The following is a 72089-nucleotide window of genomic DNA, read 5'->3' on the forward strand; positions in this document are numbered from 1 at the left end:
CTTGTTGTGGTTATTACTGTTGTTGGAAGACAGAGAGGGGGAGAGAAAGATAGACACCTGCAGACCTGCTTCACCGCTTGTGAAGCGACCCCCCTGCAGGTGGGGAGCCAGGGGCTCGAACCCAGATTCTTATGCCGGTCCTTGTGCTTCCCACCGCGCTACTACCCGACCCCCTGTTTGCTTACGTCTCCTTTTTTGTTTTGTTTTGGTTTATTGGCTCCAGGATTATCGCTGGGGTTCCGTGCCTGCACTACAACTGCACTGCTCCTGGTGGTAATTTTTTCCGTTTTACTGGATAGGTCAGAGAGAAATTGAGAGGGAATGGGAAGACAGAGAGGGGGAGAGAAAGACACCTGCAGACTTGCTTCACTTCTTGTGAAGCCACTCCCCTGCAGGTGAAGAGCAGGGAGCTCAAACTAGGATCCTTGAACAGGTCCTTGCACATTGCATTATGTGCACTTTACCTGTTGTCTTGTCTCATTAAATTGTGGAGTCCATCACCACAACTGAAATCACTAGAACCAAAACAGGCCTTAAGTTAGGTAAACTCCCAATAAATAATTACTGAAGGAGGGAGTTGGGCTGTAGCGCAGCGGGCTAAGCGCAGGTGACGCAAAGCACAAGGACCGGCATAAGGATCCCGGTTCAAACCCCGGCTCCCCCCCTGCAGGGGAGTCGCTTCACAGGCGGTGAAGCAGGTCTGCAGGTATCTATCTTTCTCTCCTCCTCTCTGTGTTCCCCTCCTCTCTCCATTTCTCTCTGTCCTATCCAACAACGACGACGACAACAACAATAATAACTACAACAATAAAACAACAAGGGCAACAAAAGGGAATAAATAAATAAAATAAAATATTTTTAAAAGAAATTCTTTAAAAATAATAATAATAATAATTTCTGAAGGAATCAGTTTATATTTTTCTATAAGAATTTTCTGTGAACTTGATATATTGTATAATTTGATAATCATTCATGCTAAATGTTTTAAAAGATATTTAAATTCTAATTATATAGACAATTACATGAATACTCTCCAACTTATCTCCTCTCTCTTAACCCAGTTAATATTTTTAAGGCTTTATTTAATATTTATTTATTTAGTCCCTTTTGTTGCCCTTGTTTTTTATTGTAGTTATTATTGTTGCGTTATTGATGCCGTTGATGTTGGATAGGACAGAGAGAAATGGAGAGAGAAGGGGAAGACAGAGAGGGGGAGAGAAAAATAGACACCTGTAGACCTCCTTCACCGTTTGTGATTCCCCTGCAGGTGGGGAGCCGGGGTCTCAAAATGGGATCCTTACACCCATCCTTTGTGCTTTGAGCCATCTGTGTCTAACCTACTGTGCTACTGCCCGACTCCCCCAGTGTAGCATTTTTAATGTGACCAATTTAAGGTCTTTGGGAATAAATGTACTTATTTCAAATATGGAACACATTGATCTGCTAGCATTTAAGTTGTTTTCAAAAGGAAACTACTGAAAGTGACTGTATTATGCTAATCTAAGGGTGATGTGTGCTTATGTCCTCCACCAAATTTCAGAATCAATACCTCCATTCCATTCTTAACTTTGCAAACTTCTCACATTGTCTGACTTTAACCAAACCACAAATTTCTAGTAATGCTCTCCCAGAGAGAATCAAACCCCTAGAAAACAACTTCTATCAAGCTGACACTGAACATTCAACACTTCTGAAATGAATTGGTCATTATTCCCCATCAGATTTCCACCTTCTAAGTAGAAAAAAGAAAACTAGACTCACTAAAACTTAACACTTCCAAGACAAAAGTCTGTATGTGTTCTTTTGACATGTCTTTAATTATGTCTTCTCTTCTGTACTGCCAACTGCAGTTTCCATCACCTTCTCAGATTATTCTCCAACTGGTTCTTCTACTTCAATACTATATCCACTCTGATTTTCCTGAATACTGATGACAATGGATCCTTCTTTTTTAAAATTTTCTTTCTTTATTCATTGAATAGAGATAACCAGAAATCAAGGAGGAAGAGAGAGACAGAAAGGCATCTGCAGCACTGCTTCACCATCATCAAAGCTTTTCCCTCTGCAGGTGGGGACTGGGGACTCGAACCTGGGACCTTGCTCATTGTAGCATGTGCACTCAACAAGGTACACCACCACCCAGCCCCCGAATCATTTAAATATCATTTTCCTCATTTTTAATTTGGTCAATTTGGGGCTCAGAAATATTTGCAGATCTCCATTTTCATTACAACCAAACCTAACCATCATCTCTTAACAATTACCTCAGTTTTGTTTCATTATTTTGTCTCGGATTTTCTTTCATCCATTTTGCCTTCCTCCAATCCATACTGTACCCAGAGTCATCATTTTTTTTTTAAAAGTAACTGCAAACATGACACATCCTTGCTTAAAATAATTTTGTTGCATTTCCTCTGTAAGTCATAGATCAAAACACTACAAATTTCACACTGTCTCATCTGCCTACCTCTCTAAATTCCTCTTAGACCATTCTGTCATGTTTTCTATGTGTTTCTGTATTCTAGTCACACTGACTTTGAAGTCCCTCAAATTCGGCCAAGCTTCCTAATGTCTATAGGCTTTGACATGCTTGCTCTCTGACTCTTAACATTCTGTGTAATCCTATCCTTCTTTTCTGAGACATCTTCACTTTTCTTTCAGGATAATTTACACTATTTCTTAAAGCAAACTTCTCAGATACTTTCCACTATCCAAACTCACAATACCTATTATTTCCTCTCTGCAGAATTAATCACAGTCATATTAGTCAGTTGTGTAATTAGTGGTTTAAAGTCTATCTTTTTTGCTCGAATACAAATTTCATGACTTTAGGCTAGGATATGCTTTGATTCACCACTGTTCTCCTGGTGCATACACAGTAGATGCTCAATAATTATTTGCTGAATATATTAAATCAGAAAACTAGAATAAGTATTTTTAATTTTTATCATCATGCTTATTTCTAATGGGCAAGTTTCAAGAATATAAATAATCTGGCCTTATCTCACCCATCTACAAATATTAATCACCATTACTGAATATCAAGTTCTTCTCCCTTCTCACTCTAAAAAAGCATGCTCTGCTCATTCATGCACTCAGGTGATCATTAATCATTTTGTTTTTCTGACCGAGAATGCTCTCCCTCAATCTGTCTTAATTCTACAATTATTTTAGAGCTCAAATTCAAAGCTGCAAGATTTACTTTCTCTATTAATCCTTCCTTGACTATTCACACTGATTTATATCAACACTATATCCTGTAGTATTGTCAATAGGTATCATACAATTCACTATTATATATATCACTATTTTTCATACTTGAGGCTCCTCAATCAAACTGTAGTTTCTTAAAATTTTCATTTCTTTTTTTAAAATACTTATTTATTTTCCCTTTTGTTGCCCTTGTTGTTTTATTGTTGTAGTAGTTATTATTGATGTCGTTCATTGTTGGATAGGACAGAGAGAAATGGAGAGAGGAGAAGACAGAGAGGGCGAGAGAAAGATAGACACCTGCAGACCTGCTTCACTGCCTGTGAAGCGACTCCCCTGAAGATGGGGAGCCGGGGGATTGAACCAGGATCCTCAGTCGGTCCTTGTGCTTCACGCCATGTGTGCTTATCCGCTGTGCTATTGCCCGACTCCCAAAATTTCCATTACTTATAGTATTTTTTTTCTTTAGAATATTTATACTTTTTCCAAACCTTTTTTCAAAGTTTTCTATACTTTTATCTCCCAAATCAATGCCTCAAAACATACAAGTAAACTCCCAGTACTGCGTACTCAGTAAATACTTGCTGGCTAATAGATTATCTTTTAGTCTAGAGATTCTTAATTCTTTTATATTTAGTTCTATCTTTAATGAAAGAAGAGTATGACCACTTACATAGTTGAGGTTTTGCTTCCACTAAAAGACAAAAATTGCAAAAAGAACTTACATAAAATATGTTATCTGAAATGTTCTAGTCTCTTATTTGCTTTATGTTAAAGTCTTCTGAAAATATGAGTTTAGGTCCATATTTTTCCATACTACAGAGTTAGTCTCTGCAAAGTCTACTATGTCTCTCAGGATATCATTTAATTCATTTCTGAAACATAATCCATTGTAGCTTCCAAAGATGTATTCAAAATCTAAACTAGTACCTTAATCATATGAAAAAATTAATGAAGTTAGTCAAATACTTATCCCAACTCCCAGATCAAGAGAATTCTATCTCAGTGGTAAATGAATACAGAAGGAATGTACTTTTTTAAAGATTTTATTTATTTATTTATTTATTAATGAGAAAGATAGGAAGAGAGAGAAAGAATCAGACATCACTCTGGCACATGTGCTGCCAGGGATTGAAGTCAGGACCTCATGCTTGAGAGTCCAAAGCTCTCTGTGCCACCTCCCAGACAACAAGAATGTACTTTTTAACAACTCTCTGTTTTAACTACTTGGTCTTGTGAATATGTTTTCTTGTTGCTTATGAACTCCACAATTAACTATTGGTTATTCTATAAATAATTTAGAATCTTACTGGTGGGGGACATAATAATAGCACAAGAAACATTTCAATGTTTCCCATCTTACATTTGTTATTTTGAACACATTATGGGAATCGACAATTTAAATTTTCCATATAATTCTTGAGTTTCAGATTACACAGCCAGGTCAATTTTAAGTCATAGAAACACTATTTAGTAATACATTCCATATCTTCAGTACGCTAATATCCTAAGGAAAATAATAGAATATTCAAAAATGTTCCTAACTTAAGCCAAGAAGAAAGTTAGACCCCAGGGAAACTTGGACTCAGATTTATTTATCATTAGTTAAATATGTAAGCATTTCAGACCACTTAGCATTGTACTGTGAATCTGATATTTTAATCAAAGTAGAATAAAACTATTAAAATTACATGCAAATATATTTGGTTTTAATAGTTTGCTAATAATTATGTTCTAGAATTCAATTCCTATGTATTCAGTTAACTTCATTTTGTTCCACGAACCACTGACAACACCTTATACAAAAAGTAGGATCGGGGGAGTTGGGTGGTATAGCAGCAGGTTAAGCGCATGTGGCGCAAAGCGCAAGGACCGGCATAAGGATCCCGGTTTGAGTCCCCAGCTCCCCACCTGTAGGGGAGTCGCTTCACAGGCGGTGAAGCAGGTCTGCAGTTGTCTGTCTTTCTCTCCCCCTCTGTCTTCCCCTCTTCTCGCCATTTCTCTCTGTCCTATCCAACAATGACGACATCAATAACTACAACAATAAAAAAAACAAGGACAACAAAAGGGAATAAATAAATAAATACTTAAAACAAAAAAAGTAGGTTCTCAAATACGTATACAATTCTTCTACATATGAACATCCAAATCTAATGTAGAGTGCTGGGGAGATAATAAAATAGTTATGCAAAAAGGCTTCAAGTCAGGAGCTCCAAGATCCCAGGTTCAGTTTCTAGCACCACGAGAGAGAGAGAGAGAGAGAGGGAGAGGGAGAGGGAGAGGGAGAGGGAGAGGGAGAGGGAGAGGGAGAGGGAGAGGGAGAGGGAGAGGGAGAGGGAGAGGGAGAGGGAGAGGGAGAGAGAGAGATTGAGAGAGAGAGAACCAACATAGAAGCTATCTGGGGAGTTGGGTGGGTAGTGCAGCAGGTTAAGTGCACGTGGTGCCAAGCACAAGGCCCGGCTGAAGGATCCCGGTTGGAGCCCCAGGCTCCCCACCTGCAGGAGTGGTGAAGCCTCTGGTTCAATGGCCCGCACCAGATATGTCAGAGAGAAATTCTAACCACTGTCCCTTCTCACTCATTGTTCTTTTTTAATATTAAAAAAACAAAAACAAACAAACAAAAAAAACATGGCGGTCCTGGAGTTGGCGCAGTGGATAAAGCACTGGATTCTCAAGCGTGGGGTCCAAAGTTCAAGCCCCAGCACACATGTACCAGAGTGATGTCTGGTTCTTTCTCTCCTTCTACCTTCATGAATAAATAAATAAAATCTTTTAAAAAAAAACATGCCACACAGAAGACATTTATACACAACATACGACATACATGTACTATAATATTTAGCATCAATCTTAGGTAGATAGACCTACAGGTAAAAATTCATAGCTACATATTTAATCCATGCAATCTTTTTAAAAATATTTTTTATATTTATTTTCCCTTTTGTTGCCCTTGTTGGTTTTTTTTGTTGTTATAGTTATTATTGTTGTTGTTATTGATGTCGGTGTTGTTAGACAGGACAGAGAGAAGTGGAGAGAGAAGGGGAAGAGAGAGATAAACACCTGCAGACCTGCTTCATCGCTTGTGAAGTGACTCCCTTGCAGGTTGGGAGCCCGGGCTCCAACCGGGATGGTCCTTGCGCTTGGCGCCACATGCGCTTAACCCGCTGGGCTACCGCCTGACTCCCAATCCATGCAATCTTTTTAAAATCACACATTCCATGGAATCACTGGCCCACAGTGAAAAGAAAGAAATATATCACATTTTCAAAGTAGATTACACATAGAAATAAAAATTTTTATCATAATGCCTAATAAGCAGGAAACTTTTGCTAAATGCTTTATAGGGCAATTGCTGAAGACAATTAAACAGAACCAGTAGTATGTTAAAAATAAACCTGTAAAATGTCCATCAGTTTCACTTAAACACATATATGTATATACATATATTACTCACCTGTTCTGAATTTTAACTGCATATATTTCAACTCAATTTCTTGTATGAATAAATACATTAGAGAAAAATACTCTAGTGACTATACCTAAAATAAATAGCAAATTTTGCGTGTGATTTATTCCTAGTTTCTGTATGATTTATACATCTTCTAAAATATATCTAAGTTCATCTGCTTTTTTAGTCAATTGTCTATCACACATATGTGATAAATAATGTGAACTTCTAAAAAATAACATCTCCCTGTTATATGAAACATCAATTCACATTCTAAAAAAATGCTGCATTTCCAATTATACTAGTAACGCCCGCTTTTATTATCAATGTCTTTATACACAACTGTATACGTGGCTTCATAAATATGACTCTGTTTTTTTAAAAAAATAAACCCTCTCAAAGACATTTAAATTAGCAGAAACCCTTTTTAATAAGCATACAATTAATTTGTAGTCATGACAGGTATGTGTAGACTAGAGAATAAAAAGGAAAGCCTCTTAAGCAGGTTGCTATTGTTATCTATTTGATTTTTCAAGAGATACATGTTATTTATTTTCTAAAAGGAATTATAATACTAGAATCTATCAATTTTATTTAGAATAAGGTGCTCATATCTTTCAAATACTGCTTTTACTCGTCATCACTTGTCATGAAATGTAACTGTATATTTGAGAGCTTTCTAATAATAGCCTTTAATTAAACCAAGGACTTGGTTAGAGGGTTTCCGTTGCCCTTTGAAGTTCTTAATTATTACTTGTATCAGCCTTTTATGGCACACTTAAGGTTAAATTAAATAATTTAAATATATCTAGAAGAGAAATATGAAGACTTTTTGCCTGTTTTAATTAAATTTCTGAATATTTAGGATTTGAAAATAACAGCATATGTTTTGATTTTTTTTTTTCATGGACGAATGGTAAAATGCTTGCTATATTAAACAACAACAAAAAAAATGGTAGCTTTTTATGGGACTAATCGCTAGGCAGATGCATGTAAATGAGCTATTTTCTATGCATGGCTTCCAAAAGTGCTAATTAAATAGTTGGTATTCAAGGCTATGCTCGCTCATTGTTTAGTGACACACAAATCCAGCGATGTGTGCCAGCAGACATTTTAAGTTGAATGTTTTCTCCTCTACGGCCTTTGTCATGAAATGGTGGCACCATGATGAGAACACGAGTGTAAGCAAAACATTGAAATATGCTTTAATAATGTTTTAACCATGTAGTGACACTACTCTAGTTTTCTAATGAATTTTTAATTTCTTTTTTCTTATAAGGGTGGTATGAGTTATCATTGATGCATATTAAATCATATACATGAGTCATTTTCTCTAAATTTGCATAAAATGGCTAAATGCTAATGTACCAAATGGAGCTTACTATATGTGTGTGGTACAGCAAATATTCCCTTGAAGATTTTCTGCAATCAATCTCCTGTATTTCATTAGCAACCAGATAAGGTGTGGTCTGTAGAATTAAAAAAAAAAAAATGAAAAAGAAAAGTGTGTAGCTCATGAACTTTCGAGGCTTCAGATGATTTCTACATGGTGATTAAAGTGGATTCTGCAATTAGAATTTATGTAGGTAAGATGTACGTTTCTTTTAAAGGCACAGTGCAAGAAGAGTTCTGAATGCATAACAGCTTTGCAGTGCTAAACAATAAGAAGTCACCATTTGATTACCACGACTTATTATATTCAGTGAAAGAAAGCCATACCTTAAAATTTTAAGTATCGGTTGAATATATAACCCTTGATTGAATTTTATAACTAATGAATATAATTTCCCTACAATGCTTATGAAAAGGACTTTGAACAATAACAATGGGTGAAATGTTTTTGTTAACTTTTCCCTTTCCTCCTTGTCAAATAATGATCAGGAATCTTTGACACTAATGTTTAACAATTAAAATGTGGTTTCCTCTATCAACAAAACCCTTGCTGAACTGGCATTAAGATTACATGCCACAGAAATGCATCGGGATGACAATATTATTGGACAAACCAGAGATGTATGCTTGAAGGATAAACTTGCTGCTTACTCACTCTACTTCCCAACCTTTTACTCATCTCTCCATATTTTCACCATCTGGAACATTTTTTTAACCTGGTTTGGACAAAATTGAGGAAGGGCGGGCTACTTAAAAATAAATGTATGCCTTGCCCTACAGTTATTTTGAATTAGTCTTGATAAATAATTAAGGAATGCTTAATATATTATTTAGATGCCATGGTCTTAAGAATTTGAGTGGTATTTCAAGTACAATTATAGTCATTTATTTATCAGTTGAAAATTTACATAATCACACTTCAAGATCCAGTGGGCTGGAGAAATATCAGAAAGATACCCATGAATGTGGTAATAATTCTGAGCATTAGGTTAAGTTAATAATGTATTGCTGCATATTATATTCTGATATTTAACACTGCAGTCAGTGTTTGACCACTTATGATAACAGCATAAATATTTTTCTCTTCCCAACCTGCATTTTATACAGGTCTGTTTATAGTATCAAATGAAATCTGAAGAATTAAAACTGAATTATACAAAGACTGTAAGATTGAGTGAGTTATTTAATTTAAATAAAGCTAAATTCCTATTTCAGTTGGCTAAGAGAATAATTTTGTCTTCATAATAGTTACTGGCTAACAGTAAATATTAGTCCCTTCATATACTTTGAGTTGACTAAATATAGACCTTAAGGTTAAAGTCCAGAAAAGTAACAGAAATTCAAGTTCTGTCTCCTGTCAGTGAGCACAGCATGCAAATGAAGGGATTACCTATTGGAAAGGTAACAGACTTTCTGTTAGCTCAGTCATGCTATAGAGTCTTCTTTAGCAGTTAGTCCATCTGAGACACATTTGGCAGAAATATATGCAGTATTTGTACTGTGCTGCTTGAATCGCTGGAGTACCATGTCATATCTGCAAACTCAGATTTTAGACCATAATTGAGCATGAGTCTTCAGCCCGAAAAATCTAAGTTTCTCAGCAATATTTAACTTTGAGGACAGTTAAACTTTCTGGATTTTAGAGGAACCTAAGATCAGCAAATTATTATGAGTTACTTTATGAAATGATTCAAATACAAATTCATCAACTTCTAAGTCTTAGCTATTTGAATATTTTCACTACTAGTATCACACAACCTACAAATATAACATCCAGTAAGAAACTTTTCTTCTATTCTTTTCAAAGCCACTTGCTATAATCAGTCATGGCAATAACCTCATACTTAAGCCTCCCTAAACAACTTTTCACTTTAAAATATTTTGTTCATTTTATCTTTTTAAATATGAATGCATTTATTTATTTATCACCTTTTGTTGCCCTTGTTGTTTTATTGTTGTCATTGTTGGATAGGACAGAGAGAAATGGAGAGAGGAGGGGAAGACAGAGAGGGGGAAAGAAAGATAGACACCTGCAGACCTGCTTCACCTTTTGTGAAGTGACTCCCCTACAGGTGGGGAGCCAGTGGCTCGGACCAGGATCCTCATGCCGGTCCTTGTGCTTTGCGCCACCTGCGCTTAACCCGCTGCGCTACCGCCCGACTCCCTGTTCATTTTATTTTATTTTATTTATCTATTTTTTTTTCCTCCTCCAGGGTTATTGCTGGGCTCGGTGCCTGCACCATGAATCCACCGCTCCTGGAGGCCATTTTTCCCCCCTTTTGTTGCCCTTGTTGTAGCTTCGTTGTGGTTATTATTATTGCCCTTGTTGACGCAAATCGTTGTTGGATAGGACAGAGAAATGGAGAGAGATGGGGAAGACAGAGAGGGGGAGAGAAAGATAGACACCTGCAGACCTGCTTCACCGCCTGTAAAGCGACTCCCCTGCAGGTGGGGAGCCGGGGGCTCGAACCGGGATCCTGCGCTTTGCACCACATGCGCTTAACCCACTGCGCCACTGCGCCACTGCGCCACCGCCCGACCCCCTCATTTTATTTTTAATGAGAGAGAAAGACAGAAAAACAAAGCAGTGCTCAGCTCTGACTTATGGTGGTGCTAAGGACTGAACCTGGGACCTCAAAGCTTCAGACACTTAAACATTTTTTAAAATTTTTCATTATTTGTATTTACTTATTGACTAGAGATAGCCAGAAATTTAGAGACAAGGAGGTGATAGGGAGAGAGAGACACACAGAGAGAAAGAGAGAGAGACACACACACAGAGAGACACCCGCAGCACTACTTCACCATTCACAAAGCTTTCCCCCTGCAGGTGGGGACCGTGGGCTGGAACCTGTGTGCTTGCGCATTGTAACATGTGCACTCAACCAGGTGCGCCACCACCCAGCCTCAACAATTTTTTAAGATATTCAACAAACTGCTCAATATACTCATCTTCAAAAAAAATGCTAATTCAACTTTTTATATAAATTATATGTCAAGGATAAGTCAATGCATTAAAATAATAAAAACTGAACAGTTACTGTGTAACTGTGGTTTCTAACAATAAAGTCTGAAAATCCATTATTTGAGTTTCTCTCAAAGATTTAAATTCATGCAACAGTTTTAGGTCTCTTCATAATTCTCACTGAATTAAAAATAAGGACTAAGTACACTTCTATTATTACTATACAAGAGAACTGCTCTGAAAGGAACTCCATGGATTCTGAATTTCAATGATATTAAATCTATGATTGTCTTTATGAAGGCATAGGCCCCAAATAAATTATATGAAGCTTTTGATATAAGATCAGGGTTAATAAATACATAATTATATTTAATGTATTTACTCAGTGTAAAATGTCTTAATCATACTTGCTAAAATTTTTTAACCCAGCAAAAATTAGCTTATATCTATATATGTGTCTACATGTTGTATGTGCATAGAGATAATTTTTCCCTAAAAGTCAAAGATTTAAGAAATATCCCTAGGTAATGTTCTGCAAATCACTTTCTGTGAACTGAATCAGAGAAATTGCTAAGTTGTTTACACAATCTCTATCTCCAAATTCCTTTCAAGGTTTTTTACCAATTGCTAAAGTGATTTATTATCACCTACAGTTATTTCTAATCCACTAGCAAACAGACAAAACATTTAAAGTTAAATGGAATAAAGGTCAAGTTGCAGTTAAAATTCTCCTAATAGTATGTTTTCTAGGGTCAGAGACTTAATATTAAAAGAAACTCAGAGAATACAAGAAATCAGTGAGACATCTACTTACTGACAGAACCAAATGAATATTGTTAGGTGTTTTACTAACACAGCATTTTCTAAACATTTTCCCAAGATTATTTCTAATTGGCCTTGTCATAAAGTAGTTGCAAACTGTCTTAAAACAGTAATCAGTCTGAAACCATTTGAGCCAGCGTATGACAGGAAGTTAATATGCTTCAAATTTTACCTGTGAAATACTGGGCTAGACTACCTTTGTAAAAGCAGAACTGAAAGAAACAGTCTTTGTAATGCAAATCGGTTAAGTAGCCAAAAGTCAACATCTTTGGAAATCAGCAAGCTCCTCTGAGCTTGCAACAATTCTAGGCGTTCAACATGTTTTTAACTTGTAGGTAAATGCCCTTCAAGGACATTTAAAGCACAACCCCAGGACTGTGGAACATCCATATCATCAGGCATCGCGCGGGCAGGTACACTGAGAGCCTCCCTGGACTGGAGATCACCGCCCTAAAAGACCTAGTTGGCTCCTCCCAGGTAACGCCCCCCCCAGCGCACCTCCATGCTCCCCCACCCCCGAGTTTCCCAGCCTCGCCATAGTGCCCTAGATCAGACCTGCGCCAGGCGAGGTGGATTTAGCCCGGTTAGAGTTAAGATGGTATCATTAGCTGCGCACAGCGTGACTTCCCACTAATCCTCTCTGCAACTTACAACAAGTTTAAATGTCCATGCATGATGTTATTAACTGGCTTTAGTAAGTACTTAAGGCCAGGATCTCTTTTTAAAAGTAATCTCTGAACAAGGTCTACTGTATCCACCCAACAAGGAGATTAATATTTCTAAATAATCTGATAATGGGAAAGATGTCACCAGAGACCTTGACAGGTAATGGGGGTGGAAGCTGATCCAGAGAAGGGTCCAGAGCCAAAAAAAACAACAACCCTCAAAACCCTCACAAACCCCAAATTCACAAAACTTAGCAGTTCCTCCAGTGGCAGGAGTGAGGAGGTACAGAGTGAGAAAACTTAGCAGATTTGCATCCAAAAATAAGTTATGCGTGGCTGGGGAGGTACACACATAAACAATAACACTGATTATACCTAGAGAAGATGCCTGGGCAGAACTAGAACAACTGCAAAAGGAAACCCCTTAATCACTGTGGCCTGCTAGCCCGAGGAAGAGGCCCTTGGCAAGGTGGGGGAGTATCTGGATGCCTGTCTCAGAGTGAAGACCTGGCATGACTAAATCCACCCCCATACACAAACCCAAACCAGGGACACTAGCTCAACCACAGCCCCAATCTGGTGCAGAGAGAGGGTCGAGGTCGCTGGTCAAAGGCCAAAGGGCGGGCAAATCAAAAATTACAGAGCAGCCCTCATGCATGCAACTCTGCACATCAGGCAAAGGAAAGCTGAGGCCCCAAACGCAATGGCCACCAGCGGCAGCTAGCAGTCGCCGGAACTTGAGCTCCTGCGAAACTGGGAGAGGTACCGACCCGCTTCCCCAGCTGTGCACGTCCCCACCACTCAGTTTCGCGCAAACTCAGAGCGCGCCCCAGTAGTGGGAGCCCGCGCGCGCCGGCGCAGCAGCTCGAGCGGCTCACACCGCCGTCTCCCAGGAAACGCCAATCAGAAGCCCTCTTTCAGGATCGCGTTGCGAGCAGCCGCAGCTGCGGAGAGGACTAGGGTGTTTGGCGGTCACGCGGAGGCTGTCGCGCTGCCCAGCGGTGGGCTGGCTTTGGTTGCCGCTACCATCGCCTAGCGCAGCCACTTCTGCAGCCAGACACACAGTCAGCGGTCTCCTTTGGGCACCGCCCACGCCAAGCACCTTGCACTGAGGCTAAGCCTGGCTATATTTAGATCTCAAGATTATTTTGCTCAGCTGAAAAACCAAATAAACCACGAAGCCTAGTGATGTGCATGCATCTCTTTGAACAAATGTGGCTTAGAACTCCTTATTGGAGTAAAGTCGATTATCTGCACTTTTTTATTTAAGTCCCCTTTAAGTCCCTGTGGTCCTGTAAGTTGCCTGCAAAGCTAAAAGCCACAAGCTCCCATCTCAAAAATGGACATCATCTATCTAAGGAAGTGCAAAAACACGCGGCCTTGATTGAGGGCAGGCAGATATTCGTCGGTGGCGATCAAAACTATGTACTTTTCATTTCCACTCACTCTCTCTAGCAATAATTACTCAATAAATTAAACAGTTCCCAGAGCTGGGTAAAGTGAGTTCTCTAAGCAGTTGAGTGGTTTCTGCCTATCTCTGCACTAAGCTGTTTAACTGGTGTCAAGCAACCAGTGAACGGACACACACACACACACACACACACACACACACACACTCGGAGATAACGAAGCCAGCCATTAACTATGAAGACACTGAAGAACTACCTTACATGACCCAGCGCTGTCAGACCTGTTTAACTGTCTGGAAGTACTAATGTTTGAACAATTGGCCCACTATTATAAATGTCTTTTTGCTTAGTAACTTTTAAAAGACACCATATCAACTATTGTCTGTCTCATCACCCTCATCTCCAGAATCTACTCAAAAGCAACATCATATTATGGTATTTTACTAACTCTAATTAGGAAAAAGATAAGCTATAGCAAGGCAGGGAAAAGGTTATCAATATTCATACGTTACAATAGCATTTCCAGAAATACAGACCATAGAGAAAACTAGACATATAGCTGTATAGTCTTTCACACATTTTCCAGCAATATTGGAAAGTAAAATATTTGTTCTCCCCATCTTCAAAAATTCTTAAAATACTAAACAGTCTTGAGATATTTGTATTTCTATGAATAGGGAGGGTATTTGTGAACTTGAAGTATACTCATTCTTGTCTCTTTCATCAGAACACACAAAAAGCAAGCTAGAATTATATATGTTTTCAAAGAAAATAAATTTTAGGGTAAAGAATAAACATAGCACTCATTGAAAATTTGGTGATGGGGAACTTATAGAAAAGTCACTTTGAGAAAATAATTCATTAAGAATGCAAATATTTCATTTATCTCATTACTATGCATATTAATGGTAACTACAGTAAAGAGCTGACACTGGTGAATACATCTATTCACAATCTGAAGGAATATTGCAGTAGTCTTTCATATGTATCATTTTTATCTTTATCCAATTTCCACTTGTTTATTGTTTTGAATATTTTGGTATAATAACATTTTTTTTCTGTTATACCCTTTACAATCTATTACTGAATGACTTCTCATTATAAATTTTCTGGTATAAAGTAGGACAAGGAGAATATGTTGGTTATATCTTTATATTTCCTTTCACATGTGTCATTTTATTGGCCTATTTCTAAGTATTTCATGAAAAGATTCTAGATGTCAAAACCTGCAGTTAACGTTCCTGTTTAGAAATACACAAAATAATACCTTTGACGTTGGCAACTCAGATGTATTATTCAGCAAAACAGCAATTACTCATTGTTTTGCACTTACATGTTAAGAACTCTGCGACACTTGGTGACACAATAACAAAATTGCAAAGTCAATTATATTTAAAATAGACATCCTAATAAAACACACACAACCAACTCTTTTTGCTCTTTTTGAATTGTTTTGTTTCCTTTTTCTGACTGTTTACAGTCAAATTGATTATGTGAATGCTAAATCTAGGTATAATAACTGACTCTCACACATCATGAGGGAAGTTGGAAAGTGGGGAGGGGTGTAAGTTGACGAGGAGGGTGGGGAGGGCACTGCTGAGGGCACAAGCATCCACCTAGGGAAGTATCAGGATGGTGTATGTTTGGGGAAACATATCTATGATGTTCTTTTGCAATGTCAATCACAGTGGCAAAATCTGCAACAGAATCTGCCAAAATTGAAGTACATTTTGAACTAGCTGCATATTAATAATTCTAAGGAGAACTAACACAGTAAAAGCCAAGTAGGACCTGTTTATATTTAAAGAGAGAGCCTGAGATTGGACTAGTTGTTTTATCCTATTTTAATTGTACAAGAGGTATTTTGGCAACTTGAACTTCCCAGTAATGAATTCTACTTCTCAGCTCAGCCAGCAGCTGAAGTTGAAGTTTCCATCAGAAAATTAAAATGTTTGTCTAGATAAAATAACTTCTTAATGAACTATTTCTTTTCATTTCTTTTTGTATTTTCTGCAATGTAGCTCCTCGCAATGATATTAGTTCTACTGTGGGAAAATATTATAATTGAGATCTGGTAAGTTATTTGCAGACTTCAAGTTTTTCTTTACACTGTCCTGACATTTAGTACAGCCCTGGTGAGGAAAACAATACCACCATTCATAGCTCTAGACGTAGATTTCAATCGACTTAAGCGGGCACAATGAAACTTGGTCATTCACTGGTTACCCATATTGTGTTCTCAAATTTTCTCTCAGCAAAAGTATAATGACTCAGTATTGTATGGTTGCATAGACAAGGGCTCAGAACAAGAGACACTAGTTTTGTCTGACGGTGTGAGAAAGTCGTGAAGGGATCTTTTCTTCCAGATGGTGTTAAATTCAGCTGCCTTTTTAACATTGGCCTTGCACAGCAATCTGCTGCTCCCCTTTCACAAAGACTGAGTTTGGTTCCCACTAGTTAACATGCATACTCACGCAACCTGCAACTTCACTCCAACTGTTTTACAATGCAGTGGTATGCTAAATAAACTTGATCTGGTTTCTGCCAGTGTTATAACTAGCTTTCAAAGAACTACATAACTGATATTTACACTTCTTTTGACTTAAGTATTCATGCCTTTGGAATATTTCAGATTTCAAAGAAATTATCACCTTATTCTAAGGTCATTGTAAAGATTATCTTAGACCCCCCCCTTCAGACCCATACTCAGATAGAGTTGCTCTCTTAAACACACACACACAAATAAAACAAAATGCCAGAAGTTTGATGTGTAATAGAAAAAAGAAAAATTGGGACATGTTGCAGCCAGAGCAGTGGAACAGCAAAAAATAAAATGAAAATAATAACACTGAAATGTATTTTTATTTATCATAAGTCATGTAACATTAGTATGATACAAAGCAAGTTTGATATGACAATGGCAAACATATAATTATAATATTGTTTATTTTCCTTAGATGTTATATTTAACACATTTACATAAAAGACCAAGATGCAGGCAAAAGCTTCAGTAATTTGACTCCATTGAGTGCTTTCAGTAAACAATAGGTTTCCCCAGCAAACATCTTATTGCCTTAATTGAACCTCCTTGAGAAAGAAAACCACACACTTTGTAATGTAAATGTTAATTGTAGTAGACAATGGTTCTAGGTAAATAGCACCCCTGGACATGAAGTAAATGAAAAGAATACAGGCACTTAACAATGAAAGATTGTTTGCACAAATAGTGCTTCAAATGTAAATAAACAAGGGTCTTCCAAATGGTCACTACAGTAGTAAAACTTTGGCACGTGTTCAGAAGCCAAATTCAGAATGTATGTTAATAAAGTTTCTCAGAGTTTCTAACTGATACTAACAGTGTTTCTAAATAGGTTTCTCTAATCTGAAGTCTAGTAAGAGCTGAAACTACAAAGAAAATGCAGTGCTTCTCAAGGAAAAAAAAATATTTGAGATTGCCAGTGATTCATTCAGAACAGATAGTAGATGAAAGGCCATGTGCTATTCTGTAAAAATGTTTGCTTGGTGAAGTGGAAAAATGTAAACTTTTCTGGAAAGATGACAGTGGGGATCCCCACCATCCTCAGATGTCTGCTAAACATAGTCATCTTTTAGATTAAATTAAAATTGCTACTGACAATAAATCTAGCTAGGGTTATATAATTGTAATCAACTTTCTGGTTTTACTTTTTGTGTGTTATTACCATAATTAGGCCAAGCTCCTAAATGTATCAAGCTAAAAGGTAAATAACCTGTTGATGTGGTGATAAGAACCAAGAGATAGTTATATGTGTTTTTAAATACAACTTTTGAAAACAAAACGTTAGGAAAGGAGGTCACAAGGCTAAAACTTCAGGCTGAGAGTTTGACCAGAGGGGCAGGCAGTTATGGGACTTTCCTGGAACCGCTTTTCTACCAGTTTTCTTTAAAGACTGAAAGTCTTGACTGAAGGAGAAAGCCAGACTTCATCATGGGCAGATCAAACAGCAGTTATAAAAATTAACAGAAGCAGACAGCACGCAGCAGCTACAGACCAGTTGGTGTTGCCATTTGAGAGGCTGCAGATGGCTGTGGGTGGGAAATGCCTCTACTTTCTTAGCGATGGAGATGAGTATGGTGTGTGCACTTGATGGTTTTTTTTTTTTTTTCATACCCCCCACCCCCCAACAGGGCTGTCTGTCATAGGCTGCCTGCCCGCTTTACCACTTGCCCCCGAGCGTGGGAATCGGAGCGTCCTGCCGTTCACATCTCCTGCATTCCGTTTAGCGGAATCAATTAGGCAGGACAGACCCTCGGATTCCCCACCCCCTTTCCATTTTTGTCAGGTCTATATACGTCCTAATTATTTCAGTTTGGGATGCCAGAGCTGTTTCCTGGACAGACCTGATCATCCTTAAACAAAAAGAGAGGAGGCGCACACGTGGGCTGTGGCGTAAATGTCACTTTCATTTCCAATGCTAGGCACAGAGTAAGACAGAACATTTTTTTTTTTTACACTTTGACAAGAGGGGAGGCGATCTCGTCTCCATCATGTCTTTCTGCTTCAGTAGCTTCCTCAAGGAAACCCTCTTGGAACAGAGAAGCATCTGTCCTTGTACTTTGAATAGAAGAATAAAAAAATCAGCCTTTTTTTTTTCATTTTCCCTGCTAGCTCTGTCCTCAGAAGATATAAATTATTAACCATCCAGTATAAAGTTTCCTGAAAGTCTAATTTCATAGGATCTGTCATATAACCCAAATACATATCATTTCCAAGTATAATCATTAAACAATTTTCAGAGAAGAGGACCCCAGGAGGTAACTACCTAAGTCTATATACTATATAACCACTTTTAAAAATAAATCCCAGACATGTCTACAACAGCTTTCTAGGAGAAAAAGAAAAGGTAAAAAAAAAAAAAAAACCCTACTATTTGTAATCATACTTTTCCCTTAAAGCAGGGTAAACTGCACATGCACAGTTACTCACCAGCACTGCACAATTGCCCTTTGCAGCTTTAAGACACCTCCCAAAGTATCTGACACCTTTATAATTTGACATCTGTGTATCACTTAACTTCCTACAACCCCAACTTTGATCATAAGGAAAAAAGAAAAAAAGAAGATGAAGGACAAAACAAAACAAAAGCAAAGTTAGATTCAATAAGTATTCCTGACCTTTCTGGTTTTTACTGTCTCTTGGTTGCAGTCTTTTCATTCACACATACTCCCCGGCGATCTTGAAGGAGTTTTTACTTTCGGTTATCTAGCTTTATGAAGACCAATACACTCATACAGCTAGATAACCAAAGATAACAACTCACTTCCCTCACATGCCTCTGTCTTCCTCTGGCCAGACTCCAAATCCGGATCCTTTCTGGCAGAATTGAAGAGTAGTCCTTCAGGATACTTGCTGAGCATAAGATTCCTCCTTGTATGTAAATATGACCTGGTTTCTGTTTGTGTGTGAATCTAAGACATCCAGTCGAGATCTGTTGCTTTCAAAGTTTATTCCAAACTTTTTTTTTCCTTCAGCAAGTGATCTTCGAAGTGTTAGCCAATAATTCAACTATTAGTATCAGAAAAGAAAACCAGCTATTAAGGTGCAGTGCAGCAAGCAGTTAGGACTGACCGGCAGCATCCATCCCTCCACAGGCCTTTATTTGCATTGTAAATTGCTTCATTCTCAGGCAAGACTTTTTTTTTTTTTTTTTGGCCTCTCTCTATAGAGATGTGTAAAGCCAAAGGCCATTTCCAGTGCAGATTAAGGAGGAAGGAAAAACAAAAAACAAACAAAAAAACAAAAACAAAAAATCCCATTCTCTAGAAGAAGTGACAGATGATTCAGGGATCTGCTTCTGATCCTTTGGGATTAGGCACCTTGAGCTTTTTACCAAGCGGAGGCAGCTTGATGGCACATATCTTGTGTGTATGTGTTTTAAGGGAAAGATCCTGGATTTCACTGGGCTTCTATGCAGGGGAGGAGAAGACGCGATCTTGCTGGTGTGCTGCTGCCCTCGGTCTGAAAGAAGGAGAAAAAGGGCCATCATTGGAGGAGCTTTCACTGCTAAGATGTTGACCAGCCCGGCAAGGTCAAAGGTTTGAGACCGCAGGAGACCAAGGTAATGATGATGTCATGAGAAATCTCAAGTACATGGATATTGATATGCACCAGTGATCAGCCAACTGCCCCACGCCTGCTGCTTGGGCAGCAGCCGCAGCAGTCGGCTCCGCAGCATTGCTACAAGACCTGTTTTCTCTCCATCAGCATCTCTTCGGCTAGTACCACCGACTGCTCCTGGAAAAGCAACCCGCGGCCTTTTACCTCCTCGGTGCTACTGCAGATCGCTCTAATATCCAAAGACTGGAGGAAATCTCTCTCTAAGGACAGATAAAAGCATTTCTGATCTGGGGGAACGTCTTTGCCTGCATTTCTCTTCTGGCAGATTGCAAAGGCAGACAGATGGAAAGCACTTTGCTATTGCTTAAAGCAAGGCCTTGCTTTCCGGGGCTAGGAATCAGATCTATATTACGCAGTGAGTCGATGTATGATTACATTGACAATTTGCTCTAGTGTTGTGTTTTTAATGGCGTCACAGTTCAGTTATGTTTCTTATCTATGTACCACGGCAATAGGGTAGCAGATTTTATTTTGTGGATTAAACTGAATGTTTTAAGCAAGTCAACTTCATCCTGAATTTTTTTTAAACGTCTCTCTCTACATAAGGTGTGTGCCCTAGTAATACAGGTAAACACTACAGCAGTAGTTTCTTATGCATGAAACTGCTGTCATAAAAATGCCGAGTCTTTGTCTATAGATTCAGATACTAATATTCATGCAAAATATACAAGTCTTGTTTATGTAACTATGAACAGAGCATTGCTATTTGCTGAAAAAAAAAACTGATGTACACCTGGATGTTAAAAGCAAGTCGAACCCACCTCTTCCTACCCCCACCCCTACTTCTAACCCCACCTAGCTGCTTTCTAGAGAACACTGTTTTATTAATTAATTAGCCTCATTATTTTTTGCAAGATTTTTAAGTCTTAATATGATCGTGTAAAAATTCTGTCTTGCCTTTGTAACAGATAACCTATGTCTTACCTATTTATAGTATACACAGTTGTAATAGATAGACTACAAAATTATGTATAAAATACAGTCCATATAAGGTCCATAGTCACCATATGTAAACATCATGAATTATTTTCCAAAATTAAGCATTGTGTTTGGTGATGTCATTTACTCTTTGAAATACAGGCTAAAAATGAATGTCATATATCTTCATATTCATTTCACACATCACTAGCTTATCAAACCACTCTCATTTCTGTAGTCTGACTTACACCTCAGTGACTAAAGCACTTTCAGAATTAATATGCATGGTCTCACTAATTCAGTCATTTGTTCATTTACGACATGAGTGTGAATATGCTTATCAACTTACAACTCACAGGACACACATGTAAATACTATGAAGACTGTCAGGTACAGAAAGCCAAAATTAAAAGTGTTCAGGGATTTAAACAAAATACTACATCAAGTAAAGATGGTTTAATAAAGTCATCTTTTCTCTAGATTATTTGTTGAGCTTCCTCCTGTTGTTTAGAAAAGACTAAACTATGAAAATTCCAGATCTATTTTTACCAATGATGGCTGAAGTACAATCAGACATAGATACACTGGGTTATATATAAAGTATGTGTGCACATATAAACTAATGCAGAAAAATATACTGTCAGAGTCACTATTTCATTCTGAGCCATCTAGTCAGAATATAAACTACTGGATAAGAAGTGAGCACATCACTGAGGTTTTTGCCACTTCTGACATTTTGTCAAACCCTAATTAGTTTTACTACATTGAAAGGTTGAGTGTATTTGGGCCTTACTTCCAAAATTTAGAAATAAAATAGAACCATTAGTATTTTGGTATCTATTCCATAAAGCAAGCTTATGATCAGATTAACTTCTTTCTTAATTTAAAAAAAATGCAAAATCTTTTTAGAATGGCTTTTTGTTTTTTGTATGTCCAGGGGGAGGTGGTGGTAAAAGTAGAGATAATTGATGGATGTACAGAGATAGTGCATCACTTCCAGATTTGTATGAATTTGCAAAGTAATGTGGTTATATTTCCACATTTAACAACCAAGTGCATTTTTTAGGACCAAAGTAGCATGAAGAACAAGGCACTGAACATTTAAAATGCTTCTACAATTAGAAGATACTGTCTTCAAATAACATCTTCTAAAGCAATGCCAGATGGTCATATCTACTGACTCCAGAACTGAACCCCATGCTGATCATTCATATATATGTGTGTGTGTGTGTCCTAATCAGCATGATAATATCTAAAAATGAAGATAGTCATTCTAGAGGTTATGAGCAGTTTGTTCATTAGCCATAGAGCCAATTAAATATTTTACAACTCCAGCATCTCTTAAAAAGTGGAGCAACAGAAGACGCATAGCTATGGTTAACACTGAGCATATGATTACTCTGAATATTGCCAAGGCCTCTTCATATCATAGTGTATCCTATGAATTTCAAGGACTGTATTATTATCTAAGATGGGAAACAAGTTTAAACCATTGTGCCACTCAAAAGAGACCTGAGCAACTATTATCACCTACATGCTTTTATTTTGGATATTTTTTTAAAGCCTCTTAGCTGAGCTGCTGAATATCCTCTGCATTATCTGCATATTGAAGGAGATGCTGAATTCACATGGATTTCCTGCTCATTCTCTAATAAATTCCCATTAATGGTCGTTGATCAGGACATGATTGTCATGCTTGCTTTCTGATCTTTTTATAGCTCTCCAGATGGCCCAAACATGCATTGAAACATCCTGGTTTTATGGGAATAAACAATATCTACTTAACTTAAAAGGGAAAAGTTAATAGTTTCCACATATTTTTGGTCCAAATTATGCTATTCCATACATGCAAATATATTGAAATCACTACCATTATTTACAAGACCTCTCTAAATCCTATTTAGAATGCTGCAGAGTATATAACAAATTGGCTTACTATGAGAATCCCTTTTTAATACTGACTTTGTAGGACTCTCATGCACGTAAACCACTGTCCAATAATGCAGTCAACACTACCATTTTCTACATGAAAGCCATTTAGTTTACAATAATTTCCATAGTTCAGGCTTGCTTTCTAACAAAAGTAGCCTCATTTCTACTCTATCCAGAATTTCTTCTTTATATGTAGTTTTGTGTTATGTTTACATTATCCTTGATACATTATATGTAAAGGTTACCTATAGGAAAAAAAATTTCACAAATTGAACTTGGATTTTCTCCTGGAATTCTAGCTATTTAATAAACTGGGAAGTAGGTAGTACAGAACAGAAATAGAATATTTTGATTTTTACATCAATTGGATTGCATTAAATATAAAATTTTTAATTACCTTTGGTTGGTAGGGTGGCTGAATGGTCTATTCATTTTATGCTTCTTTGTAGTCTCATCTGAAAAATAGTTAAGAAATTATCACACTTCATATACACATTTGTGTATATGTATATAGATATAATGCCTAGATTTGTTTCCATTCAAACTATTGTAGTCACCATGATTCTTTAAAATGCCAAGAGATTCCATAAAACCCCTGTATAATGTATCTGAGGCTTTGGCACCCACAGGGTTAAATATGTTAATTTGCATTTAAATGGAGACATGCATGATAATGGGAATGCAAAATATGCAGAATCTGGAGGGGTTTGGAAATTAATTTTTCTTTCTTTTATTTTTAGCTTAGCTTAGGAGAGACTAAAAAATATATTAGGGATTTGAACATTGTAACCTGCCATACAAAGAGGGAGATTTCTTCAATGAAAGAATTTTAAGATTGAAACAAAGTGATATTTTCTAAATGCTTAAGGACTGAATTTCCAAGCCCTTCAAACAATGGGGATCCCTAGATAAATAACTAATCATTAAAAAAGATGCAGATAGTTTACTGTAATGCCACAGTACAGTAAGATGTTCATTCATATCTAAGGCTTCTGATTGGCTATTTCCTCCAGTAAATCAATGAATAATGTAAAACCTGATTGCTATAAAGTGATAATTTTTTTATCCCCTCACCCCATCCCCCCACGACTCAATATTCAAGAAATCTTACACTCCCGAAAATAAGTTGCCTTCCTTTTATCTTTTTTTTTAAATAGTAGGTATTTTGGAGTAATGGGGTGGGGTTATTGGTTTTGCAAAATGAAAGTAATGTACTGGTTCAATTATGCTGACTAGGGACAGCGCCCTAATTACGGGTGCCAAGGTGGCGAGTGAGGGTGGCAAAGCACGGTGAGACTAAGAGAGGGAGGAAACTGGATCCTAGTCCACGGTTCTGGGCCCAAAACAGCTACAGCTTCTCAAAAGTCCCCCTGGCTGGCCGTGGCAGTGACTTGACAGGGCCTCCTGACTAACTTCTTTCTGATCAGTTCTACTGCTGCTCTGACCCCACAAGACAACCCCCATTCAAACACCGTGGGTATATTTGCAAGAGAAAACGCCGCGGACACTAATGCAAACACAATGCTTGGGTTCCCACCATACCCGGTTCCCTAAGACAATTCTGAGAATCAGAAGGAAGGTCATCCCTCTGCCAGCCAGATCTGGGCCCCCAAGCAAAAAAAAAGCCAGAGAGCGGCTCCGCTCGGATACTTAAGGCATTTTAAGCCGAATAATTTGGAAGTGCAGAAGTCCCGATGGCGACGAATCTGAGACTGGGGTAGCCCGGTACAACGGCCTCTAGCTTTCCAGAATCCGGAAGGAAAAAAAAAAAACTGGAAATCTACCCAGCTCTACTTAGTTACAGTACATAAGTTCCTATCAACATCCAATCAGATCCTTACTTCCTTGGCAAGTAATTGCAACTTGGAGGTGGTTAAAAGAAGAATTACTTAAAAAAAAAAAAAAGCGTATTCTTAGTTCAGGGACATAATAATTTCTAGATCTAGATTTAAGAAGGAAAAGTCCCATCACCAACAATACTAAACTACACACAAAATTCCTCTTTCCAAAACGGAGAGAAAAAAAAAAATCTGGCATTTCCCTGCAACTGGAGATCAGGCCACTAGATAATTAACAGTTCTGCCTCCAACAGCCCACAAGATCAACAGGTTTAGCATCCAAGACACACAATCAATTAGCTGCAGCAAAGCCCCGGACTGGCCCTCGGAGCCGCCCGCCGCGGGGGCTGTGGGCACCAGTGCGGGCGAGGTGAGTGGCACCGGCGCGGCGGAGACCGCTGGCCCCGGGAAGGCTGAGGACTTGCCGCCTGCGGACCGCCGCGATACTCACTTGCTCTCTTGCCTGTGTTAGGCAGTGTTGCCTCCTAAATCCAGCTGAACAGGAACCGAGGTGCCAGCCAAAAGACCAGATCCACAGTCACAGGGTGGCCGCAGTACAGAAACAGGCTCCTTCTTTTTTTCGGATTCTCAAAACAAAAAAAAAAAAAATTTTTTTTCCGGGTCATCCCTCGCCTTAGTACATTTAAAACTGCCGCTCAATTCCACACAGTGATTCTTGCTTGATTGCGTCTAAAATAGTTTAAAAGGATCTTTCCTTCTGAGGAGAGAAGAGGGCAAAAGACGAAGGAGGTAGAGGAAAAAAAAAAAAGCCAACTCCCCCCCCCCCGCAGCCCCCCCCCCCCAACGTCAGCCACTTGCTCCCTGAGCCTCGGAGCTGAGAGTGAAGTGGTGTGTGCGAGGCTCCGCAAGTTTTTTGGGGGGGCTGTCCAAGGTCTAGTCCAGCCCCCTCTGCCGAGGAGGACGTGCTCTGAAACTCAACCAATTTCCCCACTGCTTTTGTTACTGATGAACTGAAGCCCTATTGTTCATCCATTGCCATGGTCTTTTTCAGTCCCCACACTACGTTCTGCGTTGCCAGAGATAATGAATTTGCACCCAAACCTCTCACAGTCCCTCCTGACAGACGGAACAAATTAGAAATGTCTCATCTCAAGGAAGGCAATGGTTACGTTTTCCTATTGCAGGATGCAAAGCACATATTTCTTTGGAAAGTTCTGTTGCTTTTTCTGTCCTTTATTTCATTTTCCTCATTTTCTTTTTCTATCTAATTTCTATCTAATTTTTTTTAAGCCTCACGAATTCTTCAGACTCATCTCCCCCCCCCCAAAAAAAAAAAAAAAAAGAATGGTCCCTATCTTGTTTCTCCAATGCACCATTTTATGTTACTTGTGGGTCTGCCCTACCTTCTTTTTTCCTCTCTCATTTTCCCTTTTGAGGGCTCCCTTTGCAATTTTACTTACAAACTTGGGAAACGACCTTTTGACTTGCAGACTTTTTTTTTTTTTTTAAAGAATGACCTTTTGATTCAAGGCCCTTTATTATTATTATTATTATTCCTGTTTTTGTTGTGGTTGTGAAATGTGTTTGCCTACAAAGGAGCATTGCTGTACAAAGATTTCATCCTTTTAACTCCTAAGCTAACTCAAAAAGTGCCATGGACGAGCCACAGAGGTTATCTATTTGAGAGAGAAGAAAAAGCGCGCGCGCGAGTGCGCGCGCGTGTGCTTGTGTGTTTTCCAGGGAAAGGCAAGAGAACCAGGGGGAGGGTGTGGGTGGGACTTTGCAGAGAAAGAAGGGTGGGGGCCTTGTGAGGAAGGTAGGTTTCCTGGAACACTAGAGGGGAGGCGGTGGGGGTGTAAGGGGCGAAAGGGAGGGTGCAGGAATCCGTCGCGCGCAGGGAACTAGCGCCCTGGGCCTCTTCGCCCGCCCTGCAGACACGGTTCTGGGTGCGGACGTCTGTGCGCGCGGGCGCTAGCTCCGAGCCTGCGCACGGGAGATGGGGCGGGGGGGGGGGGTGGAGGAGAGGGAGGGGACTGTAAAATTTCTAATGAGTGGTCCGCATGTAAATGCAGCCCGGGGGAGCCGGGAGGCAGTTATGGGAACCGCTGGCGTGCTCTCCAGCAGCCGGCCGCCAGCTTTCCCGCCAAGTGCAACCGGAGGACAGACAGCCTTGCATGCCCTTGGGCGGCCCCCTCCCACCATGCGCGTCCGACCCCAGCTCACAAACACCCCTCGCTGGCTCGGGGCTTGGTAGTCATGAGTTTGTCAGGAAAACAAAGCTTGGGCTGCGAGGTGGAAAGAAGAAATGGCAGCCTGGGAGGCCACGGGCAGCATTGGCGCCCCTTCTTTGCCAGCCAGCTGCTCCGCCCTATGCCCCCGGCTCTGCACGGCCCCGGCCCAGCAAAGGCTGAAGTCCATTTCTTAGAAGCCTAGGAGAGGTTGGCAAGCAGAGAGGGGTGGGGGGCGAATGTGCACGGGGAGCTATAGTGCACGAGCGCCTCATAGTCTCTCCCTCTCCCTCTCCCTCTCTCTCCCTCCTTCCCTCTCCCTCCTTCCCTCCCTCTTTCTCTGCGCGCCTGCGGGCACGCTCACGTTGGCGCGCAGAGTGGGGGAGTATGAAGGCCTCCCCGCCGAGTATACCAAAGTCGCTAACTCCGCACAGAGACTACTGAGCTCCAAGTGAAAAGCACACCAGGCTAAATCTCGCAAGACAGCGCCTCGGGCCGCTGCTGCTGCTGTTGCGGAATGGTTCTTCTCCCCAGACAATACAAGGAAGAGAGCCTGGCAGAGAGCTTTTTTTGACCCCCCCCCCTCCTTCCCCTTTCCAAATGAATGAAACGCAAACGCCAGCCCAGAAGCTCTGTCTTAGATGACCCATCAAATAAATCCAACGCCTGGCGGTGGAAGGACACTTATCTCGCTCACAGCTCCCCTCCTCCTTGTTCAATAGCTTAAGCACCTACCCAACACAGACGCGCCCGCGCACTTGCTCGCGCGCGCGCGCACGCGCGCACACACACACACACACACACACACACACACACACACACCACTCCCATCATCAAAACGTGCTTCTATATTAAACATGCAAATAGCAAGCTCCCACATTAAAACACGCCAGTAGCAGGGGTATTGATGAAGCTAACCGATGCACCTAAAGAGTGCACAGGTAAATTGGGGGGAGGGGTGGAAGTGGGGGGGAGGGCGCCGCCAGCCCCTACCGGGAGCCTGAACGATTTACCTCTTCCTACTGAAAACACGTGTAGCTTATCTTGTTTTAGGAAAGATTTGCTGTTTCCTGATGTTTCTTCTACTGGTGGAGAGAAACCCTCCAAAAAAAAAAAAAAAAAGAAAAGAAAAAGAAAAAAGAAGACACTCCATTGTCAGAGTTTTCACCCTAATAAGCTACCCAAGAGTTGGTCTGCAGCATATGGGGCTATGATTGAGTTTGTTATGTTGCCTGGGGTCTGCTGTATTGAGTGTGTTGTTTGTCTAAGGGGAGAGGGAAAGAACGTGCATTTGATGAGGCTGGAGGCGCAGGTAAGATTGTGCGTGTGCAGCCGGGAGGCTGATGAGGCTAGAAGCTAAGCGGTGGGGAACGAAGGAAGCAGCTCAGTCTCCCCCGGGGGTACAGCGGCCTCCTAGGCCCCCTTGGGCCTGCGTTTCCGCCGCGGCTGGGCTGCGGCGGCCGGGACTCGCGGGCTCCGCGGGCTGCCGCTCCGTGTTTTCCCCAATCCCAGCATCACGTTCAAGGTTTAGCTGCGAGGTCACGTCCATTGACGTCAGCTCCCTGTCTCCCTCTACGTCCGGCTACATTTACATACATCAAGGAAATTAGGGCATTAAAAAATATGCAAATCCTGCGCGGAGAAGAACGGGTGCATTCCTGGCGCGATCGCCTTTTATTGAAGCTTTTAATTAAAGGGGCCAGTTGGCGAGCCCCTGAAACAACCGCCAAAACCCCCAAAAGAGAAAAATAAACGCTGTAGCCTTCGGAACGGTTGTTTCGGCTCCTGTTCTGTGGGCGGCTGAGGACCGCCGGCTGCCGGGCTCGGAGAACAGGTTAGAGGAGGCAGCTCCAGCCCATGCATAATCAGGGCTCCGTGGCGCCTCCATTCTTTCCTCCTCCTCCTCTCCTCCTCCTCTCCTCCTCCTCCACCTTTTCTCCACCTCCACCTCCTCCTCCTCTTGCTCCTGTTGGTTCCAGCCTGTATTATTTTTAATACTAATGCATATGTAAAGATATATTTGCATTTTTTAATTTGCGAAAAGTTAAGCTTGTGTCGTTTTATTGATTTTAACCCCCCCCTTGCTATCTTATTATGTCTATTTGTCTCTCTTGTCCCTTTCCGTCTGTGTTTTTTTTTTTTTTTTTTTTTTTGGAGACTGTCTCCTGTCTCTTATTAGATAATATGCACAATTGTCTCCCTCTGTTTATTTAAGGTACCAAATATACACATCTGTTATGTATGTAATGTCAGCTGTGTAACCTCCTGGTTTGGTCATAAAAGAAAGAAAAAACACCCCCCCCTTTTTTTTCTTTCCTCACATACTCTTTGATCGACTGTAATATGCTCATAGCTCAAGGCTCAAAGTTTGTCTCATTAACTTCATATTAGCAAAAACATATTTTGGGACAGTGCATTTAAGACAATGTACGTATAAAAGGAAGTGAGTCCAAGGATTTCTTAAGAATTTTAATGCTGATTAACTGAGAGGTGCGGTATTCATTCACCACCCTACTGCTTTCTAGCATTTCTTATTCCTTTTTTTTAAATCTATTTTTAAATGTGTAGATACAGTGACAGTCTTTTGCAAGGAAGACATTTTCAGCTGTGTTGTATGTTGTACCTTATATGCTGTGTTCAAAATTTACTGAGTTTCATTTTAACATGGCTAGAAACAAGGCCCATTATCTTAATCCAAAAGCAACCTGAATTCCTGATTTCAAAATGAAAACAAACCGAACTACTGACTGTATTAAGCTAGATGGTGTGCCCTGAAATATACAGGCCTTGAGTTAGATTTCAAGCAGTGGTTATCTGTTTATAGTATTGCATTTTTCCTTCCTGGCAACACATCGGTTCAGCACAATAGCTTTTGAATAAAATATATGAATTAAGTCTACTTTTAAACTCCCTTCAACGTATCATTTTTAAAAGACTGAGTCAATAATTGCATAGCCACAAAGGACGGCAAATATACACACATGCAACACATTCAATTAAACAAGTACAAGTACATGCACAGGTAATTAGGTTTCTTATGAATGACTTACCTGCACAGATACTAAGGGCAAGGCTTGGTCTTCCCTAATGACTTTCATCTAGAAATATTCACATGTACTTCCTAACATTTCAAACATACAGCTGTGTGCCATCTTTCATACTGACTACCAGCAACCATCTTTTAGTACCCTGAATTCTTATGGCATTTCCAGCCTCACCTCTGACTGTAGTTTTTCCAAGCCTACCAAAGTGCTCATATGATATTGCCACCCAATAAAAAGTGGTCAGATGGCTACACGTAAAACATTAAAAATGGAAACATTCATCCTTTGAAAAGGGCTCTCCCTTACCTTGCCATATATAGCAAAGCTACATTTCCTGAGGTATATTTTTAGCGTATTTTATGAACATTTGCAGGATTCCATAACTGGCTGCAAAACTGAAGGTTTCTGGGGGTGGGGGTGGGGAGAACACCTGGGCCGAGTGAAACAATTCGGCGGGTTAAATGTTTGATTGCAATTCAGTCCTGCTTGCAGGTCTGCTCCTGCCTGGACTCTTCGCACGTACCTGCGGGTCTTTATGCAGGGGCAAGAACCAACACACTGCACACGTTGCAGGGCACAGAGCGGCGGTGCATACATTTAGATGATAGTAGCAAAGAATGTGTGTGTGCACTGATGCCTGTGCATGCATGTGTGTACAGTACAGAAGCTCGTGTGTGTGTGCGCGTGTGCGTGTGTGTGTGTGCGCGCGCGCTGTGTGACAAGGGACACAGAAAGGTACATCTCTTATCTCTGATCTCTCTGTAATCTCCTTTCTGCTTCTAATCTCCCTTATGGGTGCATGGTAGTAACCTGGAGCATCTGGACCGTTACCGTTACTGCAGTGTGCGCGCTGTGCCTTACCCCCAGGGCCGGCTGGCTGGCTGGTGCGGTGGGTGCTGTGGCGGAGGGTGGGTAGCGCCGCTGCCGCCGCCGCCGCGGGTCCCGGTGCTCTGTTCCAGCCGGCAGCCTAGCGCGCTGGTGTCAGAGCCCCCTCCCACCCCGCTTTCACCTCCATCCTCTCCTTTCCTCTCCTCCCCTCGGCACCCCCCACACCCCACCCCCCGCATTACCATATGGAGGCCGAGTCCCCGCGAATCATGGCAGCAGCGGGCGGCATTTGAATAAGTCCCGCAACCCGGCGCAGCCCCCAACTCCTCCACGAGCTGCGTGACCCGCACCAAGGGCCACCACTCCCGCGGGTAAACCGGCACCCACCAGCACCTCCCCTAAGTATACAGGGCGCAAGAGAGAGAGAGAGAGAGAGAGAGAGAGAGAGAGAGAGAAGGCGCTGGGCCTCTCGCTACTTTTATATGAATTTGACTGATAGGATGACACAATAAATGGGGGGGGATACAGAAAAAGGAAATATACACTGAGGGAAGGGGAGGGGTAGTGGAAGAGGCGATAGAAGGAGTAGGGATGTAAGAGGAAAGGCTCTGGGGCGGGGAGCTTTGGGAGGAAGGGGACACAAGCTGAGAAGAAGGGGAGGGAGGGCAGCTGGTTAAAACACATCCAAAGGGCTGAGTGAAAGAGCAAAATGGGGAGGGACGGGAAGAGATACTGAAATATCTGGATTTGGACTTTCTTCAAGTTAAAAATAGCACCTCAGTGAACTTCACAACCTCCTATTAGACACGTGTTTCTCCCCCTCCAACATCACCGAATGGTTAATTTGCCGTTTCAATCAGAAATAATTATTTAGACTTGTCTAAGAGATACAGAATTTAACAGAAAGGAACCAATTCTGTGAATCATAGCAAAATCTATGGCTTTTAGAGGAGATGCTGATCACCTTCTGTTAAAACATTAAGACCGTCTTGAAGACTTGGGCACTTACCCAGCCTTGCCCTTCAAAAGAGCGAGACCTCCGCCCACAGTCAGGAACAAGATGTGTTATGAAACATTTTGGGCCTTCAGTGATAATTTTTCTTTCTTCCTCTTTTGATACTTTATTACTGGGCTTTTCTTCTTCACAGACTACTTTTAGCAAGAATGCATATAAGGTATGGATCTTAAAAAAAAATGACCGCAAAATGTTTACACACTTGAACCAACGGTAAGATTATCAACACAGCTAGTTTCATTAATTTAAAAACACAGCTAGTTTCATTATACACACTCATTCTTTCAATTACTGAGGTTCTGAATTTAGTATATTCAATGAAATTTCCCCCTCCCTATCTTCAAATCAGAGCATCACTTTCTCCTGAACAAAACAATCAATAATAATAACATCTAAAGTCACCTATAGGATATACCCATTGTAAATGCCCTGCTCCGTATTCATAAGCCAAACCCCTTTCTTTACACACACACACACACACACACACACACACACACAAAGAAGCTTCTGATTAATAATCTCTTACGCAGCACAGTGAGAGGCTAAGGCAGAGAACCACAGGACACCAAAGAAGGGCACAGAATTCTCAATACCTAGAATTTCAATGCAGATCCGAAAAACGTGCTAACTGCTACGTTTCCAAAAGGGAGTAATCGTAGGCAGCAATGCTTTCCGGTGAAGACGAGCGCATCTGAACACTTTCTCCTTCCTGGGCCAGGGTAGGGTGCGGGGGTGGGAGGGTGAGGGGGTTTCTGGTAGTTACCCAGCATTTCTGTGCATGCAAACGTGAAACAACACGACGGTATGACGCTTATGTCTATAGCCAGACCACGGTTTCTTTCTTTGACCCTTTCCCCTCCTTCCTCCCTCCCTCCCTCCCCCCATTTTGGGGTGGTGGTGGCAAGAAACTGACATCAATTCACTCATTCTGTGACATGCGTCCACAAAAGTAGGCTTTAAACGTCTTGGTTATTTATTTTATTATTTTTTTTTAAGCCAGTGAGGAGTTCCAATTGTATCCCTCGACTGAGGATTTTACCAGTGCCCAGTTACTGCCTCCAAGACGTGGAGAAAGAGACCAGAACTGAAAGTTGGTAACTGCAGTAGCTCCCGTCGGGGCTCGGGAGTTTCACCCCAATAGACCCCTCTCTTCCCTCTTCCTTCTTCCTTCTCCCTATAGAGGAACTCCCTGAAGTCGACTACTGTCGCTGAGATCATAGCCAGGTGAGCGAGGGTCGATCCCAGGGTGCAAGGGTCCTTTCTCTGGAGCTCGGGCGCATTTGTGGACCCACCCAGTGAGTAAAGCTGACAGTGGCCAGGGGCCAGTACGAGGCTCTTGGCTCCCGCCAGCAGGGAAACAGCGACACCTACTGGCCATATGGCCACGGCGCCTGGGCCGTCGGGGAAGCTCTGGAATTAGGGGTGCCGGGTTATGCAGAGCTGAGAGACCAAGGAGTTTGTGCCTATGGCTTGGCGCACTAATCTAGACCTCCCCTGCTTCCAGAATGCAAAACTCCTATTCTAGAGACCCCTAGAAGGACTATAAGATGGGACTGAATATTCGCAGGTACACTGGCCCTGAAGTCTGTGGCTCTTTCCTCTGGGGACTGGTGCCGCCTTGGCTGTTGTCTCCTGGTTTGCTGAGCAACCCAGGAAGGGCTGAAGCCCAGACCCTCTTCATTACCACCACCACCCCTCCTATTTCAAAGCTGACTAAAGATGTTATCTTTGCAAATTAGGAATCGAAGTATATTATCCTCCCTTAAAAAGGGGGGACACTTGCTAGTTCAAGGACATAAGCCCACAGGCCCTGGCTGGCAGTAGGCATGCAGATGGACGACAGGTCTAGGCTCGCCCAGTCTCCAGAGCCTTGAACATGACCTCAACTGCCAAAAATTGAGATTTGGTATCTCTCTCTCTCCCCAAAATTGTGAGTCTTAAAAAACCCTAGAGGAAAAGCAAATGTGGGGTGGTGGTGGTTGAAAAAGGTGTAAAGAGAGAGTTCCCAAAGAGAAAGTCTATCAAGGATGAGGACTGGAAGAAACCAATTTATGCACACCCGATTTGCTTTCTTTCAATGGTCATTCCATTGAAATACATACACAGTAGCTATAGAGATCAACAGAGATAGTTTGATGGAAGTCTCATCTGATGTAGGTGATCCTGCAGTGAGTGGAGGAAGGAGGGACTCCCATCTCCTTTTCTCTCCATATGCTTCCATTCCCCATGTCAGATCTGAGGTTCACTTAGGCATAAGAACCAAGCTGTGAATTGGGGTGTCAACTTGCTTGAGGATTAAAATTTCAAGAAATTTAAAATCTTGTATAAGAAAGAAATGATTTGATGGAAAGGCCAAGAGATCATCTTGGAATTATCTTTATTTGTTTGTTTCATATGTAGGTTGGAACTAGGGTCCAAAGTGTTTTTGAGGAAAACAGTGGTGGTGGAGGGGAGACTTACTAAGTCTGAATTTTTGTATTCACTCCATATAATTACAAAGGGTTCTTTTTTCTGATTATGTCTTGTTTAAATAAAATTTGAGTCTTAACAAAAGTCAAGAGTTTTTAGGTTAAGATTGTCCTTATTCTTTTAAAAATATCTAAAATTCCCCCAGAAGGCTACCCAACTTATTTTGCATGTATTTGTTTTCTTTTTACTTTCCTGCAAGTATGTCAAGATTTGTTCTAGTGATATATGAATTCACATTCCAAAGCAGGCCCTTAGCAGTTTGTATGATGTACAAGTGAATCTACTTTGCAAAAATGAAGAAAACAGAACTCCATCCTGATGCCATTTATCAAAGTAAATGCTGCACTGAATATCAAAGTAACTTTCTTATAAAATGGAATCCTTCATAGGAAGAGAAAATGACACAGAAAAAAGAATCACACTGGGCACACATACAAATATACATCAGTCAGACCCAGGTCAGAGATGTCTCTGGAATTGGACTATATTCCCTTCTCAGGAAGCACTGACATTTCTAGAATGTAGCCTTATAATGTAAAGATCTTAGGAAGACTAGGTTTCTATTATCATTGCTTCATGTTCTTTGTTTTACTCGTGCCAGAAATTGAGCGAGCGCTAAAGAAAATAGAATGTTGTATCAAAAATAGTGGATTTTCTCTGTAAACCATCACCAAAACATACTAATATTAAACCCTAATTAATTTTTTTTTTACCTTTAGAACAGAAAATCATGCCAGTCAAATGGTTTCTTCCACTGTCTAGATGATGCTGAGGTAAGGGCAGAGAACTGGGTGTAAGTTTCTGTTTCTGTTTAGATAATCTCTACTATATATCTCTTTTAAGTTCTTATCTAAAAAGAAAATTAAGGGATAGAGACAGGTTAAACTCCCATTAGAACATTCCTTTGTCACACCTGACCAACCACTCTGTCAGCTTGCCTGGGAAGTGTGTGTGTGTGTGTGTGTGTGTGTGTGTGTGTGTGTGTGTGTGTGTCTGTGTGTGTCTGTGTGTTTCCTTTCCTGTTTGTTATCAAGGATGATGATGTTGATGTTGATTAGACACATCACTGCATGTGAAAGAGGTAGCTGCTTTTCAAATCCTGCTGGATGGTTATCTGGGAAGGGGGACTTGTGTATGGAGGGAGAAGCTTCGAGTGACTTGAGTGGCCTTTCAGCTGTAGTGAAATCCTGAAATTCGCAGGGACTTGATGACGTTTGGTTCAGGAGTAGAGCTCCAAGGACACCTGTGTGCATCTGGTTGGAAGCAGAGGGGTGTGTGTGTGTGTATGTGTATGTGTGTGTATGTGTGTGTGTATGGAATTTCATTATAAAATCATTTGAAAAAAAAGGGGGACAAAAATTCTGCCATGTCATCAGCTGGGGTCAGGCATCAAGGTCATTACCGTGTCTCACTGTTCGCTCATGGACCGCGACGATGATGACATTATTGCCTTTGGTAATAATGATAGGAATATGGCTTCTTTCATGTGTTCGATTTTTTAGAATACTTCCTAGAGTGATGTGAGAGCCTCTCGCCTCCCCCCTCCTCCCTCCTTGATCCCAGCAAACAAAACCAGTCTACCACTTGAGCCATCTGCCGCAGGTGTAATGGATGGCAGGGGGCCGACCTAACCACACTAGAGTCTCTTCTAGGTCGTCACCGCTCTGCACCAAACAAATGAGTCCTGTTTCGCCACTAGGGTGCCGAGGTGGATGGTGGATGTCGGCCCCCGCCCCTGGCAGCGTTCAGCACATAGAAACCAGAGCTAGCTGACAACACGAGAAACACACAGGCACAGAGAGAAAACGCCGAGCAAATGCGCGTTCCCCCTGCCCCTCCCCCTGCTCTCTGCACACATGGAGGGCACGTACACATCCTTGAAACATTTTAAATGCTTCATCTCTCTCTCTCTCTCTCTCTCTCTCTCTCTCTCTCTCTCTCTCTCTCTCTCTCGGCTCCCTCCACTCTCAATTCTAGGTTACTTTTGGTGGCTTCCCCCCCACACCCCTCCACCCCCCACCCACCCCCCGCCGCACACAGTCTCCGGAGTGTGGGTGGCGTTTGCGCGCGCGCTATGTGCGTTTGTGTGTTTAAAAAATGCTTATTGGTAGGTCATCAGCAGCTGATCAGACATAGTAATCCAGTAATCTTTTTGAATACATATAATATCTCTTTCAAGGTAATTTTCTTAAGGAAAGAAAGAAAGGAAGGGAGGGAGGAAGAAAGAAAGGAAGGAAGGAAGAAAGAAAGATGGAAAGATGGAAAGAAAGAAAAAAAGTCACCCCTCCCCCCCGCGCGCGCTCAAGCCTATGGGGTTTCCAGACTAGGCTACAGGAGACCGCAGAGCCGCGCTGTCCTCGCCTCCCCAAACTTTCGATTTCCACGATTTGGCGCAGATTCACACTTCACCACCGAGCCGAGGCTCGTTTGCACGCGGGTGTGTAAAAGGAGCGAGCGGTGGGATAGCGCATCGGAGGAAGGGAAACTGGGGGGGGGGGGGGCTTGAAGCCCAAGGTAGTGACTTGGAACCCTGGCGAGATCTCGCACAGGATGCCCGGGAGCGACAGTCCAGGGTGCGAGCTCAGGCGCGGAGCCTCGGGGCCTCACCCCGGGGAGACCTGCCCGCCCCCCCCCCACGCCCGCCCGCCGCACCCCGCCCCTATTTTCGTCCTCTGAGTGGCTCCAGGTATCGGTGCGCCCATCAAAGGGGTGAACCTCGACAACTCTGCCAGGAATCTAACCCCACGGCCCCCCCGAATACTTACCTCGAGCGAGGCCCAGACAAATAAATGGTGGCCCAGAACCGTCAAGTTTCTTCTCGCAGCCGCGGTGCCTGATGCTCCTGCCTGTCGCTCCTCTCCGCAAGCTCGTCTCTCCTCTCTCTTTATCTGTCACACACGAGGATCTCTTGTGACTTTTAGAGGCAAAAGCTTGCTTATTCAGAGAGAGAGAGGGAGAGAGGGAGGGAGGCAGGGAGAGAGGGAAAGAGAGAGAGAGAGAAGGGAGGCGGGAAGGAGGGGGGGGAGAGAAGTGGGGGGTGGGATGAGGAGGAGGAGGGGGGAAGCTAAAGGTAGTGAGTGAAGGCGTAAGTAGAAGAGGAGGAGGTGAGGAATGGGAGGGGTCGGGTGAAATAACTGAAGATGGACTGGGCTGGGACCGCTAGGAATAAATTGCTCCCCACCCAACTGCAGTGCGACGCCCCCAGCGTCCCGCGGGAGCCCTGCGTCAGCTCCAGGCCGGCCCAGGCGGGGCAGTACAAAAGCTCGTGACGTGGGACCCCCTTCGCGGGCTTTTACCCGGCCTGACCGAGCGCGGGAGCACCCCCTCCCATCCCTAGTTCCAATCGGAACCACGGGGGCTCTCCTCTGCCGGGACAGAAATGACTGTTCCAGCTCTAGGAAACTTTGATTTGATTCCAGGCCACCCTGGCTGGCGTCTCAGAGCAGGGTGGCAGGTGCGCGCAGCCCCCCGCGCGTCCCCAGCCTGCCCACTGCTGCCCACTTGAACCAGGGCCCCTGGTGCCCGCGCCGCTCATTCGTCAGCTTTCCACTGCCCAGGGACAGCCTAGGTCCCAAGTTTCAGTTCACATGTGCTTCACCCCCACCCCAGCTTGTTTTCACAAAAGTGTGTGTGTGTGTGTGTGTGTGTGTGTGTGTGTGGTGCGCGCAGCGCGCAAGCTCCAGCCTAAGTAATAATAACAATAATAATAATAAAAGGGTGGTGGTGGTGGTGGAACCCTGGCACGAAAAAGTAGCTTCGGTCTCCGGTAGTTTGGAGCCCACACCCGAGTTAGATTATATGCAGTATTTGAGGTTGTAGTTCGTTTGCAGCCAGGACCAAGGAGGAAACGCACCGAATCATTTCAATTGACTTTCCATACAACAAGGAATGTTCATTGTTTTTGCTGTTAAGTATGAAACCAGACACTCTATGTATTCTTTTTTTTCTTTTAATGTTGCAGATAAAGAAGTAGGGGCAAATTTTAGAAATGGACAGACAGGAACCCAAAGTGGTTAGTATTTTTTTTTCCTTGAACAAGAGCGTCGACGATGGATAAAGGTGGAAGCCTCAGACTGTTACAAAACCGATTTGTTACGTGACGGGATTAAAAAATAGCAGCAGCATGGTTTTCGACATGGAGGACCCATTAGTCGCTGTTAAACGCATTACGCCAACCCCATGGACCGATTGCCTGGCAGCAGTTAATGTGCAAGCGCAGGGGTTCTCCAGAAAGTGCGCACAAGCATTTTTGAAAACTCTGCACACACACACACACACACACACACACACACACACACACACACTTATAGAAATTTGGAGCACCTATACCCTAAACTCGTAAATACGTATGTTTTTTCAAACAACTGTCCCTTCGATGGAATAATTTTCCTCTGCATCTCCTTGCTGACTTGTAGACGCGACGATACAGTTACGGGGAGACACTATCCCGCTTACGTTTACCTTGGATGACACATCTTAAAATACCAGAGGGGGAGGGGAAACTTTGAGGGGCGGGGAGAAGGCTTTTATTAACAATTATATTCTCCCATAGCAGTTTAATTTAAATAACAGCCATGATGTCACAGTAACCAACCTCCTCTCATTCCCGTGAAGCCACTGGGTGATTTGGTGAACAATGCCTTTGTAAAAATTAGTTAAGGGATTGCTGTTACTACCAAGGTACACACTTATGCTGGGCATTTAAAAAAAAGTCCCTGGACACATAGCATGCTGTGTATCCCTTTTACCTGCCAAATCTTGTCCCAAAATGAGACCGATAAAAAGCAGTTGGCTTGTGCCTACCACAGTGTTGAAGGTAGAGAGAACAAATGAAGCAGTTCATTAATATTGGTTCAAGTACTATGTTCCTTATAGGCAAATAAAAATAGTTTACTTTAGGAAAAAGAAGAAGAACCAGTGGTGCAAGCCTAGTAAGGAAGGGCCATATTTACTAACCCGAAGTGGAGTCTTAAAAAAAAAATTAGTTTGAAGAGCAGAGATGGGAGAGGTAGTAGGAAGCAAGCAGACCTCACTCAGTCAGCTCTCCTTGGTCGCTTTGCCAGAAGCACTCCCTCAGACAAAACAGCATCCAAATTCTCAGTCCCCCAATTTCCTAGGGTGGAGTGCAGTCTGCCTGGATCAGGTATAGGTTTAGAAATGGAAATCTCTGTAAAGCCCGCATTAAGGCTATATACAATGGCAGGATGGAGAGGTGACTCATTTTTTAAAAAAATATTTAACAGCTCCTTAACAATGAAATGTCTCTGCTTATTGAATATCATTTTAAATAATTTTCCTATCTGTTCTTGAGCTCATTAGCCAGTTTTTGCTTCTAACAAGGCTTCAAGCAAGATTGGATACTCCAGGGGATAGAGCTTCAACAAAGTCCAGTTTTGAGGTACAGAAAATTAATGCAAAGAAAAAAAAACACCCCAGCAATTGATTATCTGATCAACAACAACCAAAAAAGACCATTTGAGATCTGTTTAAAAATGTTTTAGCAGTTTGCAAAAACTTTCTTCATTTATATTTTCAACAGTGAATTTTATGAATTGCACAACCTTGGTGATTTTGTCTTCCTTCCTTACCAGAAAAGCTCTCCTTCCTCTTACTCCTAGGTTTGAGATAGACACTTGGTGGTGACTGATGGCCCAATGATGTTTTACCTGATGCACTGGAATATTTGGGAGCACTTTATAAAGATCCAGGAAAAAAAGAAAACACTACCCCGTGGTGACCATACTGAGGATTCTGCTTTAAGTTCATCCAGTCTTTTAAGCACCACGTGATTAAACAGGAGAAGTAACCTGAAAGCTTAACCTGATCCTGGGCAAAATCATTTCATTTTTGGGCGTGACAACCTGGTCATAGCTCCAAGTTCTGCCCAGGCACAGAAGGCTGCGTGTTGGGACTGGTTCTCTAACTAGATCACTACAGGATCTACAGTTGGCATGTACAAATGGGATTCATGGAAGGAAGGAAGGAAGGAAGGAAGGAAGGCTCCTGTGCATTTCAAAAGAAAAGGGGAGGGGTCGTGGATGCGTGGGATAGCAGCCTATGGCTTCCTCAGTATCAAGAAAAGCCAGAGTAATTCACCACCATGCAATTTTGGCCATGAAAAATTGTATAAGGTTAGTTGAAACTTAAACTGTTCCCAGCAGGTATCACTTTTCTACCTGGTTATTAATGCTTTTTTTTTTTTTTTTACAAAATTCTTTTTTTTTTTCATTTATATTACAATTAACACAGAAGTAAAGGGCCCACCAGCTTTCATTCGGCAGCTTTATCTGTGAAAGGGAATTACTCCTGAAAAGGGACATATTTTTTTTTTACTTGTGTAGCTGAAACACAACTCTGCAAGTGTGAGCTGTCAGCTGAGTTCATCAGTCTGAATTAAGGAGGTTGGATACATGTCCAAATGTCCTATACATAACTACTTGAACATGCATTCCTCCCTCTACCACTCTCTTCACAGCTATTGTCTTAACTCTCAGAGTCTTTGCGTTTAGCCTTCATGTCATCATTAATTGTGAGTTGGCCCTTTTAGATTAAACCAAAGATCCAAATTTAGCTTTTGAATTGATCACTTAAAAATCATTCCCTATATTATCATTCCACTTTAAGTCCAGTTCCCCAAAACTGAGCATTTGATCCTCTAAGACTCAAATATTTTCTTAGATCCCCAAGGATGCATGTGTGTGTGTGGGGGGGGGAGGGTTGAAATCAATGCTTAGCATCAAATTCACAAATACACTAAAGGTTTGAGAGGGAAATACCGCCACCTCCAAATTTCCTTATGGTAGACATCTTCCACAGCCTTCCAGACTTTCTAAGGTTTCTACAATTCTTACATCTTGAAAAAAAGATGCCGAATAGGCACTAGGTTGATTTTTTTTTTTTTGAGACCCTTGCCAAGAAAAGCATTTCACAGGTAAAGCTATCAAGATGATGGTGGTGTTCTTTGTTATCTGAGGAGGTATTTTACTGACAATCTCCTAATTTTATGTCCAGATTCAGTCACACTTGAAGGGGAATCCATAGGCTGATAATAGATGAAAAACCAAGTAAGAGGAACCCTACAGTTTATAAACATGGGCATTCACCAGAAAGGAAAAGCCAAGAGTCTCTCTCTCTCTCCCTCTCTCTCTCTCCCTCCCTCCCTCCCTCCCTCCCTCCCTCCCTCCCTCATGCCTGGGCTCTAGGATCCCTGCAGTTGAGACCCACAACCTCCTGTGAAATTGGGGACACTGTGTGAGAAGGTTAGTTCTAAGCCCCCCAGGCCTGTCTCTGGGCCCTCTCGGAACACTTTGACCTGGGCTGCCATTCTGTCTCTTTTTCTTTGGGGTGGAAGAGGGAGAAAAAAGGAAGGAAGGAAGGAAGGAAGGAAGGAAGGAAGGTAGGTAGATAGGTAGACACATGCTGTTGTGGATTAAGTACACCTGGCACCAGACGTAATCAAAATGAAAAGAAAACAGAAAAGAAAGAAAAATGAGAGAGAGAATAGAAACAGAAAGAAAATCCCACCCTCTTTAATTCCGTTTGATAAAAGCTAGGGCTGCCAAATCCCTTACATAAAGCCAGCTCAAGCTGACACCTGTGCGGGTGCTGAAGTTGGATCGGGTTCTGGAAGCAAATCTTCGCTCGGTAGCTCCAGGGCAGAAGGCCAAGGGGAAGAAAAAACAAATTGGGGTGGGGTGAGGTGATGGGGTGCACTTTCTTTGAAGACAAGGGGAAGTGGGATGACTCCTAATATCTTAGGGTCACAGTCAAACAAAGATGCCGCTTTGAGGTTACAAAATCAGGGTGAGGTGCACAAGTGCTCCTTCTCCAGACTGGGCTGCGCTCCCTGGGGCGCCCCCTCCGGCCTCCTGTAGAGCCACTACTCACCTGCCTTGGAGTCTCCCGAGGCTCTACTTGGAGCTGGCAACTAGGAGCTATTCAGAAACTCTGGAGCTTCCCACCACTTGGTATCCCTTTCCACCGAAGCTGGATGGGGGCTTCACTAACCAGCCATCATTAAACCAAGCCAAAAGAAGTTCTATGCAGCCAAGAGAAACGAGTCAGTTATCTTTTGGTTCTAACTAAGCTATTTAGGCAAACGTGCTGACTCAAAGACAATGTCCAGACTTCTGATTAAATAAATAAATGAATGAATGAATAAATAAATAAATAAAGCCAGTTTCCAAACTACTGGAAAATTCAGTGTTCCTTCCCAAACCTCGTGCTCCCCGGCTAAGGCGAAAGACCTCGAACCACTTCAATTCCACTGGCAAACCCGGTATTCATGTTTACAAGGTTTCTCTCCGAAAGGACTAGGATGACCTTTCCACCCACTAGGACACCAAGTTTGAGGAACTTGTTTCCGTAGCTTACCAACACCATGAACTTAGGCAATGCTATTGGGACAAGCCTGGGTTTTGTTTCAAGAAATTCTAAGGGGTTTCGCTATGGGCCTGGGAAAAAGACTAGGACTCTCCAGCCCACTAAGGAAAAGACTTCGGGGAAGGGGTTTTGGATAATAATAATAGTAATAATAATAATAATAAAATAATAATAGTATAATGCTAGACCTCTAGCTTCGTGTGAAACTAAAGGAAAAACATAACCGAAAACACCCGTATTCAGCAAGAAACAAGAACGGTCCCTGGACATATGCGAGCCTCCCCTGCCTCCAGAATTAGAACCACCAGGAATCATTTCCTGGCGTCCCCCTTCACCTACCTCTCCACCTCCCACCCTGGCACTGTATCCAAAGCCTTGAGAAACGTCCTCTTTTTTTTTTTTTAAATCCCTAGCCATGTCAAAGGCATCTGAGCGTCTTCGTGTGTTCATTCTTTCACGTGGCCCAGGGCTCCCCCCGACCCCCACCCCATATCTTCGGGCTGGGAGAAATCGTCCCGGAGGACCTGTGCGCCCAGGGGCCCCAACGCGCACCGCCCGACCTCTGCGCGCTGGAGCGCCCCTCCCGGCCCCGCAGAACCTGCGCCCGCAAAGCAGGTTGTCCTCGTCGCCAAGTCTAGCAAGACCCTCGGAACAAAAAGTTAAAAAGCGCGATGGCACTATACCTTGCCCCGGGAAATCAGGCGCCTGTCTCCCTCTTTGGACATGCTGGAAGTGTTGGGTTTGGGGAGCTTTGCTTTGACTGGGTTTAGGTGGCCTATATAAACCCTGCCGGAGTACTGTACGGAGGAACGCGTCTTGATGGACTCGGGTGTTAATTAACACGCAGCTAATTTGAGCTGGAGGAGCCAGAGGCGGTGGGCCCCGCTGTAAGCCGCGAGGGGCCAGTGACCTCTAGTGGACACCCGGGGGATGTGCAGCTCGGGAGAGTTTGTGCGCAGGACTAAGTGGTGAGCAAACGTCTCTCTAAGCTGGAGGCTGGCATCTCGGTTGGATCCAAGGACGCAGAGGGACCGGAGTCTCTGATTTAGGGAGGCCAGAGCTCTGGCTAGTGTGATGTGGAGCAAGGTTTTAGTTCTTCTGATATATATTTATGATATGTAAACGCAGCCGGCTAAAAAGCTGCACACAGCAAATCCTAATTTACTGTTCTTTTCGCCCATGGGAGAGCCGATGGACATTCCTTTTTCGAAACGAACTTCAAGAACTTTGGCTTCTGAATGTTTGGAAAAGCAAGACCTTCCAAAGTGCGGGGGTGGGCATCCGTCAGTCAATAAAAGAAATCTGGACGCGCTTTTGAAGACAAGGTTCATTAGGATTCCTGAGACCTATTTTTCTCTTTAAAAATAAATAAATACATAAATAAGACGTTTAGTTAATTCAACATGAGGAAGGCAAGATGAGTTGATCAGTCCAGATGCCTCGGAGTTCACACCCCCTCAGGCACATAAGACAATGCTGCAAAAATACTAATAATAATCAACATAAAAGAGCTCTGTCATAATAATTTTTTTAAAAAAGTTAAATAGAAGTACAGAAGGATAAAATGACACTTAAAAAATTCCACTACTTATTTTAGCAGCTAGCTAAACTCGTGCAGAAGTCATTTTTAGAAAAAACCTTCCCAGTACTAAGCGTGTCTGAAGCAAACTGTGCACCATGGTAATTCAACCCGAATGTCCCCACCCCCCCCCACCTTTCTTAATAAATAAAATCATGCATTTCCTCCTGTCCTGTCTTGCACATTCCAGTAGAGTGCAGAAGTTGAAGGGACTCCAGCGCTTGGAGACCCCTGAGCAGAGGTTGAGCAGGGACTGAGTTAACCTCTCAAACCCGCTGCCAATCTGGTCCCATCCTTCCTGGTGCTGCAGAAGATTTTTAATTCCTTTCTTCTTACAGACCCTCTTTTTCCCAACGGTCTACACCAAATTCCTAGCCCGCTCTGAGCGATGGCGAAGGTAGTTTTCTCCCACGGATGTTGGGCCCTATTTTCTCTGTGTCGGGCTCTTTAGAATGTATCCAAATCTGTCCTGAAGGACTGGCAGCAGGATAAGGGCAACCCGAGTTATGGCCAAACCTCAAACCCCGAACAAAACCTGCTTGGAACTGGTTTTGCACAGCCCATCCGGACTTAAGCATCCGGGTGTCCTGAACACAGTAGTAGGTTTGCTCCCAGATGCACCCCAACAACTGCTTTTGGAGCTCCGTGTGAGGGGACTCCATCAGGGAGGAACAGTGGGGTCAACTGGACAAGTCATCCCTGATAGACTAAAGTTTAGAGCAAGGTGTGTGTGTGGGGGGCATGGGAGAAAAAAAATAAAACTAGACGCTGGTCTGGGAAGGACAGCGCTGTCCCTCCCCACCTGCCAGCCTTAACTTTTTCTTTTCCCCTTTTCAACTTCGAAAGGAAGTCGAAGGGAGCGCCCTCAAGGATGGTGAAAGAAGGAACAAAATTTTACCCAACTGGGTTGTGTTTGTGTCTGAGAGCTCTCTGTCTCTCTCTCTCTATCTGTCTCTCTCTGTGGCCAGGGAGGATGAAGTTCCCTTGGGATGAAGGTCCCGTCCAGAGTTGAAAGTTTGGCACTGGGTGCAGCAGTGAGGCCCCTCAGAGCAAAGCTGTCTGTTGGCAGTGATGGCAGTCCTGGGCCCCTCCAGTATGAGGGGTGAAGACGTGAAGAAATGAACTCTTGGGGACTTTTCCTAATCGTCACATTTCTTTCGTTACAAACCAAAAGAGTGGTGGTGGTGGTGGTAAGACTGGGAACTGCTTAAGTCAAATCTGAGCATCTCCATGTAAAATACACCTAACCAAATAGTATATTATATACTATTCTGTAGGTGAGGCGACTGGAATAGATAAAAGTGAACTGAAACTGTGCATGTAAGAGATGATCTTTTCAGTAAAATGAACCAGCTAACAAAACGCATTCCAGCTTGGCAATGACACAGTGCCCAGTACTGGACCCATCCATCCATCACTTGGTTGTGGTTCACGCCGCCACGCTTCAGTAGTTCCGCTCCAGCAGTTCCGTTGCTGTTACTCCTTAGCAGAAGAGTTACCAATTTTGGAATATAATAACAACAACAATAACAATACTTGTCACTCCCCCCCCCAAAGCAGATGGACTTGCTAACCCGGGGTGCCCCAAGGAAGTGCAGCAAATTGTTCTAGGGGTGCGCAGGGTAGGGTTACAGCCTGCTGGCCAGGCAACAGCACACCTGGGACCGGAGGTGGGGCAATCAACCTAGGTTGCAGGAGCCTTTCATTCCTGGGTCCTGCCTGGGTTCACCTCTAGCGAAATCCAGAATTTACTCCAGCTTCAGAAGCTCTAGCTGCTGCTCTTTTCACTCTGCCCTCAAAAGGAGGCCAGCATCCTCCTTCTAGCTCTGAGCTGTGCCTACCCGAGTCCACCAGGCTTGCTGATGGCTCTCACAGCAGCTCATCTCAGCCAAAGAGGTAGACCTCACTCTTATCTTAGAGAGTTAAAGTCGATAACTTCCGGGTTCTGGGGTGACTATCCTGTCTGGGGCACCCATTACTACCGGTGTAGAAGTCACAGTGCTTATTTTGGTGCTTAGGAATGCTTTAGCAGCTCAGTGCCACTATTAAAGGGGCCTCCCTCTTTTTAAATGGTTCAAATCCAGAATCTCAGCAAAGACTTGACTTGAGTATGTGACCTCTGGTACTTCTGAGAACTTGACCCCCTTCCTTCACCCCTTCCTTCAGGCAACTGAGTGGATTCCTCAACTCTCTTTCTCTCTCTTTCTCTCTCTCTTTCTCTTGGGATCTTTCCCTAGGGAATCTGGAAATGTCATCTCTCAGATAGTTATTAGAAAGAAATTAGAAAGAAAAATTTTTTTAAAAGGAGTTCTGGAAAAGAGGTGATATGTGACCTTGGAGACATTGACAGGTTCTGAATGCCCAAGACCTGGCAAAACTCTTGCCCTGTGTTGGCAGCTGCACGGCGGGGCCATTGCTCAAGCCCTGTGCCAGCTTTTTCTCCTGCATTCTGGATATTGCAATTTCTCTTCTTGGCTGGAGTTGGATTGTATGTGTGGAGCATTTAGAAAATAAATTGGGGTTATTGGAACTATTATATGGGGAGGGGAGAGTCCTTAAAAACCTTATGCTTCCCGTTTCCTGTCTCTGCTTTTGCCAGATTGCAAAAATTTTAACTCCTGGATGGAGCAGGATAGCAAGAAGGACCTGCAGGAGACTGAGCTGAGCCGTGGGGCTGCATTTTGAAAGGGAGATTTTCATTGTTATAACCTTCAGCTTCACATTCCACGATGATGTTAATCTGAGTGAAGTCCTAAATGTCCTAAATCTTTTTTGTTGTTGTTGATTTCCACCTTATCAGTTAAGGACGTCTAGTTAATGGAGTTGCAAGAATTTAGATTCTTGTTCTGGACTTTTGAATTCAAGGAAACTCTGCCCAATAGCCTCAGAAACATCCTGGGAATGTCTCCCCAAATCCCCCGCCCACTGCCTCCCACTCCAATTCTGACACCACCACCCGCACAGGCTCTCCAAGTATGTGCTTCCTCCAATTCCACCTCATCTCAGGAGCTGCTGGGTCGAATTTCCCGCATGGTGCGCCAGAGTGAAGTTCAGAACCTCCTTTAGCACGTCCTGGGGGAGGTGGAATGCCTGAGTAGACTGAAGAGGACCTTGGGCGGACCTCTGAGTCTTCCCTTCAAGGCCACCTGGAGAAAGAGCCATTAGAAGAGCGAAGGGAGACGGGGAAAAGAGAGCGAGCGAGAGAGCGAGTGCATCTCCTCCAAGAGTGGGCCAATGATAATCTCCTCCAGCCTCCTCTTTAGCTTAACTCAGCCGACAGAAGCCTTATTCTATTTAAAGTGTTTGCTCCCTCTTCCTTTACCTCTTGTTATTTCAGCACCAAACTCCCTCCCCACCAAAGCCAATTTTACTTTGTAAAATTTACCAAAGTAAATCTTCTTTAAATCAACCACCAAAATTATTCACGAGGCAGAATTTTCCTGCCTATACTGTTGAAAGAAAATCATGTCCACTTTACTTAGTTTTTACCCCTGCCAATTACACACACACACATGCACAAGCACATGCACACGCACACACACACACACACACACACACACACACACACACACACACACACCTGCAACTCCCAAGCAGTATAGATGCCATTTACTTAATAATTTCATGAAATATTTTATTACAATTTTCTTTCTTTCATGAAGTCTCACAGAAACCATGCAAAATAGTTTTTTTTTTTTTTTTGTCTTCTTTTCTTCCTTTTTTCTTTCCTTCTAATGTTAAGAGTATGGAGCAGACTTTAAATGATTTTATTATTTTATTTTTTAATATTTATTTATTCCCTTTTTGTTGTCCTTGTTGTTTTATTGTTGCAGTTATTATTGTTGTTATTGTTGTTGTCATTGTTGGATAGGACAGAGAGAAATGGAGAGAGGAGGGGAAGACAGAGAGGGGGAGAGAAAGATAGACACTTGCAGAGCTGCTTCACCATTTGTGACTCCCCTGCAGGTGGGGAGCCTAGGGGCTTGAACTGGGACCTTAAGCTGTTCCTTGTGCTTTGTGCCACCTAAGCTTAACCCGCTGCGCTACTGCCTAAATGATTTTTATAAAAGTACAGAGCTGGGAGCTGGGCGGTAGTGCAGCGGGTTAAGCATACGTGGCTCAAAGCCCAAGGACAGGACATAAGGATCCCGGTTCAAGCCCCTCCGCTCCCCACCTGCAGGGCAGTTGTTTCACAAGCAGTGAAGCAGGTCTGCAGGTGTCTTTCTCTCCCCCTTTCTGTCTTCCCCTCCTCTCTCCATTTCTCTCTGTCCTATCCAACAACGACAACATCAATAACAACAACAATAACTACAACAATAAAACAACAAGGGCAACAAAGGGGAATAAATAAATAAATATTTTTTTTAAAGTACAGAGCTAGTTAGTGGCAAAGGCAGTGCTGGTTTCCAGGGAGAAGCATTTAGCACAAGACTCAGGTTGGTTCCCTAGATACAAATGCCAAGCACAGGACAGTTGGGGTTTCAGACTATTCTGCTTTAGTATGCTCCACTGTCCTCCAATTCAAGACCCCAAATGGTCCACTAAAGAGGAAAAGTGTGGTTTGATGCATAAGCTTGAGCTGTGGGTAGCTAACATGGAGTAGAGTTCCATAACAGAAAGCCTGAAACACACTGGCAATCCTTCCTCATTCAGTGCCCAGTCAAATCCTGTGTGATGCTCATTCTATTGATGTCTGTCTCTGCTTGGTTATTCTTTCATTACCTTTGCAAGAAACTTAAAAAACATTTTACCACTTTGATATATATGTATATGTATATGTGTATATGTGTATATGTGTATATATATATATATATATATATATATATATATATATGTATATAAAACTTGAGGTTAAGTTTATGGAAGATGTGGTAGAACTATGTAAAGAGGGATATAGAATACCAGAAATAAAGATTATAAAGGAATCCTTTAAAAGTTGTTGGTAATAATGACAACACGGGGAGGGGGGAAGAGCAATATTTTAATGTAATTTCATGATTGAATTTTACTTTTCTTTTTAAAAATAAAAAAATATTTATTTTCCCTTTTGTTGCCCTTGTTTTATTGTTGTAGTTATTATTGTTGTTGTTATTGATGTCCTTGTTGGATAGGACAGAGAGAAATGGAGAGAGGAGGGGAAGACAGAGAGGGGGAGAGAAAGAGAGACACCTGCAGACCCGTTTCACCACCTGTGAAGCGACTCCTCTGCAGGTGGGGAGCTGGGAGGTTCGAACCGGGATCCTGGAACCCGGATCCTTATGCTGGTCCTTGCGCTTTGCGCCACATGTGTGTGCTAAACCGGCTGCGCCCGACTCCCATACTTTACTTTTTTTAGTACTATATTGAAGTACATTTTTATTTAAAGATTTTTTTAAAATTATATTTGATGTATCATTGTAGTTAATATATCTGACTTAAGGTAAATGGGAAAATTTTAGAGAATCGTCCTCTCTATGTTACATAGATAATAAAATAAATTTGTATTTTTAAATAAATGTGTAAATATATGCATGCAAGATATCATCTGTGAGATTATATATTTATTTGAATAATTACTTCCTACAATATATTCTGCATTGTTTTCTTTCTTTCTCTTCCCTCCATTACTTTCCCTTTCTCCTTTTTTTTTTCTTTATTTTCTCTTCCATTTATCTCCTATCCATTTTATTATTATTATTATTATTATTATTATTTTGTCTTTGGAATTAATTTCTAAGATTCACAAGAAAATAAGCCTCCCAGACTGGGAGTATGGACCAACCAGTGAACGTCCATGTTCAGCGGGGAAGCAATTACAGAAGCCAGACCTTCTACCTTCTGCAACCCTCAATGACCCTGGGTCCAAGCTCCCAGAGGGATAGAGAATGGGAAAGCTATCAGGGGAGGGGGTGGGCTATGGAGATTGGGTGGTGGGAATTGTGTGGAATAATACCCCTCCTACCCTATGGTTTTGTTAATTTATCCTTTCTTAAATAAAAAATAAATTAAAAAAAAGAAAATAAGCCTCCATATTTTATGTTTTTCTTTTAAAGGGCATTTTTGAAAATATAATCAAATATGTCAATTGGAATACTACTTTGACTGCTAACAGAAACTCAGAACAATATGTGTGATTTTGAAGAAGGTTTTGTATTTTTTACATTTTAATATGCTGCTTTAAAATTGCAACAGCTAGGGAATATCAAAATTCAAACACCATTAGATTAAGAACATTTAAACAACACTACAATGTGTTTAGTATGGGAACTACTTCTAGAATTAAGGGAAGCACAAAGTCTGATAAGGTACAATACACAGTCACAGCACACATACAGATAGAAACTGGAATAGATCATGTTCGTGTGGTTTCAGACATACATTGGTGTAAATATTGTAGAACCATTATTTAAGATAGCTGACATTTTTAAACACAAGATGACTTGTTTTTATGACTTCCTTGTTTTTATGACTTGTCTTGCTTTTCTCTTTCATATGCAAGATCTAGCTCCCCTTGTTCTCTGCCTTCTTCTCCTTTTTCTCTAGTCTTTCAAGATTTTGGCAAAAAAGAGAATCACAGCATCACTCTGACATATAGGATGCCAGAGATCAGACTCAGGACCTCATGCTTCCAGTCTCAGCACTCTCCTCACTAAGCCACTTGCTAGGTCCTTGTTGTCTAATTTTAAATGGTGATAAATGTTCATACAGCTAAGGCTCACTCTTCTGAGATTGGCCTAGCTTCATGCTTAAACTCATGGTAGTCATTCTAAAGAAAACCCTGTACAGAAAGATCCCTCCCCTCTGGAACTTAAGACTGTCTGAGTGAGGAAATGGCAAAGAATAACAGTTCAGACAGTTTGGAAGACTAGTTTCTAACTGGCCATTTAAAGAAAATCAGACACTAATTTTATTAATGTAAATATAATTTAAATTAATTAGACATTAATTTTAAAAAATATTTTTATTTATTTATTGTTGGATACTGGCAGAGGGGAAATGAGAGGGGGTGGGGGAGGTAGAGAAGGAGAGAGACAGAGAGACACCTGCAGCCCTGCTTCACCACTCTTGAAACTTCCCTCCTGCTGGTGAGGATCAGGGGCTTGAACCTGGATCTTTGGGTACTTTAATGTGAGCACTTACCCTGGTGCACCACTGCCTAGACATTAATTTTAAAAGAGCATTTCAGAAAAATTTATATTGATGGCTTTGTGTTACAGAAATTACTACCCTCAAGGATGGAAGGATGGGGACATAGACTTATGGTGATAGGAGTGGTGGAAACAAAACAAACAAACAAACAAACAAAAAATATATATATATATCTTCCAGGGTTATTTCTGGGGCTCCATGCCTGCACTACAAATCCACTGCTCCAGGAGGCCATTTTTCCCACTTTTTTTGTTGCCTTTGTTGTTGTTATCGTTATAGTTGCCACTGATGTTGTTGTTGTTGGATAGGACAGAGCGAAATTGAGAGAGGAGGGGAGAAAGAGAGGGAGACAGAAAGACAGACACCCACAGACCTGCTTCACCACTTTTTTTTTTAGCTTATTTTTTTTTTATTTTTATTTTTTTAATTTTTTATTTAAGAAAGGATTAGTGAACAAAAGCATAAGGTAGGAGGGGTACAACTCCACACAATTCCCAACACCCAATCCCCATAACCCACCCCCTCCCATGATAGCTTTCCCATTCTCTAGCCCTCTGGGAGCATGGACCCAGGGTCGTTGAGGGTTGCAGAAGGTAGAAGGTCTGGCTTCTGTAATTGCTTCCCCGCTGAACATGGGCGTTGACTGGTCGGTCCATACCCCCAGTCTGCCTCTCTCTTTCCCTAGTAGGGTGTGTCTCTGGGGAAGCTGAGCTCCAGGACACATTGGTGGGGTCTTCAATCCAGGGAAGCCTAGCCAGCATCCTGGTGGCATCTGGAACCTGGTGATTGAAAAGAGAGTTAACATATGAAGCCAAACAATTTGTTGAGCAATCATGGATCCCAAGCTTGGAATAGTGGAGAGGAAGTGTTAGGGAGGTACTCACTACAAACTCTAGTGTAGTCCTGCTTTCAGGTATATATTTTGCAGTAGTTTATGGATACGTGTGCACATAAGCTCTCTCTCACAGATCGGGGACTAGACAGGGCTGTCCACTGTCACCGTTACTCTTCAACATAGTATTGGAAGTTCTTGCCATAGCAATCAGGCAAGAGAAAGAAATCAAAGGGATACAGATTGGAAGGGAAGAAGTCAAGCTCTCACTATTTGCAGATGATATGATAGTATACATAGAAAGACCTAAAGAATCCAGTAGAAAAGTACTGGAAGTTGTTAGGCAATATAGCAAGGTATCAGGCTACAAAATCAATGTACAAAAATCAGTGGCATTTCTTTATGCAAACACTAAATCTGAAGAAGAAGACATCCAGAAATCACTCCCATTTACTGTTTCAGCAAAATCAATCAAATACCTAGGAATAAAGTTGACCAAAGAAGTGAAAGACTTGTATACTGAAAACTATGAGTCGCTACTCAAGGAGAGAGAAACTGATACCAAGAAATGGAAAGATATCCCATGCTCATGGATTGGAAGAATAAATATCATCAAAATGATATTCTCCCCAGAGCCATATACAAATTTAATGCAATACCCATCAAAGTTCCACCAGGCTTCACCACTTTTGAAGCGACCACCCTGTAGATAGGGAGCCTGGGGCTCGAACCAGGTTCCTTAAGCCAGTCCTTGCGCTTTGCATCACGTGCACTTAACCCCCTGCGCTGCTGCCCAACCCCCATAAATAAATAATTTTTAAAAGATTACTATCCACCAATATTAAAACCTTTCCCCAGACATTTTCCTCACAGAGCCCTTACAGTTGCTGCTCCTTCTTTTTCTTCTTTGTACTGCTTTATGGGGGATTAATGCTTTCAGGTCATCAATAAATACAATAGTTTTCCCGTTTTCCACATAACAATACAATTCCCACTAGGTCCTCTGCCATCATGTTCCAGGACTCTCCCCTAACCCCCACCCCCAGAGTCTTTTACTTTGGTGCAGTGCACCAACTCCAGTCCAAGTTCTGATAAGTGTTTTTCCTTCTGGTCTGGTTTTTCCACTTCTGCCTGTGAGATCATTCTGTATTCATCCTTCTGTTTCTGACTAATTTCACTTAACACGATTTTCTTCAAGATCCATCCAGGATGGGCTTAAAATGGTGAAATCACCACTTTTAATACCTGAGTAGTATTCTACTGTGTATATATACCACAATACAGTTGCTGTTCCTAGTGCTTAGGACATTTCTATTAGAAAGCAACATGAAGGGAGTCAGGCTCAGTGGGTTAAGCGCAGGTGGTGCAAACACAGAGACCAGCTTAAGGATCCTGGTTCCAGCCCCTGGCTCCCCACCTACAGAGGAGTTGCTTCACAAGTGGTGAAGCAGACCTGAAGGTGTCTATCTTTCTCTCTCCCTCTCTGTCTCCCCCTCCTCTCTCCATTTTTCTCTGTCCTATCCAACAAAAACTACAACAATAAAATATTTATCTATTTATTTCCTTTTGTGGGGAGCCCGGGACTTGAACTGGGAACCTTATGCAGGTCCTTGAGCTTTGTGCCACCTGTGCTTAACCCACTGCGCTACTGCCTGACTCCCCCCTTTCTTTTTCTTCTTTTCTTTTTTTTAAGTATATGTATATGTTGCTTGTTTTACTTTATTTTATTATTTTTTTATTTATTTATTGCTTGGAAGGCAGAATGTAGCCTTTGATGTTTATTCTTTTTTAATTTTTTTTTTATTTATAAAAAGGAAGCATTGACAAAGCCATAGGATAAGAGGAGTATAACTCCACACAATTCCCACCACCAGAACTCTGTATCCCATCCCCTCCCCTGACAGCTTTTCTATTCTTTATCCCTCTGGGAGTCTGGACCCAGGATCATTGTGGGATGCAGAAGGTGGAAGGTCTGGCTTCTGTAATTGCTTCCCACTGAACATGGAGGTTGGCAGCTTGGAATATTCCTACTCATGACCACAGAATGTGAGCTTGGATCTACAGGGATGCAGAGGTCACATAAGCTCCTAAGCTGAATATGGGCCCCAGATCAGATCACATCAAGTCTATGGGGTTTACAGTCAACAATATTTATACACCTTTCCCATATTTGGGAGCTACTCTCTTCCCTGATCCAGCTTTCTGTTCCTTTCCCAGCCATTACATCGTCTCCCCAGACAATAACTAGGATCCTCCTGCAGATCAGATTTCAGGCTTAGGGGAGAAAAAAAAATAGTATAGCCACAGGCCCTTTGGAATATAACTAAAATATGCCTCTGGTCCCCACCTGCAGGGGGAAAGTTTCAGGAGTGGTGAAGGAGGGCTGCTGGTGTCTCTCTGTCTCTTTATCTATCTATCTATCTATCTATCTATCTATCTATCTATCTCCCTCTACCTTCTCAATTTCTCTCTGTCACTATTTGATGAAAAAGAAAACAAAGGTTATAGAAACTTTCATGCCTGAGGTTCCAAAGTCCCAGGTTCAATCCATCTTGCTACCATAAGGCAGAGCTGAGCATTGCTCTGGTAAAAAAATAAATATAGGGAGTCGGGTGGTAGCGCAGTGGCTTAAGCGCAGGTGGCACAAAGTGCAAGGACTGGCAGAAGGATCCCACTTCCAGCCCCAGGCTCCCCACCTGCAGGGTTGTTGCTTCACAGGCTGTGAAGCAGGTCTGCAGGTGTCTTTCTCTCCCCCTCTCTGTCTTCCCTTCCTCTCTCCATTTCTCTCTGTCCTATCCAACAACGACGACATCAATAACAACAATAACTACAACAAGGGCACCAAAAGGGAATAAATAAATAAATAAATAAATATTTTAAAAAAAATCTTAAAAAAATAAAATAAAGAAAACGCAAGCCAAGAAGGGGAAAGTTGAATTAGTTAAAAAGCCATTGTCCTGAAAAATTACATTACCTAGGAAACTTCTTTTTAATATTTCTTTCTTTATTTTTGTTGCCCTTGTTGTTTTGTGAAGAAACATGGCTCCCTTAGGCTCCCTATGGATAATTAAATTAAAAATCCCCCTTATAGAGAGAGTTAAGTAGATATTTAGAAGACTAGATAATATGAGAATGCACCCTTTGCCCCAGCTGAGTTTCTAGTTAACTAGAACATTTACCCAGAAGATACCCTGCTCTGCAACCTTTGTGCTTCGTAGTTATCTGTTGTTTTTTTTTTAATATTTCTTTATTTATTCCCTTTTGTTGTCTTTTTTGTTTTATTGTTGTAGTTATTATTGATGTCGTTGTTGTTGGATAAGACAGAGAGAAATGGAGAGAGGAGGGAAAGACAGATAGGGGAAGAGAAAGATAGACACCTGCAGACCTGCTTCACCCCCTGTGAAGCGACTCCCCTGCATGTGGGGAGCCCGGGGCTTGAACCGTGATCTTTAGGCTGGTCCTTGAGCCCTAGTTATCTGTTAAGCTACATGTTTCGCTTCTGTGAAACCCTGCTTGCTCTCTGGCATGCGATGATAGTCTCTGGCATCGTATAATAGTTTTGCAGTGTTTATTCTAAGTTTAGCCATGACATGTACTCAGTAGGCCCTTAGGAAACCCCTACTCCCAGACCATTTAAAAGAAGAGTTTCAAGCCTCAGCATCTCAGGCTATGGAACCAAAACTGGTATACCGCCCTGGGGTCTCCCAGCTGGAATTCTTCTTTGTCCTTTGGTTTTGTTTCTGTGTTATAAGTCTATTCTACTGGACTAAACTTAAAACCTGAAATTCCCAATTTCTCATTAAAACTTAAATTTACTTCTCATTTACTGTGTCTGTGTCTGTTTGTGGGTCAGAACAGAAGCATTCTTTCACTTTTATTGTTGTAGTTATTGTTGTTGTTGATGATGTCATTGTTGTTGGATAGGACAGAGAGAAATGGAGAGAGGAGGGGAAGACAGAGAGGGGGAGAGAAAGATAAACACCTGCAGACCTGCTTCACCACTTGTGAAGCGACTCCCCTGCAGGTGGAGAGCCGGGGGCTTGAACAAGGATCCTTAAGCTGGTCCTTGAGTTTGCACCACCTGTGCTTAACCTGCTGCCTAGGAAACTTCTACATTGTTCATTTGTAAATGATGAAATTTCTCATTTAACATTAAAAGTATTTTTCTGTAAGATCTAATTAGTGAAACTCCATGGAAATTTCTAAAGTCAAGTAAATGTATTCTCAATATTTTTTTAACACTTAGAAAAAGCATACTCCCCCAACACCCCCCCCCCCCTTTTATTGGCGAGGACAGAGAAATAAAGATGGAGAGGAGAGCGAGATTCCTGCAGACCTGCTTCACTGCTCCTGAAACAGTGAAGTGTCCCCTCTGCAGGTGGGGAGCCAGGGCTCAGATGGTCCTTTCGCATGGTTATGTGTGTGCTCAGCCAGGTGTCCCTAAAAGGGATACTTTTAGTCTGCTCCCGCCACCCCCCCCCCTTATTTTTCCTTCTTAAAATCCCATTCTTCCTCTTTTGTGCCTTTTTCTCTTCTCATCAGCCTCTTCCTCTTTCTTCCTTACTTCCTTTCTACTTCCACTTTCTACTTCCTTTTTTTTTCGTTTCTACCACTCACTTTCCTGGAAACCCAAAAGCTATAGGAAATGTAGCTTTGGGGTGGGGGTGGGGAGTGAGAGGTTAGATAGCTTAATGGTTATGCAAAGAGACTCTCAAGCCTCAGGCTCTGATGTCCCAGGGTCAATCTGCCCACACTCCACCCCACCCCCACACCCATCACTCCCCCGCCCCGCCCCACCCCTACCCCCACCCCCACCCTCAAGCACCACTAACCGCCAGAACTGACTAGTGCTCTGGAAAAAAAAGATAGTATAATGGCTATGCAAAGAGGCTCTCATCCCTGAGGCTCTTAAGTCCCAGGTTCAGTTCCCCACACCACCAAAAATCCAGAGTTGATTTGGTTAAAAAAACAAAAAGAAAAAAGTAGCTTTGGGTGTATGAACCTAGGATCATTATGGGGTACAGAAAGTGGAAGGTCTGACTTCTGTAATTGCTTCCCCTTTTTATTTTGGAAAAGCTTTGGGGGTGGAGGTGATGGCATAGGGAGTTCTGGTGGTGGGAGTTGTGTGGAATTATACCCCTCTTATCCTGTGGTCTTGTCTCCACTTTCTAAATTAAAAAAATTTTTTTAAAAAAAAAGTAGCTTTGCTAAAGCAAACAGCCCTTGTCACTAATCAGAAAAAAAAAAAAAAAAAGCTAAATACTGCCTACATATTTCTACAACATATTTATAGGAAAGATAAATTATGAGGAATTAATAGGCACTTTCTCCCTCTGTTTTGCCTACAAGGTTATTCTTTTCTTTTTTGCTAAGTAACTTAGTGTTCGTGCAGTAAAAAATGTCATATATATAATCTTTACTAAGCACAAGAAGAGTTGTGGAAAATTACCATTCAAGCATATTTCAAATCATACATTTAAATGTTGTCTTACTCTTTTGGACCTTTACAGACTGACTGGCATATGAACAAATAATACTTGTTTCCCTACATGTATGGAGGATTCGAAATCCAAAACCAAGGTTGCTTCAGTTTATAGATTTATGTTTTTGCTATTAAGTGACAAGGTGGAAAGGACAAGGAATGTCTCTGGGGTCCTTTTAAAAGGCTTTTATCTAATTCATGAAGATTCTGCCTGCCCCCATAGTCTAAACACCTCCTGAAGCCTCTACCTTCTATTGTCATCACATTGAGAGTTGAATTTCAACCTATGAGCTTTAAACATAAACATTAAGCTTACAGCAGGTCAATTCTCCTTTTCCTTTGGGAAAATTTCCTGACCTCTTTCCTTTGGAAGATGGGTGGTAATAATATTTACTAAAACTACCTTGGCCTATAGTGGTAGAGCATTTGACTGCAAAGTTGCCTTTATGTAGCCTTAAGATATAGTATCTATAACAGTACTCTTAGGGAGCCGGGCAGTAACTCGCAAGGACTGATGTTAGGATCCTGGTTCAAGCCCCCGGATCCCCACCTGCAGGGAAGTCGCTTCACAGGCAGTGAAGCAGGTCTGCAGGTGTCTATTTTTCTCTCCCCCTCTCTGTCTTCCCCTCCTCTCTCCATTTCTCTCTGTCCTATCCAACAACAACGACATCAATAACTACAACAATAAAACAACAAGGGCAACAAAAGGGAATAAATAAATATTTATTAAAACAGTATTCTTGGTACATGCTATTTTGTTATTTAGATTTTAATTAGTGATTTAATAGTGGTTTACAACATTATTTTGTTATGGGATATATATATATATATATATATATATATATATATATATATATATATAGTTTCATATCATACTATGGCTACCACTAAAATTTTGTGTTCCCACTCTCCCAATGATAACTACCATAGTTCTTTTTTAAATTAATTATTATTATTATTATTATTATTATTTAATATTTATTTTATTTATTCCCTTTTGTTGCCCTTGTTGTTTTATTGTTGTAGTTATTATTGTTGTTGTTGTTGTTGGATAGGACAGAGAGAAATGGAGAGAGGAGGGGAAGACAGAGAGGAGGAGAGAAAGACAGACACCTGCAGACCTGCTTCACCGCCTGTGAAGCCACTCCCCTGCAGGTGGGGAGCCGGGGTTCAAACCAGGATCCTTATGCCGGTCCTTGTGCTTTGCGCCACCTGCGCTAGCCCGACTCCCAACTACCATAGTTCTTACAAAGTCTTAGAAATAGATTGTCTACTTCTGACTTTTTGTTTGTTTGCTTGTTTTATTGTTATCTTGAAAGTTCATGTGTTTCAATTCTCTAGATGCCACATATGAATGAAACTGTCAAGTCTTGTGACTTTCTTGAGAAACAAAATGAAATCTCTTCCTGAACATTGTAATGCCCAGTATTCAGACATTTTATCCCTCTGACTCACCTAGGAGATCATGTCTTTGTATAATTTCTCTCCAAGGCTCATACTGTGTCTACATTAAACTTTTTAAGTGTTTGGAAACTTGGAGGGTTATAAATCATTTATTTCATCTAGACTTGGAAAGTGGGCCCAATGGACAAACTAGAGAAAGATGGGAGATGGAAAGGGAGAGAAGAATGAAAAGAGAGTTAAAGGTTTCTTAGGCCTCTGTCAGTGTGGCAAACAGACAGCAACAATGACGGAACTGCTTGTGAAGAATTGGTCATTCTAGGGGTCTATTCAGTTTCTCCCCTTAGCCTGAGTAGGGAACTAGTGAGTCTAACAGCAGGGTCTGTCTTAAGCCTAGGGATTTGAATTATTCATTAGTCAACTGTAAATTACCATTTAGAGGCAGGTGACACACATGTTTTCTTGAACAATTATTATCACTAATCACCATTTTTTTCCACAGTAATTTTTATGCTCTCATTATTCATTCTTGATTTCTATGTAAATTCTTTTCATAAAACTGCCACAAAATTGAAGTTTCATTTTTTTTTTTTTATTGGCTCTCTTACCTCTTGATGTGTTTCTTGGCATTTTTACACTCCTCATCTGGCACTTGATGGTTGGGTTTTCAGATTAGACTGACTGTTGACATGCCCAGATAAAATAGTCTTTCACTGAGCATATTGCATTTGTGGGGGGAGACCATCTTCTTTTACCTTCTGCCATACTGTACCCATATTTTTTTAATATAAATTGTCCAAACATTGACTCTCACATTTCCCCTTTTTTGATTTTCGTGGTATGCCATATTTGATACCTTGACTACTTAAAAAATTTTATTATTATTATTAATTTTCCCTTTTGTTGCCCTTGTTTTGTTGTTGTAGATGTTGTTGTTGTTGGATAGGACAGAGAGAAATCAAGAGAGGAGGGGAAGACAGAGAGGGGGGAGAGAAAGACAAACACATGTAGACTGCTTCACAGGTGGGGAGCGGGGGGCTCAAACCGGGATCCTTATGCAGGTCCATGTGCTTTGTGCCACGTGCGCTTAACCCACTGCGCTACTGCCCGACTTCCAATACCTTGACTACTTTGACTAGTTGTCCATGTCTTGTCACAAAGACCAAAACTGATATAGGCTTTGCCTAAACAGCTGCCTTGACTAAGTGTATTTGCCATATGGATTTTCCCTTCAAATCTTTTAGGCCATCTTGTGTATTTTTTTTTTTTTTTTTTTTTGGTCTCTATTTTGTTATAGTTATATGGGCTCTGGATGATGACTTCTTTTTTTTTTTTTTTTTTTTTGTCTCCAGGGTTATTGCCAGGGCTCAGTGCCTGCACTATGAATCCACTGCACGTGGAGGCTATTTTTTTCCTTTTGTTGCACTTGTTTATCATTGTTGTTATTGCTGTCATTGTTGTTATTACTGTTATTGTTGTTGGATAGGACAGAGAGAAATGGAGAGAGGAGGGGAACACAGAGAGGGGGAGAGAAAGACACCTGCAGACCTGCTTTACAGCCTGTGAAGCGATCCCCCTGCAGGTGGGGAGCCGGGGATCGAACCAGGATCCTTACGCCAGTCCTTGCACATCATGCCATATGCACTTAACCTGCTGTGCTACCATCCAGCCCCCTTGGTGATGGCTTCTTAAGGAGAGGTATTATACTTTTTATTATTATTATTTATTTATGAATGAGAAAGATAAGAGGAGACATCACCCTAGTACATGTGCTGCCAAGGATCGAACTCAGGACTTCAGGCTTGAGAGTCTAATACTTTATCCACTGAGCCACCTCCTGGACCATAGCAGTATTATTCATTATAACAACCATTTTGTATCTCCTAAAGTTGTTTTTCAAAAGAACTTCAGAGAGAGTTTGTAAGGTTAGCGAGTTTATGACCACCTGGTTCCCTTTCTGGTTTAGGAAGTGGTGTTGGAGATTTGCAGATAATTTCACTGTAAAGCTCGACCATGACTTAACACTTAAAGCTCTTACCTTTAGAATGAACCTCAATACATTGTCAAAGGAAGGAGTCAGCACCCCAGAAAGGGTCAGCGACTTAACTACTAGTGTTTATAGGTTTAGAGTTGCAGACTCAAACCATCACATTCAAGACCTACTTTCCTGATTTATCAGCTGGGAGATTTGATGGCTTTCTTCTTCTCCTCCTCCTCCTCCTCCTCCTCCTCCTCCTCCTCCTCCTCCTCCTTCTTCCTCTTCCTCCTCCTCCTCCTCCTCCTCCTCTTCTTTTATTGATTTAATAATGATCGACAAGACCATTGGACCCCTGTGGTACAATACTCAAGCAAGTGTTCTGTATAGTCCCATGAAATGTTCCTTCATCAAAAAGACTTGGAAGAGAGAAGGATTTTAGTGAAGAGGTTAGATGTGCTAACTAATGGTATTTTGTGGCCTCAATAGAGTAATTTTTATTTATTATTACTCAGTAGAGTAATTTTTATTACTCCTTTCTGGAGCCAATATTATAATGTTACACTAAGTATGGACAATTTCAATTATTCCCCTACATTAAAAACGCATATGCCGGGAGTCAGGCAGTAGCGCAGCGGGTTAAGCGCATGTGACACAAAGTGCAAGGACTAGCAGAAGGATCCCAGTTTGAGCCCCCAGCTCCTCACCTGCAGGGGAGTCCCTTCACAGGCAGTGAAGCATGTCTGCAGGTGTCTGTCTGTCTTTCTCTCCCTCTCTCTGTCTTCCCCTCCTCTCTCCATTTCTCTCTGTCCCATCCAACAACAACGACTTTAATGACAACAACAATAATAACTACAACAACAATAAAAAGCAACAAGGGCAACAAAAGGGAAAATAATAATAAAAAAACGCAGATGCCTCAGTTTGGGTTTTCCCTTAAATTTGATTATACTAGGCTCTCAACAACCACATTTTTAATGTCATGAGCTTAGCTTCTGACCCATTATTGAGTCTAGTCATTTTAGCCAGTATCTGCAATGTTACTGTATGTCCTAATAACACCTTTACATTAAAAAAACAGTTTTCTTTTTTAAAATTTTTATTAGGTATTTAATAAAGATTAACAAGACTTTAAGATAATAGAACAACTCTATCCAATTCCCATCCCCTCCACTGGAAGATTACCTATTGTTTATTCCTCTGGGAGTATGGACCAAAATTCTTTTTGGGATGCAGAAGGTGGAAGGTCTAGCTTCTGTAATTCTTCTCCACTGGACATGGACATTGGCAGGAAAAACAGTTTTCTTAAATAAGGAGAAGTTAAGCTGCAAGTTAAATCATACCAAGACTGTAAAGTGGGGGTTTTATCTTCAAGACCTATCCAAACACTTAAGTGTCTTAACACACACATGCGTGTGCACACACTGAATTCAAAATCACAGGCAGAGAAAAGCACAGGATAACATTCCACATTGTTATGGAGCTTCCATAACATGAAGGAAGAAACATGAAGGCTAGGGATTTAACACTACCTCCAGGTACAACAGTGTCACAATACTCAGTCTGCTCCTCCTCCTTTTGACATTTCTGAAGCTGAGAAAGAGCTCCTGCTGTTCACCCAGGCGCTGAGTGAGAGGAGCATACATTTGGTGCCCAGAGAGATTCACACTGCAAGCTGGGTTAAATGTCTCTGTTTCCACTAGGCAAATTATTATTATTTTTCCTGTGTAAAATAAACACAACAGAAAAACCAATCATTCTGGAATGCAATCTTCCAATTCTTTCTTTCTTTCTTTCTTTCTTTCTTCCTTTCTTCCTTTCTTTCTTTCTTTCTTTCTTCTGGCTCCAGTGTTATTGTTGGGGCTCCGTGCCTGCACCACGAATCCACTGCTTCTGGAGGCTACTTTTTTCCTTTTGTTGCCCTTATTGTTCTATCCTTGTGGTTATTATTGTTGTTGTTATTGATGTTGTTGGATAGGACAGAGAGAAATGGAGAGAGGAGGGGAAGACAGAGGGGGGAGAGAAAGACATTTGCAGACCTGCTTCACCGCTTGTGAGGCTACTCCTCTGTAGGTGGGGAGCCAAGAGTTCAAACCCTTCCCACCCCCCATCCTTAAGGAAGTCTTTGCGCTTTGTGCCATGTGCACTTAACTTGCTGCGCTACGGTCCGACCCCAGAATGCAATGTTTCATAGACTTCTAAATCATTGGCATTACAATTTAGAAAGCAGTTCTAGCTTGCTGAATTGAAAAGTACAGCAAATAACCAGCTAGAACTACAGAACTACAAAATCCCAAAGTAGGAAACGCCAACACAAGTGCCACTATATGGCGGGTAAGATTTCCTTAATTGTATACCTTCATTTTGAGAGCAACTTCATTCATTTAATTTAGTTAAAAGAAAATAAAGCTTGTGGTATTTGGCATACTTAAGATAGTTTTGCGTTTTGGGGGGCCAGGCTGTAGGGCAGCGGTTTAAAAGCACATGACGCAATGCGCAAGGACAGGCACAAGGGTCCTCGTTCGAGCTCCCGGTTCCCCACCTGCAGGGGGGTCGCCTTATGAGCGGTGAAGCAGGTCTGGAGGTGTCTTTCTCTCCCGCTCTCTGTCTTCCCGTCCACTCTTGAATTCTCGCTTTCCTATCCAGCAACAATGATAGCAATAACAACAATAATAATAACAATAAAAACAACAAGGACAACAAAAGGGAAAAGATGGCTTCCAGGAGCAGTGGATTCGTAGTGCCAGCACCAAGCTCCAGCAATAACCCTGGAAGCAAAACAAACAAATAAAATAGGTATTTAAAATGTTTTTTATTATTTATTTTTATTTATTTTCCCTTTTGTTGTCCTGGTTCTTCTGTTGTTGCTGTAGATATTGTCGTTGTTAGATAGGACAGATAGAAATGGAAAGAAGAGGGGAAGACAGAGAAAGGGAGAGAAAGAGAAACACCTGCAGATCTGCTTAGTCGCCTGTAAAGTGACTCCCCTGCAGGTGGGGAGCTGGGGGCTCAAACCGGGATCCTTACTCCAGTCCTTGTGTTTTGCGCCACGTGGGCTTAACCCGCTGCGCTAACTCCCGACCCTCAAATAAAATAGTTTTTAAAAATATATTAAACACATACAGCCCAGAAATGAAGCCAATGTAAGGAAAAGTTTGAGACAACTTTCACAAACCTCTCAAGTAACTAAGTATATAAAGCTATACTTTACACTTTGTGTAATTTTGCTTTATTGATTTTTTAAATTTTTAAAAAATATTTATTTATTTATTCCCTTTTTGTTGCCCTTGTTGTTTTATTGTTGTAGTTATTGATGTCGTCGTTGTTGGATAGGACAGAGAGAAATGGAGATAAGAGGGGAAGACAGAGGGGGGAGAGAAAGACACCTGCAGACCTGCTTCACCGCCTGTGAAGTGACTCCCCTGCAGGTGGGGAGCCGGGGGCTGGAACCGGGATCCTGATGCGGGTCCTTGCACTTCAAGCAACGTGCACTTAACCCACTGCACTACCCCCCGACCCCCTTAATCTTTATATTTGTATGTCTATACTACATTGTAGATATATACACTCTACATTTATATGTACTATAGACATGCTATATGTATATTCTGTATGTAGCAGCATTGTACAAAATTTATAAGTAATCTAGATCATGCCGAAGTTCTTTCAACTTCACGGTGATGAGGAGTTTAATTTGTTCTAAAGTTCGTTCTTTTTCTAAGTTAAAAAAATTTGTATTTTTCTTCCTTTTTTTTTTTGTATGCTATATATGTATATATTTTATTTACCTTTTTTTTTTTACAGAAGGGGCTAATGGTTTACAGTGTATTTATTCTGTCTTTTTCTTAAAGATAGAAGTTCTAGTGGTATGGCAGGATTAAATTACTAACTTAGTAGGAATTCCCTAAGACAAGTATCTTGTGGGATCTGGACAAAATTAGAAGCCAAATATAGGAGCATAGATTTGTAAGTAGAATAAAACCTCTAATGATCTGAGGTTATGTGCAAAGTGTTAGTACTGAGGGAATTTTTTTTTTTTTTTGCCCCACCAGGATTATCCCTGTTTGTTGGATCTACAGGACATTTCCATCACTATGTGTAGCCATTTTTTTTCCTTTTATTTTTTTTATATTTACTTATTTATTTATTTTCCCTTTTGTTGACATTGTTGTTTGTTGTTGTTGTAGTTATTATTGTTGTTACTGATGTCATCGTTGTTGGATAGGACATAGAGAAATCCAGAGAGGAGGGGAAGCCAGAGAGGGGGAGAGAAAGACAGACACCTGCAGATCTGCTTTGCCTGTGAAGCGACCCCCCTGCAGGTGGGGAGCCAGGGGCTCAAACCGGGATCCTTACGCCGGTCCTTATGCTTTAAGCCACCTGCGCTTAACCTGCTGTGCCAGACTCCCTTTTTTCTTTTTCTTATGAACACAGAAATAAAAAGGGAGAGAGAGAAGGTGAGAGAAGGAGGGGTAGTCATCCGTATCACTGCTCTACCACTCATGAAGTATGGGCCAGGGGCTTGGAGGGACATCTTTCTGAGAATTTAGTCATTATGAATGGAACTAATATATCAAACAAAACTACATAACTTTTAAACAACTGCTTACTTAAGATCACTTGAGAATTATGCATGAATTAGTGACTCAAGTGACATCCTTAACCCCTCAGAAAATGGATATGAGAAATTATGTTAATCTCAACTGCAAGGTTATAGAATTTCAAATAAGATGGGAAATAATGTGATAGTATTTATTTCTAGAATGCAATTTATGTTTGTGCATAAAAATAAAAATTGTATTCAAAACGATTTTTCAGTCAACTGAAAATATAATGCCGCTGTACTCTTCTTTGACTGTGTTTAAATCCTTATACTCCAGGGTGTTTGTTCAAGAGCAGCCAATGTATTTTTCGAAATTGTTCCATCTTTAGTGTAAAATATTTCAAATCTGTGGAAATATGCACACAAGATAACAGAAGTCCTTATAACCATCATCCACAGTGGCAAAATCTTTTTTTTTTGCTAGATATTTCCTTTTAATAAAAAGAAATAAAAAATTATAAATTAGCTATCCTGCACATGCGAGTCCCTATTCCTTTCTTTTTTCCTGATCTAATCACTATCCTGAAGTAGTGAGCTCCCTGTGTGCTTTAAATATTTTACCACATATTTGTATACCCAGAAACTTACTTTTCCCTTCAAAGATTATGTTTTATTTATTTATTTATTTATATTATTTTTTTTCCCAGTGAATCACCAGTTTCTGGGAAGGACAGGTTTTGAACCTGAAAACTCTGTCTGTCTCCAAGTCCACAGGCAGAGCCACTACTCCAACTGGACCCTGTCAAAGATTATGTTTTAAAGACATTTCCACTTTTGTACAAACAAGCTAATGTCCATTAGTAAAGGAAGTGAAAAAAGAAAGTGTGGTTTATTTTAGTAAGGAATAATACTAGGAGTTAAAAATGAATATGCTAATATGACTTCATAAACATATCATGCTATTTTTATCTAATTTAAAGTCCTCAAAAGTTATGAATACTTTATATTATTCATATCATTCACTTACTAAATTAATAAATATTTATTGAGAGTTGATTCTATGCCAGGTACCATTCTAGCAGTTTAATATGCCACAGTGAACAGGCAGATGAAGCCCTGTGTGGAGCATGTACAAATCAGGGCAGTCTGTGGTGCTGTCAAGGTAAGGAAGGAAGCATCACCTCGCTGGGCGGTGGCACAGAGGGTTAGGCGCACATGGCGTAAAACTCAAGGACTGGGGTAAGGATCCCGGTTCGAGCCCCTAGTTCCCCACCTGCAGAGGAGTCACTTCACAGGCGGTGACGCAGGTAAGGTGTCTATCTTTCTCTCTTCCCCCCTCTTGACTTCTCTCTGTCCTATCCAACAACGACAGTAATAACAACACCAATAATAACAACAACTACTACGATGAACAACAAGGGCAACAAAAGGAAAAAATAGCCTCTAGGAGCACTGGATTTGTAGTGCAGGCACCCCAGCAATAACCCTGGAGGCAAAAAAAAAGTATCACCTCCAGCAATGGTCACGGTGGAATCTAAATTTTCAGTATAGGTATAGGTAGCTTCCACTCTTTTCTGATCGTTACCCAGAGTTAGCCAAAAGGAGATGAGACCATTTTGTGGTCAACTTGATTCTGTTAGCACCACATTCCTGTCATCTGTGAAACAGGAGATGAAGGAGGTGGAGTCAGAAACTATTTTGTATGGATATAATTTAAAAAAAATTTTTTTTATATATTTATTTTATTTATTCCCTTTTGTTGCCCTTGTTGTTTTATTGTTGTAGTTATTATTGTTGTTGTTGTTGTTGGATAGGACAGAGAGAAATGGAGTGAGGAGGGGAAGACAGAGAGGAGGAGAGAAAGATAGACACCTGCAGACCTGCTTCACCGCCTGTGAAGCGACTCCCCTGCAGGTGGGGAGCCGGGGTTCGAACCGGGATCCTTATGCCGGTCCTTGTGCTTTGCGCCACCTGCGCTTAGCCTGCTGCACTGCAGCCCGACTCCCGTATGGATATAATTTATCTGAAGAGGATAGCCCTGATTTCAGTCAGTTTTATTAGAAAATGAATCCTTGTGGCCAGGAGGTTTTGCAGTTGAATGAAACATCAGAATCATAAGAATGAGGACATTGACCACAGGACCAACATCTCATGTGCCAGAGTGATGCTTTAAGTGTCTCAGCAATAAATAAATAAATAAATAAATAAACAAACAAGGAGCACAGCCGGTTAAATGCAGGTGGCACAAAGTACAAGGACTGGCATACACCTCCCCACCTGCAGGGGAGTCGCTTCATAAACAGTGAAGTAGGTCTGCAGGTGTCTTTCTCTCCCCCTCTCTGTTTTCCCATCCTCTCTCCATCCTATCCAACAATGACAACAATAATAACTACAACAATAAAACAACAAGGGCAACAAAAGAGAATAAATAAATGAATAAATATTTTTAAAATAAATAAACAAATAAATATTTAAAAATGAATAAAAAATGCATTCTTGTGGCAGGAGAAGACAATTATTGTATAGTTTTGTTCTATGTTGAGTACAAATTACTAACGCAAATGAACTAGTAAAAAAGCCAAAATTAACTGACTTGGTGAGAACTACAGTGATGAATGGAGGGGAAGTGGGAGAGGGCTCAGAGGAAATGGTAGGGAGTGAGGACATTTATATTTCGGTGGTGTGTACAGTGGTTCTTATGCATATATGCCAGTGTAAAGCTATATTCTGAAACAGTATTGTATGGTAAGCCAATGTTAATTCAATTAAAAAAATGATCCATACAAAGACATATCTGAATGATTCAGTTTCATATCTAAAGTGCCAATTTGTTCCTACAGCTGGGCTCCTTTAAGAAGTCTATGTTGATTCCATAACCTTGCATGCAACCTTTTAATTAGTGTCAAAAATCACTTTTTAAAAGTGCCAGATAGGATACTATGCCGCTGCCCACAGACAAAGAATCAGTACAAATATACCATGCCTAGTTCTTAGAAGTGTTATTTAGGACAAGGACTTTCAGTTTTGCTCATTTTAGTGACAGGCACTTATTACTGTCACTGAGGCTGAGCAGTGCTGCCTCCCAGTGGATAGCACCGCTGTTTTAAATTTTCTTTTATTTTGAGACACCCACGTTCTGCTGCATTGTGAAGCTTCCTCCTGCAAATGCTCCCACATAGTGGGTCTTCGATCACGGTAATACATACACTCTATTGCATGACTCACCTCCTGGCCCCACTATTAGCTTTAAACAACCCAACCAAATCATTATTGAGCTACAGCCAAACATTTAATTTTATTTATAAACAAATAAAAATATGACAAGACCATAGGATAAGCGGGATACAATTCCACAAAATTCCCACCACCAGAGTTCTGTATCCCATTCCCTCCCTTGAAAGTTCTTCCCTATTCTTTATCCCTCTGGGAGTATGGACCCAGAGTCATTATGCATGCAGAAGGTGGAAGGTCTGGCTTCTGTAATTGTTTCTCTGCTGGACATGGGTGTTGGCAGGTCGATCCATACTCCCAGCATGTTTCTATCTTTCCTTGGTGGGGCAGGCCTCTGGAGAGGTGGGGTCCCAGGACACATTCCAGGGAAGTTAGGTTGGCGTCATGGTAGATCTGCAACTTGGTGGCTGAAAAAGTATTAAGATAGAAAGCAGAACAAATTGTTTAATAATCAGGAAACTAAAGACAAGAATGTAACAGATAAGATTTGGGATTTCCATTTTGGAAAAAGCTGGTAGGTCTATTTTAGGTATATTCCAAGGGGCCCATGACTTTACTAATTTTTTTTAAATATTTATTTTTTTATTTTCCCTTTTATTGCCCTTGTTTTTTCATTGTTGTTGTTATTGATGTCGTTGTTAGATAGGACAGAGAGAAATGGAGAGAAATGGGGAAGACAGAGGAGAGAAAGACACCCTCAGACCTGCTTCACCGCCTGTGAAGCGACTCCAAATACTGCAGGTGGGGAGCCAGGGCCTTGAACCAGGATCCTTATGCTCGTCCTTGCGCTTTGCGCCAAGTGCACTTAACCCGCTGAGGTACTGCCCGACTCCCGACTCTACTAATTTTTGCCAGGGTCCGACAGACCCAGACATTTGAAGAGGCCTCTACAAAGAGGCCGTCACTGAGCTATTGGCTTTGTTTCATGCGCAAAATGTAGAATAAGGAGGGTCTCAAAGAGGTAACTGACACTTTTTAAAACAGTATTTATTTTATTTATTTATTCCCTTTGGTTGCCCTTGTTGTTTTATTGTTGTTGTCGTTGTTGGATAGGACAGAGAGAAATGGAGAGAGGAGGGGAAGACAGAGAGGAGGAGAGAAAGATAGACACCTGCAGACCTGCTTCACCGCCTGTGAAGCGACTCCCCTGCAGGTGGGGAGCCGGGGTTCGAACCGGGATCCTTATGCCGGTCCTTGTGCTTTGCGCCACCTGCGCTTAACCCGCTGCACTACAGCCCGACTCCCGTAACTGACACTTTTTAAAAATCTTTTTATTTATTTATTTTTTCTTTTGTTGCCCTTGTTGGTGTTTATTATTGTTGTAGTTATTATTGCTGTTGTTCTTGATGTTGTCATTGTTAGATAGAACAGAGAGAAATGGAGAGAGAAGGGGAAGACAGAGAGAGGGAGAGAAAGATAGACACCTGTTGACCTGCTTCACTGCTTGTGAAGCGACTCCCCTGCAGGTGGGGAGGGGGAACTCAACCAGGATCCTTATGCTGCTCCTCCTGCTTTGTTCCACGTGCACTTAATACACTACACTACCGCCTGACTCCGGGTAACTGACACTTTTAAGCATGAAATCAGAATACTGCTAGTGCCAGCCTGGCTATATTCTTGAATACAGTCAATACAATTTTTATCTGAATCATAGTACATAATGCATACATATGTAAGTGTTACATATTAATGTACATGCCATATCTATGTAAATATACATGTAGAGATATATGCATAGGCATTTTGTCTTTTCCTTTTTTAAAAAATTTTTCTTTATTTATTCCCTTTTGTTGCCCTTGTTGTTTTATTGTTGTAGTTATTACTGTTGTCATCATTGTTGGATAGGACAGAGAGAAATGGAGAGAGGAGGGAAAGACAGAGAGGGGGAGAGAAAGACACCTGCAGACCTGCTTCACCGCCTGTAAAGGGGGGCTCGAACAGTGGTTCCTACGTCTGTCCTTGCGCTTTGCGCCACCCTGCTTAACCTGCTGCGCTACTGCCCAACTCCCCCCCTTTTTTTTGCCTCCAGTGTTATTTCTGTGGCTCGGTGTCTGCACTATGAATCCACTGCTCCTGGAGGCCATTTTTCCCTTTTGTTGCCCTTGTTGTCGCTATTATTATTATTGTTGGATAGTACAGAAAGAAATTAAGAAGGGGGGATAGAGAGGGGGAGAGAAAGAGAGAAAGCTTCATTGCTTGTGAAGCTACCTCCCTGCAGGTGGGGAGCCGAGGGCGGTGGGGGGAGGGGCTCAACAGGGATCCTTAAGCCGGTCTTTGCACTGCCTACTAACTGTGCTTAACACGTTGTGCTACCGCCTGACCCCCATGTATGGCATTTCTATCTTGTTAAAATTGACTCACCTCAAAATGTCAATTGCAGGTTGGTCATAGTCACAGGCTTGCATGCCTCAGACATTCAGTTTCCAGAGTTTATAGCAAGTTAATGGCTTCTTCTTTTTTTTTTTTTTTTGGCTTCCTTTTTTAAAAAGCAATGTCTTTGCTGACTATGCTAGGGAGGTGATGGCATTGTCTTTGGAACTAACCTCTATGAATACCTGCAGTCATTGTCTTTTTTAATTTTTAATTTAAAAATATTTTTATTTATTTATTTGTTAATAGGTAGCGACAGAGAGAAATTGAGTGGGGAAGGGGAGGTAGAGAAGGAGATGGAGAGGGTGAAGATGGCGGAGATGCGGGGGATGCAGAAGAGGGGGATGGAGAAGATGGAGATGGCGGGGATGAGGGAGATGCAGAAGCTCTTCTCCATCACCGGCATCCCTACCATCTCCATCATCTCCATCTCCCTCTTCTGCATCATCCTCATCCCCGCCATCTCCATCATCTCCATCCCTGTCTTCTGCATCTTCCCCATCCCCACCATCTCCATCATCTCCATCGCCTCCTTCTGCATCTTCCCCATCCCCGCCATCTCCATCATCTCCATCGCCTTCTTCTGCATCATCCCCATCCCCGCCATCTCCATCATCTCCATCGCCTCCTTCTGCATCATCCCCATCCCCGCCATCTCCATCATCTCCATCGCCTTCTTCTGCATCATCCCCATCCCCGCCATCTCCATCATCCCCATCTCCTCCTTCTGCATCTTCCCCATCCCCACCATCTCCATCATCTCCATCTCCTCCTTCTGCATCATCCCCATCCCCGCCATCTCCATCATCTCCATCTCCTCCTTCTGCATCATCCCCATCCCCGCCATCTCCATCATCCCCATCTC

The 72089-nt window shown here is 41.7% G+C and overlaps 1 long non-coding RNA gene across 2 annotated transcripts; it reads right to left on the reverse strand.

Moving 5' to 3' along the window:
* Positions 1-16754: 16754 nt before the first annotated feature.
* Positions 16755-37261, reverse strand: LOC132541300 (uncharacterized). Of its 2 annotated transcripts, XR_009552461.1 has the most exons (4): positions 37067-37261; positions 25208-25343; positions 23316-23373; positions 16755-19909 (listed from the first exon to the last, which is right to left on the reverse strand). It is a non-coding gene; the product is annotated as an uncharacterized LOC132541300 (long non-coding RNA). The 2 variants fall into 2 exon arrangements; XR_009552460.1 differs by lacking the exon at positions 37067-37261 and having other exon boundaries at positions 25208-25519.
* Positions 37262-72089: the final 34828 nt, after the last annotated feature.

Source organism: Erinaceus europaeus, chromosome 11 (assembly GCF_950295315.1).
Source record: "Erinaceus europaeus chromosome 11, mEriEur2.1, whole genome shotgun sequence".
Lineage (NCBI taxonomy): Eukaryota > Metazoa > Chordata > Mammalia > Eulipotyphla > Erinaceidae > Erinaceus > Erinaceus europaeus.